This window comes from Lampetra planeri, chromosome 28 (genome assembly GCF_965212315.1).
Source record: "Lampetra planeri chromosome 28, kcLamPlan1.2.h2, whole genome shotgun sequence".
In the NCBI taxonomy this organism is placed as follows: domain Eukaryota; kingdom Metazoa; phylum Chordata; class Hyperoartia; order Petromyzontiformes; family Petromyzontidae; genus Lampetra; species Lampetra planeri.
Genome location: NC_136134.1, coordinates 6,586,645 through 6,658,733, shown reverse-complemented (window position 1 = coordinate 6,658,733; position 72,089 = coordinate 6,586,645).

Sequence of the window (72,089 nt, the reverse complement as noted above, 5' to 3'; positions counted from 1 at the left end):
CCTACCTCCAACCAAGATCTACTGGACCAGCGTCGTGAGGTATGGTCAAACAATTCCCCATGACTGATGAGGCTTGGGGGTGGCCTTCACTCAGCAACATCAGCAGCAGCAGCAGCAGCAGCCAATTGACGAAGGGCTTAGAAACAAACTGATTGTTGGGATCTAGGTGCACATCTCGGGTCAAACAGGACATTAGTCTACGTTGGAGTCTGACATGCCTGAACTCAAGCAAGCCGGGTTTTTGTATGTCCCTGACCACGTGGGCACACACTTCATGCATTTCCCCCAATACAGACTCCGCCAATCGATAACGAAGAAGGATTACAAGCAGTAGCTACCAATTACCAATTGTATCTGGATTTTAACAAGAAGCAATGAGTGCTGCATGCCCATATGGAAACGGGGGTAGAAAACGGGGGGGGGGGGGGAGAATTAAATCAAATGAGATACCACGAGAGCGAGGGCAGAAGATACAAGGCATAACACAACGCGCATCGGATTTATATTCAGGATAGTGCTCTTCTCTTGAAAGTGCCCAGTGAATGTCAGAACGCACACCTTCCTCACTTTATATTGATCAGTCGGCACTATCTCAAATCAGAATCTCAGCAGACACCCGTTATCCTATTACAAAAGGGAGAATGCAGCGTCCAAAAAAATGAAGCCGAGCAGGCTCAACACGTGCCGATGGAAAGCAATGTTGGTCTTGCGGTGGCGGCGGTGCACAAAAAGGTTAAAAGAGAAGGGGGGGGGGAATCATCCTTTTATCTACATGGCAACGGCTCACGGTATTGATTAAGGCATCACCTTAGGTCGACTGGGATGAGTTTTTATCGTGGTGGAACTGTCACGTTACCTCCTGACACTGGTGACATGCTTCTGGCAATAATAATCATGATGGAAATTGCCATCTATATTAATAAATGAGCTTTCAATGGCGCAAGCAGGTGTTTGCTAATGTCATCAAGGCGATTGCTATTAATGTAATTAAAATGCAATTTGCAGGAGCATTGGAGACAATGTCGTATCACAGCTGCAAACTGCTGCTGGATATATACAGCTGATCGCCAAGTTTAAAAAATACAGTCACGGTATAGATATTAAATAGTGTAGTGCGATTAGTTCAGGCTGCCTATTTATGATGGCATTTTAAAATCCAATTGCAATTAATGATTGCAACAGATAGCGAGCATATTATCTGCAAAGCCATTAGTCTTTGCGATGCAATATCTCAAATTAATCCATAGCAGACTTCTTTAGGTCTCACTGTAAATAGGCATATGCATGGGTTTAAATGGGCTTTGACATTGATGAATTGCCTGCTCTTATATGCTGATTAAAGCTTATTTCACCTGATTGAAATCAACAATGAACTCTCGTCAGATTTGCAATGCATCTGGCTTGGGCCGCGCTAAATTTTAAATGCGGCGCGCTTAACGTTACGGGCGTGCAGAATGCAATTTAAGAACTATAGTAAGATTTATTGCATTACCAATTAAATCAGTAATAATTATATGCATCCAATCATAACGTGATATTAATCATTAATAAATTCAAATCTACTGATGAATGGTATATTCAATAGGTGCATAACACTTCTCTTTGTATGCAATTACAATTTCATCACACATATTAAATTGAGAGATTTTAATTGTTACTATGCTAATGTGTATATAACCAATGCGGTTTTTTGGAGGTAGATGTAAATGTACGAGGTGAGATGTGGCGGAGTGGTTCGCGTACTGCGCTGTGAACCTGGAAACTTGCGTACGGCTAACATCAGTGGCTAACGTCATCCGAACCGATCCTGGCTGCTCCGTCCTTCAGCAACCTGCACTAACCAGCAGAGGTGGGACAAAGTCATTGTTATGCAAGTCCAAGTCGAGTCGCAAGTCATCAAATTCATGACTCGAGTCTGACTCGAGTCCAAGTCACATGACTCGAGTCCACACCTCTGCTAACCAGCATGGCGAAGTATAGTTAAACAACATCCGCACCTCCGATATGCAGGATTGTCGACGTACGGTACACGATTGAAGTTCAACATACAACCTCAATGAGTAAGACAGCACGGGAAGGCTTTCATCGAGCAGTGAACTGGTGGAGGGTTTTAAATTCAATGTGGTATTGTTGTTTTCATCGTCATGTGTGAATGTGTGTGTGTGCGTATGTCAGGGTGTGCATAAAGAGAGAGGGAGAGAGAAAACAAATACCCAATACATTTCTCACTGCACTCCAATGCGAGTTAGTAATGTGCCTTGACTCATGAAGATGGATTACCCACAGCTCTCTTATCCAATCCCATCACATTCTATTTGTGATCATTTTGATAAATGATGCAAAAATAGGAAACCTTGCACTGCAGGTTAATGCATCTTGGAAGGCAGTTCGCGAGTCAACAGGACGCCACCTGTCCCAAAAAGCACGATTAACGCGAAGCACATTTGCAAAAAAAGAAACCTTTTTATTCAAAGGAAATAGTGCACATAAATAAACACGTATGGCATATTGGGTGCATTTTGTCATTAAACATTTTGTTCAATAAAAATTATGTACGATGTTGGTAACATAAACAATGTTGTTGATAATAATCAGACAATTAAAAGTCACCTCACGCCAAAATTACAGTAAATAATTTGTCATAAAACAGTGGAATTTTTCAAGGCCCTTTCCACAGTAGACCTGACCAAATTCTTCACCAAACAATGGTTCCTATAAATGACACTGATTGAATGCGTGCTCTATTATACACCTCCCAAACTCTGACATTGCACTCACAAAGAGTCAGCGAAACCTTGGAGGTGTCATTGATTCTGAGCTCTCTGTAGTTGTCCACAAATCCCAACACTGTGGAACCTCATAGCCCCATCGGCACGACATTTTCCACATCGGACATTTCTTTACTCCAGCCGCCGCTGAGACTTTCATGCTGCCTTCATTACCGCACAGCTCAGCAGCTGCCACTCTCTCCTCCACTGCATCCCCAATGCCTAGTCTCCGAACTCCAGATGATCCGAAATGCAACGCTGACACACTTCTCACCGACAGCCATACCCATGAGCACACCACCTCACTGCTAACAATCTCTACATTGCCTCCAGATCTATTGCCAGACAAATGTCAAGAGAGCACAACAGTCTTCTAGAACATCCATGGAGTTTCCCATTGCCTACTTCCACTGCATCGCTATCCTCTCTACTCCCCTCCGCACATGCTCCTCCAGCAACCAAAGGCCTTCTGTCGAAGCCCCCAGTGAACCTTCGATCATCAGGAGGTCACTTCTCTGCTGCCGCAGTAGTTTGGAACCGCCGTACTTGGGCCTCCCGTGCTGTTGGCTCCCTACCCACGAGCTAGTCCAATCCTCTGCCTATGCCCGACCGGTCTCTTTCTGGTGATAAAGAGATGTACGAATAAGCAGACTCATTTACCCTCACGTGCTTATGTGCCGCTGCATCTGCAGAGATGTCAAGAGATGCAGTTGCACTTCGACGCTAAATAGACCCACACTGTATCGTATTGTATGCCAAACTTCTTTCGCACCGTACGTAGACAGCCATGCTAATCGGAGGTGCGGGAAAAAAATATAATCGTGCAAAGAAAGTGTTCGGCAATATCACTGCATGCAATACAGATCTCACGGTAAAATACGGCTGGGTGTGCTGGATGTTACCTGGCAAAAGAAAGGAATAGAACATGTCAACGATGGCCTGAGGGCGGCGGATGTATTTATTTCATACTTTTTTTTATTCCACTGACCTGCCCCCTGGGTGAATTATCTTGCCAAGGTGAACTCCGCATAAACCGATGTGAAGTCCCAGACACTGCATGGGTGAAATGATTAGCACACAGAGAGAGCATTCACGAAGTTTGCATTGGTTACATGGTTGTTGTAATTTGGCAATAAAATGTGGATTCAAAATGTCTAAATTTTTAAGACCTGCTAACATAATAAATGCTGGTTGCATTGGTTTAAATTTGCCAGACATTAAAAAGACACAGAGGGGGGAGAGGGGTGGTAGAGTGGTGAGCGCACTACACGATGCACATGGTGACCCGAGTTCGATAATTTGATTGAAGATTGTTGCAGTCAGTGGTGAGTGATATCTGAATTAGTCTCGGGCATCCCCTTCACCAGCCCACAATGATCAGAATGGTGAAGTATGGTCAAACATGTTTCACGAATGACATCGCATGGAAAGGCCTTCACTTAACAGTAGATTAACAACATTTTGTAAATTATTATTTTAAATTAGAATAATATATATATAAAAATGTAAATACATAATAAGCTAAATTTCGATTTAAAGCTTTCGTGACTGCAGGGATTCATCTTCTTAGTTCTTTCGGTAAAGTCACGTAGAAGGAAAATAATAAAATAAAAATAAAACATAATAAAATACAATTCTCACGACGTTTCGGCCACAACGCAGGACGGCTGCTTGCGTCAAATGGAAAAAGGTGAAAAGCATCAAATGGAAAAAGGTGAAATGTATTGCTTCACGCTACGACCGGTGGAAGGGCCTCCACTAGAAGGAGCTATAGACGGCAACTCTAGAGGGTGTTTAGCCGACTCTACTATGCGGGACAGGCATCTCGGAAGAGGTGGAAATGTCCGCACTTCAGCCCACTGCCAATTGACTAACTTCACGTAATTATATACTTCACGTAAAAAAAACCACCGCACAAATGGTTTGTCAAGGTTCTATTTTAAAAAGTCACTCGCACATGACAAAATGCACGCTCATAAAAGACCACATTTAATTATTTCCTGGATCTTTACTGAGAGATCAAAAGACAAAAAAAGGTGAATATTAATAAATAAAGGGACTGTTTCTAGCCCCCCAAATATGACAGGCGCGTAAAATGGCCTTTAAAAACGATGACACCGAGCATATTAAAGGTAAAACTGATAAACACTCATACCTTTAAGTCAATCTGTTTAATAGGCCCAACATGTTTCGGTCCCATACTTTGTCGACGTGAAAGAGTCAAGAGTGCAATGGCGTGGCATTGTTAAATCTGTCAAAAGCTTACTTCCCCCTCAGACTCAAATGCGGCATTAATCATCCTTAGCCAGAGCGCGTGAGGCATGGTGGGAAGAGATAGGTAATTAGCGTTCACCGCTGGCAGCCTACAATTTGACATGGGCTGGAACATCAAAAGACCATGACAACAAATTTAAACATGAAAGTGACACGCACAACCTTCGGCTCTTTGATTTATTATTGAGCGCAAGTGAATAACGTGTTACAAACGATCAACATGATATGTCATTGGAACCCCCTGTGGAAAAGCCCATACTGTCAGCGATGCAGTTATTTTTTTTTACAACCAGGGCATCTGACGCTCCAGCATGGACATGCTTTAAATCTCAATAGCTTTCCAAATAAACGTATCAATCTGCTATTTGCATTTCTCATGAATGAATGCTAATACATTTTGCTAATGAATAATTATCTGTCCGCCACAACGCTTTGGGCGGTTAGAGGTCATTGCATGCGGTTAAGATGCGGCGATTTATCCGTCTGGGTGTTACGTAAGTTTATAATCAAGGTGAATTGCATTTCATCATCGTTGTCATCAGTCATGGAACTACCCACTACTGGATGAAGTCCTCTGTACAACGTCGCCATGCCTCACAGTCCCACCATATCACAATGTATCTCTCGCTCCTGCGAATGAACCGACCATATCATTTCACCTCCGTGCTGGTCGTCCTCTCATGCGTTTTCCCTGCTTTGGCACTGCTCCATCGTCAGTCGCCAAATTTGGCAATTTTCTCTTCTACCAATGGACACTGTCCAAAGTCCACCATCAGCCATAATGAACTCTCTGATTAACATTACATTTCTGATCCGCGAGTTTATCTTTCCTCCAGTGCAACTTCAAACGTGCATCTCCCAGTACTGCTTTGAGTACTTTACAGCTCTTTGGCATATTCCTTGTCCATGTTACCAATCTTCTTGGTTCTTTCGGTAAAGTCACGTAGAATGGAAATAATAAAATAATAAAAATAAAACATCATAAAATAATTTTATTATGTTTTATTTTTATGGAAATAATAACTTAATAATAATAAAACATTATAAAATATTTTTCTTATGTTTAATTTTTATTATTTTATTATTTCCATTCTACGTGACTTATTATGTTTTATTTTTATTATTTTATTATTTCCATTCTACGTGACTTTACCGAAAGAACCAAGAAGATTCATCCATGCAGTCACGAAAGCTTTAAATCGAAATTCATGTTACCAATCTTAATATCAGCGCAGGTAACATTCACGCATTGAACACCTTTATCTTAAGGAACAATGGTATGCTGAATTTTTTCCCCAAAAGCCCACTCTGAATAGCCCTGGTGACATAATTTTGTTACTTTCGAAATGTATTCTCAGTGTAGCTCTTTCATCTCAACAATTGTTTAAATGTTTTCGATATATTTGCAATCTGGCCTTGGTTAATGAAATCGTGAATGACCACATCCGTTTCTACTGAGTCGATTGCCTCTTCATAGTCCATCAAAGCCAGTCACAAGGGTATTTGATATTATGGAATCTGTTATATGGTTAATGGGACAAACCCTTTTCTAATTGCAAATTCCTCACTTTATTGGTTTTCCTGAAATGTGTCAATTACTATATTTGGTTCTCCGAGATCTTCATGAGCATGTGATGGGTTCGTGGGTCTGTGGATCCTCAAGTAGTTTTGTCCCCCATGTTTGACTAGAACAGGGGTCGGCAACCAAAATAACAAGAAGAGCCATTTCTTTCCAATTCGGTACAAAATTCAGTATTTCAAGAGCCGCAATGCATCTGAGTACATACTGTACATACGTACATATCGTCAAGAAGCAGCCCGTAAAGAGCCGCATGCGGCTCCGGAGCCGTAGGTTGCCGACCCCTGGACTAGAAGAATGAAAGAGGCATTGCAAAACGGTTGAGTTTTTTACATTTCTGTTTAAACAACGTAAATGTCTACTATTATTTGTTACATTCAGCTAATTCCACTGCTTCTTCAATCGAGTCCATTTCATCAAGGTCGGTGTGCGACATCCTCCTTTTTATCTTGATAGTTCTGGGGATAAAATATTACAAAAAGAATAACACTAATAATATAGATCATTGTCAATCCAATGCTGGGTGAAGGCCTCCCCATGGCATGACAGACAAGGAGCGTTAAATACCAGACTTGATTGATCACGCTGGTCAATGGAGGTTGGTGATGAAGGGACCCCAAGACTGGTCTGGATATCACTCACACCTCCAATTAGGATGGTTCGCTACGTACGGTACGAAAGAAATTCAATATACATATTCGCGACTGATGTTCGCTGTGGTTAATAGCACAATGGGCTTACTACTACCTCTCCATGTGTTTAAAATGGGTTTACATATTATTATTGATATCTTTTTTTACCAATTAAATGTATATACAAATTAGACATGCTAAATTAGGCAAAAATACTGACACACTTTCGATTTAAAGCTTTCATGACTGCAGGGATTCATCTTCTTGGTTCTTTCGGTAAAGTCACGTAGAAGGGAAGTAATAAAATAATAAAAATAAAACAATAAAATAATTCTCACGACGTTTCGGCCACAACGCAGGAGAAATACCTGGTCTTCACTTGAGGATGGCTGCCGAAACGTCGTGAGAATTATTTTATTATGTTTTATTTTTATTATTTTATTACTTCCCTTCTACGTGACTTTACTGAAAGAACCAAGAAGATACTGACACACTTTTAAGTTAAATACAAATTCTTTATCTCAATATTTTACTTAAAAAAACACCCTTCCTGAAACAAAATTCAAGTGGATGTCAATGCCAATCACGTGTGCATGTATGCAACTTCATAGTGATATGAAAAAGAACATGGTGGCAAAAATAAATTATAGATATCCTGCAATGCCTCCTTATGTGATGGATAGTATGCAACGTTGGCATAAAGGATCTGACATATCTAGGAAGTTCCACTTTCTAGAGGAAAAGACACACTATGCTATGCAACACGACCAGTTCCCTTCGTGGCAACAATGCAAAGAACAATTTCCAAGAACTTTGCGTACGTTGAGAATTTTATATACATCACAAACTTTTTTTTTGTAGGAAGGTAAATCATTGTTCAAGTGTGTGGGTGTTAATACAAATTCACATGCAAAAAAATCAATAATCTGATCTCAACCGCTCCTCGGCTGTACTCTTGTCATGTTTGCAAGTGTTCTCATTCAACTTTTACGTAATAATTTCCCCTTCCTAACAAAATAAAATAAAATGTCACTGCAATTGTGCTATCAGCATTCTCGGAATGACAAGAAGTGCTCATTTAGAACTGTGTAGAAGTAGATCTTCCTTTGAGGTTTGAGAGGTCCCTTCCAACACTTTCCCACGTGCCCAGCACAGACTGATATTTTTTGAATTCTCAGAGTTGGAATGTATCCATATAAAATTAAAACATGCGAGTGTATGATTGCAGTCAATCCACTACACACCGACGAAACATAGTTTAATCACGTGGGGCTGATACCTGGATTCGAACCCTGGTTTTCAGCATTACCAGCTCAACGTTCTGACCCCAAAAAATCACCTGCACACTTAAACATGTATTCCAGTCACCATTGGAACCTCATTTGCCAGTAAAAAATATGATAATTGGTTTTTTACCCTTCTATCTGGCAACAAAACTGACACTTATTTTACAAGGAGTCATGTTTACATATGAAGTATTGGAAAATGACGGCAGGAAACTCCTTGACGGGAACACACTTCTTTTATTAAATCTTGACTTGTAACAATACAACGCGTGGCCTCTCTTCTTCACAATGCGCTTCTCTTGACTCTGGATTCTGTGCTGCCGGCTCTCTGTGCCTCGTGTAGACTCCGCGCCTCGGCTACACTCCTCTCTCGCCTCGTGTAGACTCTGCGCCTCTGCTACACTCTCCACTCGCCTCGTGTAGACTTTGCATCTCTCTCTCTGGCTACACCGTATGCATACTCGGCTCGTGTAGACCTTTCTCTCTCGCTGGCTACACCGTATGCATACTCGGCTCGTGTAGACCGTTCTCTCTCGCTGGCTACACACTATACATTACTCAGCTCGTGTAGACCGTTCTCTCTCGCTGGCTACACACTATACATTACTCAGCTCGTGTAGACCGTTCTCTCTCGCTGGCTACACACTATACCTTACTCTCCTCTACTCTCCATTACTCTCCTCTCCGGGCTCTATCTCTGCACCTTCGTCTTCATTCTTAGATGGTTCCACCTCCCCCCTGCTCCTCTGTGCATCACCTTATATACCCCTTCTTCCCGGGAGACGGAGCGGATGCGGACCTCAACGTCGGCACCGCTCCTCAGTTACCCAATCCCCACGCGCTATCCCTACGATCCGGTTCCGCTCAGCGCGTGTTTCCACTCCCCGACCAATCACACCGCGCTGCTACCCGATCACTCCCTCTGGGCGCGTCACCGGCACACAGCCAATCAGCAGCACTACCCCCACCCGCGCACTGACGCCTGCTCCTCCCCGTCAGCGCGCGTCACCACACACACACCCGTACATACGCGCTGGCACACGACATATACACCCAGCGCGTATCACCACTACATCACCCCCTCCCACATAGCTCGCAGCCGGCCCGGCTGCTAACAACAACCAACCGCGACGATAAAACGACAACCAACAACAAAAAAAACCCCGTAACCCCCCGAGTGTGCCCCGTAACATAACACAACAACAACAACAACAAGAATAACTATGTACAGATTGACAATGAACCCGAAAAGTCAACAATAACACGATACGAGCAAATTCGAAACGAACGCGCCCCACGTCCCTGCGACTACACGCAGTGACGAGGCGCTCCAACTGCCCCGACTCCTCACGAGGCAGGTCATGCAAAGTAGCACGACCTGGCGCGAGTCCGTCTGGCTGGTCCATCGTATGGGGCGGGACACTGACGACCGTCCGGCGGTTCCGGCTGCTCCAGACGGCGCGGAACGGGCCTGAAAGGGCCGGCCCCGCCGCGGAGATCCGGCCGCCGGTGATCGGCAGCTGTCAGTTCCGAGACACCTGGGAGCAGATCAGGCGAAAATACGTGTGGATCAGGCAGAGACATTTCCCCCTCTGGGTCGCCGGTCACGTCACACGCCCGGCCATCACGACACAAGGGGAGGCCATATGGAGGCGAGAACGGTTTCAGTCGGGAGGGGTGAACGTACCACCGGCGCTTTCCCCACTTTATCTGAACGCACTGGGGCCGTGCAACGCGCACGACCTCCACGGGTCCCCTCCACGGTCTCAACAATTTAGGCGACGTAGCCAAGGGTGCCTGAGGGCAATGCAGCCAGGCCCTGTCACCTGGTTTCCATTCGTGCATGGACACCTTCCGTGCCCGCAACCGTTCATTAGCAATTTGGCGAGCCCGCGAATTAAGCCGCGCGGCCTCCCTCGCCTCTGTCAGCTTGTGAATATTAAACTTAATATGTTCTGCCAAATTAGAATTAGTTCGTGGAGCGGACAGGCCAAGTTGCGTTTCTATTGGCGGGTCAGCTTCCCGACCGTACATCAAATAGAATGGGGAAAACCCCGTAGCTGCATGGGGGGCCATTCTATACGCGGCAAGGACTCCCGGGACCTGCAGGTCCCAATCTACATGTGCCTCGCACACCTGCTGGCACAGCATGGAAGTCAAGGTTTTGTGGAGTCTCTCCACCATCCCGTCAGTCTGCGGGTGGTACGGGGAGGTACGCACCTTCTTGGTACCCAACAGATCGCACACCTCTTGCAACAATTTACTCGAAAAATTTTTACCTTGGTCGGTCAGCAGGCGTTCGGGAGCCCCCTTGTCCAGGACATAGCCCTGGACGAAGGCATCCGTCACAGCCGCTGCCGACTGGTTAGCGAGAGGCCACGCCATAGGCCATCGGGTAAAGTATTCGACCCCCACTAACAAATATTTATTCCCTCTCGGCGTGACTGGGAAGGGCCCCAAAATATCGAGTGCAACGAGCTCGTTGGTACGCGAGACCTGAATAGATTGCAGCGGTGGATTAGCTGCCACGGCCGGTGGTTTACGCCTGGCGCACTCAACGCACCCCTTCAGAATATGCACCACATCACTTCCCATTCCCGGCCAGTAATAGTCACGCTGAAGCAGGGCAAGCGTCTTGTTAACTCCCAAGTGCAAGAGGCGTTCGTGTGCCGCCAAGACAACCCTCCCCCTCACAGCGGAAGGCACCACGAGTGCGTTCCGCCGGGACAAACTGTCCCATTTCAATAACACGCCCCGCTCAAGTACATAGGAGCCGGTACGCTCCTGGTCCCCCTCGGGACCCCCAACCTTGCGGCGCAATGCTAGCAGCGAGCTGTCCGCCATCTGGAGGCGGCCCCATTCGCTGAGCGACAGCGAGAGCAGCGAGTCCCGACCCTGAGAGGCAGTGGAATCATCCCCGATCGGTGCGCCCGCTGTCGCAGCCAGTGCCCCCATCTCCCCCGCAAGCGTCGGTTTACAGCGCGCCGATCCCGACAAACACGCGCATTCATCACAAGGCAACAACCGCGACAAGCAATCGGCATTCGTGTGTCGCAACCCCTTACGGTACGTAGTCGTAAACTGATAGTCCTGGAGGACTTCCAACCAACGCGACAACTGGCCCGAGGGCTGGGCGACCCTCAATGAATACTGTAGCGCCGCGTGGTCCGTTCTGACTGTAAAGTGACGACCATCAAGATATGGCCTAAACTGCTGCACAAAAAAAACAATGGCAAGCAGCTCGCGACGGGTGACACAGTAGCGCTGCTCCGCCGGAGACAACACCCTACTACCGTAGGCGACAACTCTTTCGACACCCCCAACGACTTGGGATAGCACCCCCCCAATGCCCGTGTTGCTAGCATCCGTGTCCAGCAAAAAGGGACTGGCAAAATCGGGATAACACAAGGGTGGGGCACCCACCAAGGCGTCCCGGAGGGAGCGAAACGCGGCCTCCTCCTCCGGTCCCCATTTGAACTTCACTCCCTTCGCCGTTAGAGCGTGCAAGGGTTTTGCAATAGTGGCGAAGTGCTCAACGAACCGCCGATAATAAGAAGCAAACCCGATGAAACTACGCACGTCGGAAACGGACGTAGGTGTCGGCCACGAACCGACACAATCCGTCTTCGCGGGATCGGTGGAGATCCCCGAAGAATCGACAATGTGACCCAAGTATCTAACGGACCTACGAAGGAGGTGACATTTGGCCGGTTTAAATTTCAACTTAGCCGATCGCATTCGCAAGAACACCCCTCTCAATCGCCGGAGGTGTTCCTCAAACGTTTTACTGAAAACAATGACATCGTCCATATAAATCAAGCATGTATCCCACTGCAAGCCCGACAAAACCAGCTCCATAAGTCGCTGAAACGTCGCTGGAGAGGAGTGAAGTCCCATGGGTAACCGGTTAAACTGGAACAGCCCCCCTGGAGTCCGAAATGCTGTCTTAGGTTTCGACTCTTCGTCGAGCGGCAACTGCCAAAACCCCGATAACAAATCAAGAGTCGAAAAATATCGCGCACCAGACAATGCATCGAGGGACTCATCCATCCTGGGGAGCGGATACGCGTCAGCCACAGAGATCTTATTCAGGCGACGGAAATCAACGCAGAATCGCAGGGACCCGTCCTGCTTCTTAACCAGCACAATAGGCGCTCCCCACGGGCTAGAGGAGGGCGAAATAATATCGGCTTCTAGCATATCGTTAACAGCCGACTGAACATGTTCCTTCTCCACGGGACTCAGTCGGAAGGGATTTAGCCTGACCGGCGCCGCATCGCCCGTTTCAATGTGATGGTGCAACAAATCCGTGCACCCAATGTCATACTTATGTTTACTGAATACATCAGAGAATTCAATGAGCAACTCGCGCAGCGCACCCAACTGCGCCGCCGACAAATCGTCCGAGGCGGCACATAACAAATGGACCCACTCAAGGTCTTCCCTTGGCTCAACGTTCCGCGCGGGGCTCGAGCCCACCTGCGCAACCAACCCATCATCCCCAGGGACCTGCGCCGCGTGAGCCAGCACGGTGCCCTGCGGAATGACAGCTGGTCGCGACCCCGCGTTCAAAACCATCACAAACGGATCCCTGTCAGCCCGCACCAAAGTGTGAGCCACCGATAAATCAAGACCCCCGACAGCCTTGTTAGAAGGACCCAAAAGCATACTCTGTCCCGAAGCCTCCCTCACCCATGGTTTCCGCAACCGGAGGGGAATCAACATCTGTGAACCCGGGGGCACTTGCACTGTCTGCGTCGCCACCGCTTGTATCGTAGCGCACGCCGTCCGAATGTCAGTAGGGCCCGTCAAAAATGAAATCCGGCGACCCGATGGCAGTTCAATGCATCGTTGATCGATAAGAATTTTAATGGGCATTTTAGCCAAAAAGTCAGTGCCCAAAAGACACGGAACTGCCAAAGAAGACGAAACGAAAACGGGTCCCGACAATTTGATATCTCCAATGCAAATGGACGCCCTAACCTGACCGATAATGCCCAACGATCCCCCATTAGCGGCGTAAAATGGCACATCCACTGGAAGCAGCGGACGACATTGGACCGGAAGAATATTATAAATGAGGTCCGATATAATAGTTGCCGATGCCCCCGTGTCCACTAACACCCTAATCTCAACCCCATCAATAGATCCCGTAACAACGGACGAACCCGCCGAAGCAGCCACAATTCTATGCCCCAATTCCGCCCATTCAATGTCTCCCTGGTCCCGGCCGAACCCCCCTCGCCGAACCGAATCCCCGAACCTTAACCGGCCCTCCTCCGCCGCAACGCGGCGTCCCATGTGTGCCGAATAAACAGGCCGAGCGTGTGAGGTGCCGCGACTTGCCGGGGATTGTAGAGATGACTTGGGCTCTCGGTCGTCGTCCAGCCGAGCTCCCATGGCACGCTGCCGCGGAGCGCGGCACCCGGACGCCACGTGGCCCCGGAGGCCGCAGTTATAGCACGTGACGAGGGTCGGAGTAGATCTTGGTTGCTCCGACTTTCGGCCCGATCGCAGAGGCGACCGGGCCCCCGGCCTCCAGTCCCCTGGTCGTCCCGTGGCGAACGCCTCCTCTCGTGGGCTGACGACTTGGGGTTCGGCGACCACCAACCCCGGGGCTGCGACGACAGCAGCGTTGCAACCAACGCCTTGCTTCCGTTGCAGGGCCTCGTGCGCTTGAATACTCGTGGCGACTCTCAAAGAAGAAATATCAATCTCGTCAGCTGTGTTGATAGGGACCCCCAGGTCCTGCGCCAACTTGAGCAGCTGCTCCAAAACCATCGCGTCTTGGCCCTCCTCGTCCATCCGAGGGAACGCAGCATCAGCAAGAGCCAGCAACGCCGTGCGATAGGCCAGCGCGGTCTCCGTGGCCGCTTTCCGTCTTGCGTAGAACTGATGGCGGCACGTAGAGGGAGGCCCGTAGACCCTGGCCAACAAACCCAGCGCATCCTTCAGCGTGGAGCGGTCCGACTTCCGTGCAGCCCTGAAGGCCGCGAGCGCATCGTCGTCCAGCATGGCGGGCAATGCCCGCAGCGCCGTAGCATCGGACCACGCTGACATCTCTTGATGCGCCAAAAACCTTCGCTGAAATTGGCCCCAGTCTCCGCCTTCCGCCTTGAAGGCTGACAACGTGGGCAGGCGCTGCTGAAAAATGAAGTCATCCGCCTCGTGGTTCCTCTCCGCCTGTCCGTCGGTGTCTAAGATGGCGGCTCCAGCAGCAGACGTAAGATGGCGGACCCCCTCGCGCGCTGATGACGTCGATGCGCGCGCTTGGGAACCCACCACCACGTGGCGCTCGCCGTTCCCGCCAAAAGTAGGCCCAGGCGCAATGGCGGGAATCCCCCATTCGTTTTGGCGGGAATCTGCGGGGCGACCTTGTAAAATGTCCCCCACCGTCCCCGCTCCTCCCGACGAGCTGATCTCCGCCAAGATGGACGCGGCGGCGAGCAGCAGCTCCGCCAGTCGGGAGTGCGCCTCACGAAACCCGGCGTCTGTTCCCGGTCGCTCGGCCGGCGCCATCGACGGACCCTGCAGCGTGGGCAAGTCCTCTTCCTCACCCCCCGCCACCAGCGGCCCCGAGTCGTCCAGGTCTTCCTCGCGGTCAATCCCGTGGGTCCTACGGGTCTTCCTCGTCTCCATACTTGGAAGCCCGTTTCACTTCTGACGCCAGATGAAGTATTGGAAAATGACGGCAGGAAACTCCTTGACGGGAACACACTTCTTTTATTAAATCTTGACTTGTAACAATACAACGCGTGGCCTCTCTTCTTCACAATGCGCTTCTCTTGACTCTGGATTCTGTGCTGCCGGCTCTCTGTGCCTCGTGTAGACTCCGCGCCTCGGCTACACTCCTCTCTCGCCTCGTGTAGACTCTGCGCCTCTGCTACACTCTCCACTCGCCTCGTGTAGACTTTGCATCTCTCTCTCTGGCTACACCGTATGCATACTCGGCTCGTGTAGACCTTTCTCTCTCGCTGGCTACACCGTATGCATACTCGGCTCGTGTAGACCGTTCTCTCTCGCTGGCTACACACTATACATTACTCAGCTCGTGTAGACCGTTCTCTCTCGCTGGCTACACACTATACATTACTCAGCTCGTGTAGACCGTTCTCTCTCGCTGGCTACACACTATACCTTACTCTCCTCTACTCTCCATTACTCTCCTCTCCGGGCTCTATCTCTGCACCTTCGTCTTCATTCTTAGATGGTTCCACCTCCCCCCTGCTCCTCTGTGCATCACCTTATATACCCCTTCTTCCCGGGAGACGGAGCGGATGCGGACCTCAACGTCGGCACCGCTCCTCAGTTACCCAATCCCCACGCGCTATCCCTACGATCCGGTTCCGCTCAGCGCGTGTTTCCACTCCCCGACCAATCACACCGCGCTGCTACCCGATCACTCCCTCTGGGCGCGTCACCGGCACACAGCCAATCAGCAGCACTACCCCCACCCGCGCACTGACGCCTGCTCCTCCCCGTCAGCGCGCGTCACCACACACACACCCGTACATACGCGCTGGCACACGACATATACACCCAGCGCGTATCACCACTACACATAGACCACAATACCTGCAGTCATAATGCAAACAAAAAACACAACTCTGATAATGTGCACTGTCCTTGAAGTTGATTGGTCCACACCCGAGACAGTTATGTAAACATGACTCCTTGTAAAAAAGGTGTCAGTTTTGTTGCCAGATATAAGGGTAAAAAAACAATTATCATGTATTCCAGTTTTTTTTTCTGTATTCATCAGCTTCATAAAATCATAAATAGACACACACACAATCTTGATTTGAAGCTTTCGTGACTGCAGGAATCCAAACTCTTTGGTTTTTTTCGTCAGCAGTTTTCCTGCTGTGTTTGTCTCACCTGATGATGGTTGCTCGTATTGCAATCGAAACGTCGTGATCTATTAATTTTCTATCTACGTGACTTTACCGAAAGAACCAGAAGAGGTTAGACACACACACACACATCGAATTACAGTAGAGTAGTTTTGTGTTAGCTCAATGTGCTGACAGTGAACACATTATATTACCGCAGAAAAGATATAACATGCATGATCAAACAAAATGAGAATGACTTCGTTGTCATGAATCAAAGTGCCAGTCTAAGCATATGCCAAGCGGCATATAGGCATGTCACGTGTGTGTAAGTGGTGGCTAAATGGAGCCATGTCACAAGAGATTTGTTGAAGATTTTAAGACAAAAGTTTATCTGACAGTGTTTTATAATTTTATAGAAATGTTCGTCTGAATTTATGAAAGCTTCTGGAACATATTTCAGATGGGTGTTTGTCAAATTACTTTTAATTACCTGATAGTCGAACGGCAAATACTAGCTGCAATAAATAGAAAGCATCAATCTGGCAAAAGAAAAATCTTCAATATTTATTAGAAATTCAACGGCAATATTACAGGATGACACTTTTTTCAGGTTATAGCTTAGAAAAAATAACACAAAGGCTCTTTTCCAACATCGTGGGCCATTTGATAATTTGCATATTATGTTGCCACGTTGGATATACATTATTCCACATGGTATGGCATGGGGAAAATCTATCCGACGAGTTTGTATTCGTATGCAGTGTTTAAAATGATGGATGTACCTGTTTGCAAGAACATTACACTCATACGCTGCCAATTCTCAACGTAGTTGTCTTTGGGGATTAAAAAAAACGTTGTGCACAGTTGAGACCATGATAGGAGCACACTTGAAATACATTACCTGTGTCTGCATTGCTTGCTTTAAATTTACCCTATGCTAAAAAAGAAGCACAATTCCATTAGTTTACACAATAGCTATGGAGGATCGTAAATACATATACACAGAGCACCGCCATTAACAGCCTTGGCTATAACCAAGCATATGTATGGGATAAGCTATGCGTGTATGCAGTCTTGACCATAGTCTAGCATATATATGGGAAACGCTTTGGGGTGCATGTAGCCTTGATTATATCCTAACATATACACGGGGCTCCTGTGTGTACATACTGAATAGCCTTGGCTACACACTTAGCCGCTCTCAGCAGCCCACTTTTCCACTGATCCAAACAGAGGCTCCACAAGTCTCCGCGGCCACGATGGGCCCACTATACGGCCCCCTTTGTCTCTCCGGGGGCTGATGTTTACACACCGCACCAGGTACTCATTTAAAGCTGAGTTGACCCAGGAGGCTCAAGGTAGGGTTTCCATCTCTGGGAATACAAAAACCAGGGATATATCGTGCGGAGCAGAACATCTCACAATACCGGAAGAGGGGAGAACCACATGTGACTGATAAAAACTGGGACTTTTTAATATTTGTGTTTTTTCAGGACAGCTACCAAGAAAAGAGATGATCCTGGGAAAAGCACGACAGGCAGGAACACTTGGCCAGGACTGGTTTAGGTTTCACTCGCCAATGACGTTAAGCCCTGGCTGGCAATTGAGCCCAGGTAAATGGGTTACGTACTCAGGCACGCATATGCTTCCTTGCGTACGTATGCGTGCACATGCAGACGCTCACTCATGTGTGCAAGAATATTTTAAGAGGGGCGCGACCCCCACCAGGACAAGCGGATTGAGAAACGAACGAAAATTTTAAGATCGGAATAGAAGAATCGCAATTTCTATAGGATTCATCCAGAGCTAAATTGTCGGGATTGAACACGAATCCAGCAGGAATCCCCGACAGTAATGGTAAATATGAATGAAAAGCGCATGTGTGTTACTATAGCAAACACATGATCCATATGGGACCCTCCCCACACAGCAGCCCAGGGACAGTTTAAAATTACAATGGTGCAAGGCCGCATTGAATCTATTAATAAATGTTGGTATTGCTTTCTAAAATTGCTACCATTCCTAACCACAATTGGTTTGGATTGTGTATGGGTACAGTTGCGTGCATGCATGTATGTTTGCAACGCATTCATGTTGAGCAATTCTGGCGTAATTCCTTACATGGAGAGAATAGGGGAGAATGTGGTGTCTGGATGATGTCTAAGTATAATAAATTGAATAACAAGGCATTGATAATTTCACATGGAAAACCCACGCTTCACAAACCTCGTCGTACAGTATACCATTAATATAGTTGCATTTGTTGTTCCAAAAAACAAGGGTTCTATAAAAAAAAATATCAAAAAAGTTGAAACCTGGAGCGTTGTAGGTGAAGCATTTGTTTTCGTGTAGAAGATTTACTTTGGTCATGTATTACACAAACAGTATGTAAATATCACACTGCTCTTAAAAAAAGCATTTGTAAAAAAAGAAACCAAGACTTTTGCGTAATCATCGTGAAAGGATATAGTATTCTAATTTTTTTCTGCAAAAAAGTTTAGTTAAAATATGCATTTTACTTAATCAAGTATATGATAATAAGAATTTCCTTAAAAAAATAAAAAAATTCCAGTGCAAAAGAATATAATTAGGATTTTTACTATGGCATCAGCATTCTCGTTGTGCTCATATGCAAATTGATGAATTCTAATTTATACTGTATACAACTCTTTGCCAATCCACCACTAGATTAAGGCTTCCTCATTTGCTGATCATTACGGAGGTTGATTGACCAAAACTTCATCATGCTGGACCACAATACCTTGCTGAGTTCGGCAAGGAGCATAAGCCATCACGGACACTCCGGTTATCCTTGCAAGTGGCCTTTGGCTCACCGTCGAAAAAAAGACGGTCACTGCATCACGTGCTTTCAGATGCGCTTCTGCAGCCATTTGGAACGCTCTTCCTTCTAATATTATGAAGCCACTGGAGCGATGCACTTTTAAATATAAGATTTAAAACTCATTTTTTAAAACTGCTTTTTGTGTTTCGTTTGTTGTCCTTCCCCCGCACCTCCGATAAGCACAGTTGGCGAAGTACAGTGTAAAAGAAGTTCAACATACATACATACATGCTGGTCAATTCTGGTTGGTAAAGTGGGGCCCGATACTGTTTCTGATATCACTCACGACTGATGTTAGCTGAGCTGGTAATCAAACCCAGGTTGACAGGTTCATCGTGCGGTACGCTAACCACTGTGCAACTGCTCCCCGTGTGCCCCGTGACCTACAATGCATGCGGAGGGCTTCACTCAGCAGGCAATTTACAAATGGCTGCAAACCATTTATTACGCAAAACCATGTAACATTTTTAAATACACTTTTGTTGCATGCATAATACGTTTATAACAAGTTTAGTTGCATTCAAAATTATGAATCTATTTTTTTTATATTTCGTTATTATTTTATTCCATATTGTCTCATCTCAGCCAAGTGCAAGGCTCCAGATCTAAATAACTTGGTTATGATGTGGCCTGAATGGATAAGATTAATGATGGCTTTGCCACACAGGCAAACACTAACTTCAATGGGTAATTTTAAGTTAAATACATTAACAGCTCCAAATAGAGGCAGTTTCAAGAGGCACTGGTTTGCAAAAATTGCCAGCTTTGAAGGTAATGGCATTTTAGAAGAAGATTCCCATTAATGTTAATTGTTAGTGAGAAAAAACATCATTATCATAATGACAGTAGGGTTAAATCTGCAACCAACACAAAGTAACATTACACATACTTCTTTGCTATTAAAAAAAAAAGGCCTTCAGGCTTTAACTTTTTAACCTAATCTGGTATATTAACCAATTTTATTTTGGTTATAATAATGTTTTGGTTTCATAACTCACTTCATGTTATAAAACCTGCCATTCATCAAGGCTAATGCAACCAAATGTTACACTTTGAAATCTAAGCTCGTTCCTAAAATGCAACTAAATTTGTTTAAGGGACTCTTATAATAAAAATGAAATGTAAACCGATCAATATTGGCAACAAGGGGCATGAAATTCCACACGAGTCAATGGACTTGACAGGCCCGTCTAAACTTCCAAGTGACACGCGTTCCCGTGCAGTCGGACGTTCGATCATTAGGACAATGAAAGTTGGGCTAAAATGTAGCTTGAGCAAGCATTTCTTGTTTGTTGCACACGGAGAAAATTGTGAAATTAAGTTAGAAAAATCCATGAAAAAATTGTCTCCGGTACTTTTCTGAAACGCGCTGCGCTGCCTAGGATGTAAATATAATCAGTGGCAAATCCTGAAATCATGAAACCAAGGCAGTTTCTACTTGACGAGGTCACCCGTGGAACAGCTGGTGTTGTGCCCTCACTAGCCTGAGAGGGGTCAGGGTTACGGTGGCTGCCAGGAATGGATGTCAAATGTGTCGGCTCTCACCTTCGGGGGGGTGTGGGGGGATGTGTCTCTGAGTAACGCGCCTCCTCCTATGAACCTACCGTCCACACAAATGGAGATCAAGCGCGTGGGGTACATCAGACCGCAGTGCACGCCTTGCCCTTGTTTGTGGGATAAGGAGGCGGCAGGAGGGTCTGTAAAACGCCCGTCGCTAATGTGATGCCTTGTTGACGGAAATTAGATATCGGCAGGGCAATTTAATCGGATTGCCACTCCTAAGTGCGGAGTGGGGCCTTGGCTCGAGCGTGCGGATATTGATTGATTTCCGTGCGCTGCATCCACGTGCAGACACTGCAAAGGGTCCTTCTTAATGCAATCTAGTTAATTACGAAAGCCATCTGTCAATTCTGTGAAGCCAACTTCATGCAGAATCACTTTTAAGATGTATAAACTAAGGATGCAGGATTCCAGTTATGAATTGACAACATTACGCACATAATCTCAAGGGGGTAAAAATAAGCGTATGTTGTTTTTTTACTAAGTACACATTGTAACTATGTTTTTCCATCGTTACAACGTTGTGTTGGGCGTCTTCAAAGCTTTTACGTCGCAAAAGTGTATTTCATGGAGATCTTGCCATTGGCATGCTTGCAAAAAGCCAATGACGTTTGAGTGTCTGCTCAATTGGCATCACAAACAAAAATGCGTGGGACAGATTCACGGAAACGTATAAACTGCAAATGAAAATCTGAATGCCGCAAATGGCAAGTCGAGAGGACATTGCATAGAGCCAGCATCTTGCGGCGCCGCACGCTGAAACGTCGCCGTGCGAATTAAATCGGAGTGCGACTTCAAACTCTTCGAACAAATGCTGAATTAGGAGAATCGGTAATTTTCCTTCGAGCCTGCCACCGCTCTCGGGCTCTATAATAATTATTATAGTGCGCATTTAAACGGTGACCGTTTTATTTTATTTTTCATTTAAAATATACATTTTCTTTCCTGGACCTGCTGTTATTACATGAACTCGCCGACGTTGACTGCGTTGACATTAACCGCACACACAAAGTGGCAGCGCGTGCGTGCGTGCCGGTGGTGTGTACGTTGAAAGCGGGCGGGTTGCAGTAATCAACGTGAATTAGCAAAGCGCGCAGGCAAACGCAGCATGGCGCTTGCTTGCTCGCTGCGCCGCCGTCACTTAAGCTCCGGCGATATGCCTCTTAGGTGTCCCCTCTGATAAACAAATCGCGATGCCAGTGCGGGCGGTCGGTGGTGGAGGGGTGGTGGTGGTGGTGGCGCTGCTGTTCAACCGCGACCGCGCCTCCACATGAGTAGCATCGGAGTTGTTTAGTGTGCACCGATTAGGCCTCTTAAGCATCGCAGCCTGCCTGGGGGGGAGGTGAAATCTTCCCCCCCCCCCGTGCCAAAGTGTTGAGGTGGGACATCACTTAGACGGGACCATTAGGAGCAGATTGCATATTTACACAAGCCGCTCCGTGCAGGGTGGCAAACGTCAATACGGAATTCCCATGAGAGCATTGGGGAAACGTGAGACTTTCATTTGTTTATTTATATGTTTGTTATTTATGAATGTACCTGTCACACACACATACTGTCTATACAATTGCGTTTTTAATATTACATCGCCACAACGTGGTAAGGTGCACACAGGCATCCGTTACGTGCCTTGTTTTGACTATCCTTTCTTGGAAATAATTCCATTCAAATTGTAACTTGAGTTCCTTATACCGTGTTCTTGAGTTATACCTTCATGCAGTGGTTGAAATGGACAGGTAAAAGTCTCAGCATTAAAAACTACCGCTGTACTGTACGATGTTGGTGCTCTGAGACGTGCTGGTGTTAAATACCGTTGTTAGATATTATTGTATCGGGGGTCACAGTGGCGAGATGCTAGCTTCCTCGCCAGGTATACAGGAGGTCTTGGGTTCGATCCCGACTCTGACAACGCCTGCATATTTTGAGTGTGCATTTTCTCCCTGTGGTCGCGAGGTCCACATTTAGCAACATGCGTTTCGAGTATTTGGCGCTATACATTAACTTCGTTCAGCTATCATTTGTGGCCATGTTACTTCTGGAAAAGAGCAATACAGTAATCCCTCGCCACTTCGCGGTTCAAGTTTCGCGGCCTCAGTGCATCGCGGATTTTTCGAACTGATTTAAAGGTCTCATTATACCTGTGCAGTAACACCACCATCATCATCATTCATCATCACATTCATCGAACTGCACAGGTCTGTCATCGTCGTCGTCATTACTGGAGTCAAGTCTCAAGATACTACTGTCATTGGTGAGTGTAGAACACCATAATACGTATCGTATGAGAGAGAGAGAGTGAATGTATACTATTAAGGTTTTATAATTAAATAGATTTAAGTAAAATATATATATAAAGTATAAATATACATATTTTAAACATTCTGGTACCCACACACACATATACGGAAGTTCCTAGGGGGCCAATCCTACTTCGTGGATTTTCACCTATCGCGAGGGGCTCCGGTCCCCATTAACCGCGATAAACGAGGGATCACTGTATAGCTCAATTGGCATTATCCGGTATGAAAAAAATGTTTGTTATAGTTTTATATGAACCACTGCCTTCATGTGTTAATTGCAATCACTGGTATGCCGTTTATTTACTCAAAAGAGCCTCAGTGAGATCCTGCACTGGGATAATTGGCAAATTCCACTAATGAATGTTTGGTATGTGGCAGGAGTCTGGAGTACTCATAGAAAACCAACACATATAACGAGGTGTCAAAACACAAATCTTTGCACAGATAGATTCAATCCATTGATACACTCCCATCTCCAGTCCAAATGACATATCTCAATAAGCCATAGCCTGCTTATATATAAAGTCTACGCATGCGAATAATCCTATTGGTAATATTGTACTTCTAATCCATGGCACACATACAGGAGCTCAGGTTTGTAAAACTAAAATATAATTTAGATGCACCTTTTCTCTGAACAACTTTCAAATGTTACCTGCTTTTTACACTGATAATTCAATTAATGTGAACCATTTTTGTTTCACTTATCAGCATCATTATCCATGATCTATCCACTGCTGGATGAAGACCTCCCCAAACTATCGCCATCTCTCCCCGTCTCACAATGCAGCGATTATACTACACCAAGCATCTTTCCTCGCAACATGACCTGCCCATGGGCACTTTTACTAACAGTCAATGCGAGGTCTCTAAATTCGTGTATGTGCTCTCCGATAAGCATGTTCCTCTGTTTGTCTGTCAGTGTAATTCCAAGCATGAAACTCGCCATGCATCATTGAATAAATTTCGGCTTTTGTTCAATTTTTTTTGTCAGTGACTATGTTTGTGATCCATATGTCAAAGGAAGTAATATGCACTGATCAAACACTTTTTATTTCTAGGACACATAGGGTGCACTTTTGCAAAGGATCTCCCTCACATAATTCTAAATGTGCATAAAACACAATATTTGCAATTGTTACGTAAGCAGTATCTGTGCGGTTAGATGGAGACAGTTCCTAAGGTAAGTATTTTTTGTAAGCCGTAACAAAAAAAAATGCCACCTACACCAAAATGCACCAGCTTAATCTCTCACCCCGTAAAAATGTTTTGGAGCTAAACTACCACGAAGTCCACGGTCACCAGGCTGCTCTGTCCCATCCAATTTCTTGCAGATGCGTAAGATAATGCCTCTGCATCAAAACTATATTTTCTCCCAAATTCTCCCCGACAGCCCCTGACAGAGGCTGCTCTTTGCAACGGCGCTAAAGCGACGTCCGGGCTGTCCTTATGCATTTCTGCCACCCACCACCACCAGCAGCAGCAGCAGCACACTATATATTGACAGACGAAATTAAACTCGACGAATTGCTAATCGGTAAATGCGGGGGTCCTCAACAGAGCAAATGCTTCCATCGCTCTGAGATGAAGACGCAACAGCCTTGGGATTGAGCCCATCTGAGATCATATTTAATAACCGTAAAAGCCCTCCCCAGAGACACACAGCCACTATTACCCAGAGTCCCCTGGGTCTCCCAGGCCACCCGGCACAACGCAGAGGGGTCAGGGGTCGCTGGCCCAGCAGGGAAACAGAAGGTCAAACAGCGGAGATCCATTAGTGCCAAATTTGAGCAGGTTTTATTCCCACCGCCAGTGCTCATGGTGTTAAAGCCCCTGTCTATCGATTCCTGTCAAATGAACAGCCAGTGCTTCTGGTGGGAATAAAGGATATACATGGAGAAAAAAAGATTATTTTCACTAAGCTAAAGCAGTTAGTAGATTTGCATTGCAATGATGTCCGTGCATGTGAACCTGGAACCAAGAATAATTCATGATGGCTAATATGATTTGTGGTAAATGAGGCTATGAATGTATTTGTATAATCAATTTCTATTGACTTTAAATGTGCATATAGACTGCACAATGTTGAACAATTTAGTACAGAGAGTCCTGTGTTCACAGATGGGCGAATGAGACAAAAGTGTTTTTTAATACATATATTGGGTAATTGCTGGAAACTCCAGCAGTATAGTAGATAATCGATTATCCGGCGGCTTCGGGGGAGAGGAGGCACCGGATTTTCAAAAACGCCAGATAATTACTAATCATCATTATTTAAAATAGCATATTTTTACACATTCTTGTATAACATTATGTTTTATGTGTTGTGCATATGTCTTTTGTAGTGTTTTAAATGTGTTTATTACACTGTTCTACAGCCAAAATGCTACCGAAATAAATGTAGTCCAACTTTACTAATTCTGCATCACTTAAAATAAAATGATGCTTAAAATTGTTGATTGGCTCTAGTTTTCAAGATATGCTACTGGGTCAGTATATGTGACCCTTCACTGGGGAATGGTGGAGGATAAGCGAGTTATAAAGGGAAGGGATCTCAATTTAAACCAGAAATGATTAAAATACATATTTGACTGGATCTATGAATAAATCTATGACTGGGTTTGGCCTGTACTTGCTTTTTGAGCAAAACAATGAATGATGCAATCTGAACCTGGTATTGCATCATGTATGATATAAATTGCATCATGTTATTCCTAGAAGTCATGGATGATGCAATCATAACTAGGCTTATATCCCTCTGCTGAACAAATTGCCCTATATCAGCTCTAGAAATCAAACAGTATCGTGCCCTCTTATTTGTCAGTGTTTGATTTTACAAAGGGACACATTTGTGTTTAGCCAAAGGGAGCAGAGATGCCTCGTACTTGTGAACAAAGCAGATAACTTCTGCTATGTTTGTGGTGAAGTGACTTTTGCATCACAAAAGCGCAGTAGAACCACTATGGTTAAGAAAACACCTTCATTTTGGCTGCAAAATTGGATATCAGGAAAAGACGTGGGCCCCACACATATGCTGCAAGACTTGTGCAACAAATATTCGACAGTGGTTGAACAGGACAAGGAAATATATGCCTTTTGCAGTGCCACTGATTTGGAGACAGCCAACAGATCATACCAGCAATTGTTACTTCTGAATGGCGTCTGTGCATTATCCAAACATTCCACCAGTACCCCACAGAGAAGGAATGCCGATTCCTGATGCCCCAGAAACATTCTCACTTGAGTCAGATTTGGAAGCGGAAGAGGATTAAAGTTCTGGTCCTGAACCATCGAGGTCACGTGACCCAGATTTTCTCCCATCCTCCTCCTCGGAACCACACCTCATAACACAAGGTGAACTGACAGACCCTGTCAGGGATTTGGAACAACCCAAGAGTAAGGCAGAGCTGTTGGGCTGCAGACTGCAGCAGTGGAATCTCCTGGCAGGTGATGTTAGGGTTTCCATTTTCCGTGACCGTCGAAAGGATCTTGTCCCATTCTTCTTCATGGAAGGTGATCTTGTAGCCTGCAACAACATCGATGGTGTGATGGCAGCCCTCAACACCGTTCATGATCCAGATGAGTGCAGACTGTTCATTAATTCATCGAAGATGAGTCTTAAAGCTGTTTTGCTGCATAATGGCAATGTTTTGCCATCAAATCTAGTTGGTCATGCAGTCCATATGAAGGAAACCTATGAAAACATGAAACAATGAAACAACTTTCGAGGTGCATAAACTATGACCAAAATCAGTGGCACCTTTGTGGCGATTTGAAGGTTGTTGCTCTCTTGCTTGGTCTGCAGACTGAATACACAAAGTACTGCTGTTATATCTGCGAATGGGATAGTCGTGCAAGAGATTCCCACTACATCAAGACAGATTGGCCACTCTGACAGTCATTGGAGCCTGGGAGGAAAAGTGTTTAGCGTCCACCACTTGTTGAATTAAGGAAGATTTTGTTACCACCATTACACAGCAAGCTGGGTCTGATGAAGAACTTTGTCAAAGCTGTGGACAAAACACAAGCAGCTTTCAAGTACCTCCGTGGAAAATGTCCAAGGTTAAGTGAAGCTTAGATGAAGGAAGGTGTCTTTGTTGGTCCTCAGATTCGTGAACTTCTTCGAGATGATGCATTTGACAGCGCACTGCGTGGCAAGGAAAAGACGGCACGGAAAGCCTTCCAATTAGTGGCAACACATTTTCTCGGCAACAACAAGGCAGACAACTACAGGAAGTTTGGTGGAAAACCTCCTCAAGGCATACAAAAGCCTTGGTTGCAATATGTCACTAAAGATAAATGTTTTGTACTCTCATCTAGATGTTTTCCCACCGAACTGCAGAGCAGTGAGCGATGAGCATGGCGAGCGATTTCACCAGGACATTGCATCAATGGAGATACGCTATCAGTTGTAAATGGAGCCCATCAATGCTTGCAGACTATTGCTGGACAGTGACAAGAGATACTCCATTTAATGAATACAAGAGACAAGCCAAGAAGCGCCGAGTAGACACTGAATAAGGACTAAACTATGTACTTATATATACATAATAGTTTTTGCCTTTTGTTTTATAATACATTATATTTATATAAGATTTAACTACACTTATTTGGCCAATCTTATTTGACAGACAACTATTACAGGTTTACCATGTTCAGTTGTTTTCTCCTTTTCACAGGTTGAGTCACAAACCGTACCTCTCCATAACAAAGGCTCACCCTCTTAAGCCTCACCTTACCATATGAATAGAAAGTGTGCTGTACTTGGCCCTTCCCCCCTCTCCAACCATTATATAAACGGAGTGGTAGCTCCTGCAATCTCTCATTTACTTGATACAGCTGTCGTGGCTGTGACGGTTCCACCTGAAGACGGAAGCTTGTGTTGCCTCCGAAACGTCGTGATTTTTATTTTATTTTACTTTTATTAATTTTAATGTTTTACCTACGTAACTTTACCGAAAAAACCTAAGAATATGAATCCTTGCAGTCACGAAAGTTTCAAATCTAGAATTTATTTAACCCTTTTGCTGATTTTTTTAAGTGTTACATGAACAGGACAGGTGACATGTTATCATGTAAAGCAACCATAAACACATGAAGAGACCTAGGTTTACAATTTATGAGTAAAGCTCTACTATCTATCTTCTTGGTTTTTTCGGTAAAGTCACGTAGAAGGGAAGTAATAAAATAATAAAAATAAAACATAATAAAATGAAACAATTCTCACGACGTTTCGGCCACAACGCAAGCAGCCGTCCTCAGGTGAAGAATGAGACACTTCAAGCTAGGAACTTACATATAAGCTGGGTTGGGGGTGGTAGAAGAGCGCCTTAACAAAAAATCGAAATTTAACTCTACTATCTACACAATATACATGGACGTAAAATATAATAACTTCAATATCTTGGGAACCATAGCAATCAGTGTTTTAATTGTCATTTGAATTCAGCACGTCAAAATCCATAATAAAGAGCACATTTAATCTCTGAAGCAGACGACGTCTAAAAAAATCGTAGACCAGTGTGATGTGAAATTGGCCTAAATAAACATATAAATAGACAAAAATGAATATCCTACTTTAAAAAAGTTATTGCATTTACTGTACTGTATTTACCACTCCAATCTCGAAGTCTCTGCATGAGGTGATGTATATAGTGTAGTATTTTATTGGGTTAAGTTGTATGTAGTGTACAATGTACTGTATATAATATTTAACACTGAAATAAAGCATAGATTTTTTTGGGTTAGATTTCAAAAATAGAAATGTCGTTAAACCCACCACCTCCCGACACAGCCAACTAGTGGCCAATTCGTAACTAGTACAACACACCGGTGTGTTGGAGAGCAAAGCCACGACATTTACAATTGGAGTACGACGTTTCGCCAGTAATTACAACCGGCATCATCAGGCGACAGCCAGATCTGTAGAGAAATACTCCTGTTTTGTTCCAGAAATAGAGGCGTAGATGTGATGACGTCATTGGTGAGCCCTTCTTGTGCGAAGTGGGGGGGATATTAAACACATTCCTGCGGAGGGAGCTGGTAGGAACGTTGGGTTGCTCGGTCATTGGCCAGGGTCAACAGCGGCGTGGTGTATTCCGCAAATATGGCCGACCGTGAGGGCGGGCACAAGCCGGCGTGAGTAGGTTAAACATTGAGTTTTATAAGGGCACCACGGGGTGACCAGCCCCTCCCCACCCAGCCCTACCCCTCCCACCCCCCACCCAGCCCCACCCTCCCCACCCAGCCCCTCCCCATCCTCCCCTCCCCACCCAGCCCTTCCCCACCCTCCATACCCAGGCCCTCCCCACCCTCCCCTCCTCATCCAGCCCCACCCTCTCCACCCAGCCCCACCCCTCCCATTTTTGGAAGCACGACGGACGGACAGACACAATAATCCCCTGTGGGCTGGTGGAACCAGGTGGTTCCTACCAGTAAAAATTCATATCAATTACAATGGGTATCCATTGTAATTTACATGCATTCATTATATATATGCATTGTGGTTATACTCCAAATGTAAATGTTGTGGATTTTCTCTCCAACACACCAGTGTGCTGTACTATAAACGAACTGGAATATTCTGTTCACGTGACAAACCTTACTAATTGGCTGTGTCGGGTGGTGGCGGGTTTAACGACACATTTACATTTATTCTAACCCAAAAGACCTGTATTATGGATGATATTGGTCGCAAAAGCCTTCGTGAAAAAATGAGATGAGATGTTTAATGAAACACGTTCGTGTGTTTGATTATTTTCCCCCCAACTGAATTGCAACGGTGAATTATTAGTGGTGCAAAATAACATTTTAAAATTCACATGATACAATATTAGTAATACAACATCAATATGTCTATGTGTTATGCATGTGCACATATCTGTTCACCAGATAGAGCTTTATAAATGCGGTACTTATGTGATACAGCAATAGCAGTACAGTTTTGGACAAATAATATGTCACCAAATGTAAGTGATATTCTTTGGGTCTTTCGGTAAAGTCACGTAGATAAGTTTAAAGAAAATAACAATTTTTTTTTCATAAAAAAACTACTTTTCTTTGAACCTATCTACGTGACTTTACCGAAAGACCCAAAAATATGAATTCCTGCAGTCACGAAAACTTTAAGTCAAAATTTAAGTGAGATATATTTCCAATAGTGTTTAATGAATGTGCAGTGTTCACTTTTATTAACTATATTTTATCTTAAAATTTATCCCACAAATATGCGCATGGCTGCATAATATTTAAACACATCTTGAAAAATGTAAATGTAATATATATCTGAGGTTTAAATTAAAAATTCCAAGCTGTTCCACGTTTTTGTAAGTCATCATCATAATGTGTCATGCATATTCAGTCCTTCCAATCATTAAGCGCGATTAAACACTTAATTGAAGCGGAGCATTGCTAATTAGGTTATTATGTTGTGCTGGATCATGAATCCAACATGCTATGGCCATTACCGCTGCTCTGACATGATGTACAAAAAAAGAAAGGAAAGAAAAAAATTCAACAGAGCAGTCACGTTCAACTTCATCACCATAACTGCAGCATGGAAACCCTTATTATTCTATGTCTAACACCCCCCCCCCCCCCTTATAATCCTATTGAATTATTAGAGATTAACTAATCTTCCAATTTTTCTATACGCTTCCACCTATTTGCACTGTGCAATACAGGCAATGCTCATCTCAAATGACGATACGTATTACAAGAGCAATGATGTTCTTCCCATCTGTGTCATAGTTATCGCTCTGATACCGTGTGTCACGAGATTAAAAAAGTAATTGCTTTTTTATTCTTTCGGTAAAGTCAAGTAAAAAGAAAATAAATTAAATAATAGAATACGACGTTTCGATTGCAACACAAGCGATCGTCATCAGGTACGAATGAATGAAAAAACAAACCCAGTAAACTTAGAACTATAATGCAATACAACACAGAGAGTCGGCTAACATATATAAGTCAACACCTGAATCGCTGTGTTGTATTGCCGACTCTCTGTGTTGTATTGCATTATATTTCTAAGTTTACTGGGTTTGTTTTCTCATTCATTCGTACCTGATGACGATTGCTTGTGTTGCAATAGAAACGTCGTATGCTATTATTTAATTTATTTTCTCTTTACGTGACTTTTCCGAAAGAACCAAAAAGTAATTCCTGCAGTCACGAAAGCTCCAAATCAAGATAAAAAAGTAAGTTATTTAGTGATAATGCTGCATCACGTGTTTAAATTAATAGCTCAGTCGTATATAAATGAGTACTGCTGTAAATATCGCTCGTCCCTGATATTAGCCATGGTCAGGAATAAAACTCAAGTTATCGGGTTCAAAGCACACTGCACAAACTTCTGCGCCAGAAAACCGCGACCCCGTACAATCACAGTAATTAGTTCATCTAGCCCCCAGCTGCCAGTTAAGTCCACATACTTGCCCTTAAAGTTCCCATGAGTGGTGTAGGAGTACACGTTACATCCAAGTGTACACGCTCTCACATTCCCTTTAAAGACGAACCTGTTTGAGCAGACTTGAAAGGGCCCTCCTCTGCAGGGGATGTTACTCTGTGTGGTGCAGGAAGGAGGCGCTTGTGGAGGCAAGAAACGGACCCCCACGTCACTTGCCAATCATGGGCTCATTCCAAAATCTTCGCGGAAGGCTCTGAAGTTGGAATACATTTTTGAATGAACTTTAACGCAGATACATTTCACCGGTCGGATGCAAGACTTGTAAATATCCGTCAAATTCGTTAATTAAAATTAATCCTTAAGTTCGTGTTTTACAAGAATCGACCATGTACACGCATTATATTGCCCTTTTATATGTAGGGCATCAAAGCAAACGAACACCCCTCAAATGAGCAAAGTAGTTATAGACGATGCAATTTGGATGGTACAAATGATACAACAAACATCTATTCAATCGCATAATACAGGTAGGAACAATGTTCCACACTGCCCACCAGGGATTATGTGTCTGTCTGACTGTCTGTCGGGCATAAATAAATATATAATACAAACAGCTCTTTGATTGGTGGAGACATACTCCCGTGTTCGGAGAGGGGAGGGGCCTAAGGGAAGGGGAGTCAGGGGAGGGGCCTATGGATATGGGGGGGGGGGTGGTCAGGGGAGGGGCCTAAGGGAGGGGGGGGTCAGCGGAGGGTCCTGAGGGAGGGGGGTAAGGGGAGGTGCCTAAGCAAGGGGGAGGGGCCGATAGTTAAGGGGGTTGATGATGTCGGGGAGGGTGGGGGGAAGGTAAACACGCCCACTCATCCAACTGCCCCCCCCCCCTGAACGCCGCGCTGAGTGTGTGTGTGAGTCTGACAGTGTGAGAGTGTGTGTGTGAGTCTGAGTGTGTGTGTGTGAGTCTGAAAGTGTGAGAGTGAGTGTGTGAGAGTGAGTGTATGTGTGTGTGAGTCTTAGTTACCTAGAGTGTTATACAGGTAGGAACAACAGGTTCGACACTGCCCACCAGGGATTATGTGTCTGTCTGTCTGTCGTGCATATCCGGAATTCCGCCCACCCATGCACCTCCCCACCGAACACCGAACTACGCCGCGATTGGTTGACGATATCGGGGAGGGTGGGGGGGAAGGGTCAACATGCCCACTCATCCAACTGCCTCCCCCCCCCTAACGCCGCGCTGTCCAACCAAGTTCCTACCTGCCCACTCCGAAGGAACGTGTTAACCCCATCCCTTGACGATTATTTTCATCACTGTGTGGGGGTGGGGAATTGAGGGGGGGAGGGTGGGGTGGAAGGGGGGAGGGGATTTATTCTTTAAAAGGCTTCCGGATTGGTTCTCATTGGGTGGTGATGTATTGGGTGTAGGTGGCTGAGTACAACATGACATTTACCTCTGAAACGGCTTACATAGTAGTAGAGACTCATGCGTGTATGTAGAACTTCTTTCGCGCCGTACATCGCCAACCGTGCTAATCAGAGGTGCGGGGGAAGGACAACAAACTTAATCACAAAAAGCAGCTCTAAAAAAAATTGTTTTCGATCGAGATTTTAAAGGGCATAGCTCCAGTGGCTTCCTAATACTGGAAGGAAGAGCATTCCAGACGGCCGCAGAAGCGCATCTGAAAGCGTGCGGTGCAGCAATGGCTAGCCGAAAAAATTGAGTGAAACCTGGGGAGACATGCAGTCTTGTCTGCCGTGCATCATATTTACTCATACCTACATCCAAGTGTCATCATCATCATAGCGCTCTCAAACTTACGATGTAATAACAGCAAAGTGTAGCTTAAGGTAACTGCTATTTACTCTTTGGAGACACTTGGAGCAACATGTGCAACGAAGCAAAGAATCAGTCAACACCTTCTTCCCATTACCTCTGCGGGAATGCTCCTTCCACATATTCCATTGGTTTGATGTTCACAGTCACCCACGACATCATGGGGGCAATTACCAAAGTGTTCCCATGTGCTGTAAATTGCATTTTACGGACCCGAGACAGCGTTCGCGTTATCGCTCACATGATGGCATGGCTCAATTACTAAATTACGTGAACATTGCCTCGAACTAAATTGGTATCACGGACTCAACACAACGATAAGATCCAGGTATATGATTATCGCGGCCAATTTAAAGCGGTCATTTTGGCCAATGTTATCATCTCACGATTCCCCCCTTGACACTCACATTGATTCGATGAATCGTCAATAATTCCGGGGTCCAAATTTGTAATCATTTCACAGTCCCGTGTGTGTTGTTTCCATCTCCTCCATTCGTGGGTTTTAAAGACCCCCCTGACGTCATTCGAAAATGAGCAGGCCATCGTGTGGTGGCCTCATGGTCTACATTTCCCTGAACCTATGCCTTTTCCACTATTACGATGACGCATGTGCTTCATCCCGTTGGACTTTGGAGAAATGAAGTCATCTCGAACATCTCAGGTTAAATAATAGAGCTTATTGTTCATGTATGTATGGTTATAACGTATGTTGATCTTCTTTCGCGCTGTATGTAAGCCAACCGTGCTAAATCGGAGATGAGGGGTAAGGACAACAAACGAAATGCAAAAAGCAGTTTTAAAGAAGTGCGTTTATAATTCAGCAGGTCACCCACGTCCTTCTGGCAAAAAATAGACTCGCAGTCTTATTGGGTTTCCTACGTTGTCAAAATGAGGGTTCTAACTCAGCGATGTCATACATTTTCTCGGAAGCCCCGGGGCAAAATGCAAGATTACCCACCCCAACCCCCCCTCTGTGACGATCCCTCAGAGGCACCCTCGGCCCTTTCTGAGGCCCCTTTTTATCTAAAGCCCTGGGGGAAAATGACTTACCTGCCACCCCCCCTATGGCCATAATACATTGACTTATTGGCTGAGGAGTTCAAAGCCAACTTTGTTCTTTTTTTAATGTCCACCCAGTTTTTGTGAAAAATATAATTTAGAGATGCCGTTGCATTCATGATCCCGATTTACTACAGTAGAGGTATCATCAGCGGGAGACTGCACAGGTTGCGATGCCTTCTGCATGTTGTAATCACACCACATCAAGTTGTAATGCTCCTGTCAATTGTCACATTGCACATTGCAATCAAGAAGTGTGATGGAAATGAGACAGAATGCTGCTGAATCATGTTTCTGATTTCATTGCAAGCAACACAAATGCATATACGGTGATAAAATTCTGGCGAACCCGAGCCAATATGCAATCGTGCAGTTATCATCAGGGAATTTCATCATTAATCAGTCGGCCCTTCGTGTACAATAGTATGTGAACCAATGTGAGTTCCACTGGAGCTTTAGTGTCGGATGCCTAATAGGAAAGTTTTAAACATTTAATAAGTGCACTCATGGGATTACCCACAAGGATGGTCAATCAGTAACCATCACATCCCCGAGTCTCTTATATGTCGCCAATGGGCACTACTTGCACGTAGATTTCAGATTTTCTGCTGCGCAAGGCTCCCCGGAGGCCCAAAATTGTATAGAAATGTATTGGTGAATCCATCAATTGTGAAAGACCTTACATCAGCCTGAAAAACCCTTGCAAGTTTTTTTTGGACCACACCAAAATATGGCAGCAGGCTATTTACAGTGTAGTGTCTCCACTGTTGCCCTCAGGATTGTGAAAAGTGGCACTTTTGATTATTTTTTTCCTGTTCCAAATGCCTCCACTATTAACATCCCCAGTAGCACACATTTGACACTGCTCTCTCTCGCTGAGCCATACTATCCTGGACCTGGCTAAAATCCACCTAATTAAACGCTGGACTTCCCTCCATTGCATGTGACAGTAAGTGTGCTATCCACAGGGCATTTGGCAGGAACAGCAAATCCAATTGAATCTCTCCCAAACCCCAGACATTTAATTTCTTAAGCATTTACCGGCTTGATGTATCATTTCTACTGTTGCTTTAAATTATTGCACTGGTATTAACATGCGGGGTGGAGCAGTGGAGCAGTTGTTCGCACGCGGTGCTATGATCCAAACAATCTGAGTACGACTCCCGACCACGATGAGCATTCGTGGCGAGTGATATCCGAACCGATCCTAGGCCTCCCCCCTTTCACGAACCTGCACTGACCAGTGTGGTGGAGCACAGTCAAAACAAATCCCACGAATTAAATTGGAGAGGCCTTTGTCAGAAAAATTGACAAATTCAATTTTTATCGTTAAAACGTTCACTGTTATAGTTAACGTATTCTTTTGTGTCTCTGTCCTGATAGTATCTTCGCTGGTGTGAAAGTGCTACCTATTAAAACAACGTTGTGGTTCTAGAGATGTGACATGTATTGAGTCGGCCTCAGAGCATGTCGACTGAATGCAAATCAAATGGACACAGCCGGGGATTTTTTTTTGCACACGTTAAATATTCATACAGGCCTGTGCACAGGTGGCGTATACATGGATGTGAACGTATGGCGGGTTTCAAATAACATGTTGGTTAAGTATTATAGCTTAGACATTGGGGTTTGTCAAGCCAAATAGCATCTCACTTTTTTGGAACATTCACAAACTGTGAAATATTAGTCGTTGGGCTCTCTATCCAAGCAACATTTTGAGAATAGGCATGTGTGTTCATAGCCACAATGAACACCCCTAAGGCTATAGATGTGTGATGATACGTTGATTTATCGATTAAAAATTATGCTTACGTCAAATAATGCAGGCGAGAATTAATAATTTACAATTCACGTAAATAATGGAATATGTGAATGGAATGCTGTACTATTATTACAAATAGGCCAATATAGAGAACACAATTGGAGACAAAACGTCCGAATATAATTGACAATAACAATTAGTACACTGGGTATTCGTGCCATTCTTACAACGCAAGCCTGTCAGACATAGTCTGCATTGGTAGCCACAGTAGGGGGCATTGATTTCTACGTATAATCGCAATTGAGTAATTTGCAGGCAATTAAAAACGATTCCCTGCAATTGCGCCAATGGCTGGCAGACGGGCCTCCGCTCGAGGGAGCGCATGAGGGTATTTGGTCTACTCTTCCACATTGACTGGACGTGTTGGAAGAGGTGAGCGTACCCACACTTTATCCCATCACATGCAACCTGCCGATCGTTTTAACTGTGGTGGACAGGGGGGGCGGGGGGGCGGGGGGCTGTGGGACATGCGAAACGTTTCATATTCTTTCCACAGGCGCCTTCTGAACTGCAAGGTCAGTGCGCTGATCATGACACCGTGGCAGCTTCCTTCAGCCTCATTTTGCTGGCATAAAATATCCCCATTCCATGCAGCAGTCGAACATTTGTGTTCTTCCTTCTTCTTATACCTCAGGGGCGCCACGGTGGTGAGATGTTAACTACCTCGCATGGTATAAAGGAGGTCGTGGGTGCGGTCCTGCCCCTGACGCCTGCTGTATATTTGGAGTTTGCGTGTTCTTCCCGTGGTCGAGTGGATTTTTCTCCGAGTCCTCCAGTTTTTGGCTCCGAATTTATAAACAGTCTTTTAGAGTATTTGGCTGCTGTACATTTCCACGTGACAGGTCACTTCGTTGAGCTATCATTTGTGGCCAGGTTCGTACTGGAAAAGAGCTACATAGCTCAGTGGGCCTTACCTGGTAAAATCAAAATAGGTGGTTTCTCCCCTTCTCAGAGAAATGCAGAGAAATCCAACTCCATTTGCAGCCTTGACATGCAAGTGGAAAAGCCACATTGACGCATTTTACAATCACTGGTAACCCTGATTAATGTTGAATGCCGGTGAGTTAGCCTCGTGACTCAGGGGGTCTAATGCATCACGTGAAGGAGTACTGAGCCAGCACCGCTGCGATCTCGGGTTTTTAGCCATTGGGCGAATGAGTAAAACATTTATTTTGGTTCTGTGGAACTGATGTGTTTTGGCACGCAGCACATTTCATGGTCTCAGTGAGGGCACTTGTGATTACACACGCACACAGAATGCAATTCAACAATGTCGGGTGACGTACTTTTTGCTTTGCTGTTATCCAACGTTGTAAAATTAGTTTTTAATAGTAAAAGGCTGAATCAGAAACGATGCCTGCTGCAGGTTTGTACCGCTGATCTCGTTGAGGAGCGTAAACCATCGCGCAAACTCCGGTCATTCTCGCAGCGGATTTTGACTCGCCATCGAACAAAGACGGTCACCGCATCGTGGCGCTTTCAGGTGCGCTTCTGTGGCCGTCTGGAACGCTCTTCCCTTCCGATATTAGGGAGCCACTGGAGCTATGCACTTTAAAATCATCTAGATTGAAACCTACATTTTTTTGAATAGATTTTGTGTTTAGTTTGTTGTCCTACCCCCGCACCTCCGGTTAGCGTGGTTGGCTACGTACGGTGCGAAAGAAGTTCAACACACGTACAATACACCTGTGTTTCGAAGGCATGTCGGGTAGATAAGGGTTATCAGATAACACCGCCAGCAAATCACCCCAATTGTGCTTGATCTGACCATTGTATTGAGTTAGCTTGGACACGTGACTGCTAGTGTACACCGGATGTTGTAGACACGGTGCTGGAATGTGGCTAGGAGATAACAGGAAAGCACACACCCAATGAAGTTGGTCTATTAACCGACCTGTGAGCCATCTTGCTGATGGATTCAACCTGTGCAGAGCGATGAGCATCATTCCATGTCCATGCATGGAGTTTCTCCAAGTACTCAGTTTCCTACCAGGCGATAAAACACTGAATTATTAGAATCAACCGAATATCTTGATGCAAAACCCTCCTCAAAATAATATTTGAAACTCAGTGAAGCCTACCTGGGTCAATATGGGACATTATTTGATTATTAATGATCATATAAGTAATGTCAGTGAATTGCATATATGGGCACTGCGGTGGTGAAATGTTAAGTACCTCACCTGGTACACAAGAGGTTTGATTCCGACCCTGACGCCTGTATATTTGGTCGTGTGGATTTATCTCCGGGTCCAACAGTTTTTCCCCTCCACATTTACAGTAGAAACGTGCGTTTAAAGTATTTGGCTGCTATAAATTCCCACGTGATGAGCCTGCTTCGTTGAGCTATCGTTTGCGGCCAGATCGCTTCTGAAAAATAGCTACACAGCTCAGTGGGCCTTACCTCGTAACATAACAACAAGTTTAGTTTCATATCATGGGACCTCCTTTGCCAGTACCAAAATATACTAATAGGGGTTTTCCCCTTTTTTCTGGCAACAAAACTGACACCTTTTGCAAGAAATCATGTTTACGTTAACCACAATACTTGCAGTCAAATGCAAACAAAAAACAATACTCTGATAATTTATGCATTGTCCTTGAAACTGATTGGTCCACACCAGAGACAGCTTTCTTTAGAGCCTAGTCTCATATGGTGTTCGACCAGATGACGCCTAAAGGCGCACAGTTCAAAGAGAACGCACTGCCAGAGTAATGAGAGCTCGGGGTGAGCAGCTACATCTGCAAGTATTGTGGTTAATGTAGACATGATTCCTTGCAAAAGGTGTCAGTTTTGTTGCCATAAAAAAGGGGAAAAACCCTATTAGTATAAGTTTAGTTTTAGTTTGATTAAGGTGGCCGAGTATTAATATTTCGTACACTTCTCCTTGGCGATACCTCAGCTGACGAGCTTGTACGGTAATACACAATTTGTGTTCACGTGGTGTTGGAGAGGAATATGTGAATTAAGGATCTTTAAAACGCATCAGGGTAACTTCATTCTTCGTACAAATATACAAGAATTTAATCAGTATAGGAGTTTGACTGCTATATTTGGGGGGAGGGGGGGGTTTGCATTGTCCTTCACATTAGGATCCGCGGGTGTATATAAATAATGGATTTTTTATCTTAATTTTGAACTACTGAAACTAAATTAATAAAGGCGTCCAGTTTGCCCTCCCCCCGTGCCCCCCTGCAAACTCCACCCATGGTAATCAGTTAGCTCACACTGATAACCAGCTTTTAAAGAAATAAAATAAACGAAGGCAAAAAAGCTTTTAAAGAAGTTTAATGAACAGTGCACCTCAAAACAAAAAGACTCAGTGAATGGTAACTTAAACAAATATTCCTCCAATATAAGAACATTTACAGACCATTTCACTTGTTTTGAAACCACATTTTTTTCAAAATTATAGGACTTGGGATATCTTATTGCACTAAGATTACAGCTGTTAATGCTTATATGTTATTCACTGTCAATATAAGACGAAGTTAGTGGCTTGCTTCTAAAGGAAATTGGTTAGGGATATATGGTGCTGTATATATTATAGTATTCCATGGGCTAATCCGTGAAGTGTACATGTCTTCATTAAATGTTTCCAGTCCAAAGCAGACAAATGCATCCTATAATCCTGGAATCCAACCAGACCACGGGACACACTGCCAAGTCTGTGGCGTGGAACAGAAAATATGAACCCAATATAGGATTCTGTTTGATGTGCTACAGTGCTTTATTAGTTAAAACCACCTGAGCTGCATACATTTTACTTTTAAAGTTTTTTTTCATATTCATATGCATGCAGCGTCGAGTTTGGGACTTTTATTCCATTACGTGTGTACTACATATTTTAAAAGGATGATAGAGACGCTTTATTGAATTGTAATGTATTGCTCACATTCATCTTACTGGATACACACTAAGCAGTATATATGTCACAGCCTCATGCCAAGTCAACTTTCTGATTATTATACGAGGTGATTAAAATCACGTCCTGATTGAATGCACAGCAGGGAGCTTACAGATACAAATTGCCAAACTGTGCAGATGGCAGACTTGAATGTGCAATCTCGCCAGAGTTAAACGTGTGGCCAAAGATGCTTTAACAAATGGGACTTTTGTGACATCTCTATTTTTTAAAGGGGTAATGTCAGAGAAGAGATGGACGGAGGAATGGAAGTAAAAATGAACAAAAGCAGATTAAAAAAATATATATATAATGAATAATCGCACATACAATAATGAGTAACACATTGTCCATCGTAATTTCTGAAATCATTTCTGTAATTATGATGAATTTTGTATTGACCCATAAACTATTGTCGTCAACATTTTCTTCGCAAAACGTTAATGCTGAAAAACATCAATAATTATATAAACGACCATTCACTGATGAATGGTCTCTTCAACGCTGGACGAGATAATCTAAAATAATGGCACAATGCGATGAGAAATCAGCGTTTCAACATATTTCCACTTGCACTTCCTTTCATAACCTGAGCATTAAAACCATTTCCAATTTCTAGGTCAGTAGATTTCACGCCATCCGACGGCAATAATATCCCGTGGTAGGCATTTAGGTCAGTCTGGCATAACAAGGGCAGTGATTGACTGCAGGAGACAAGGAGGCCAGAAAGCAGGGCGCAGGACAAAACATGACAATGGGTGTGAGATCAAAATTGAGCCACTGCATGAAGCTGGGGTCAGACGCGATGCTGCCCCATTAAAGATGAATGGCCATTGTTGAAATATACTCAACTCTCAAGATGGTTACAGTATACACGCGCCCCTCCAGTCGACAAATGAATGACTAAGTCCGGCACAAGAGTAGAAACCTATAGCTTCACGTTTCAGGATTCCAGGCATAACCCTACACATCAACGATGACCCAGACACGAATTGGTGTGCACACGACGACTGAGACACACCGAACATTTTTGCCCGCTATTTCGGACACAGAGCTCGGAGTAGTTGCTGACTCACATTTAGTTTGGGCGTTTTTTGCCTTTTTTCAAGAAGTGTAAAAAAAAATTCCATCTCATTCCATTTATATCTATAACTATAACATTCATAGCTATAACGTGCAAGCGGACGGGAGGGTTTCCCTCGCCACCACCATTATTTTTGGGCTTAGAAACATGAAACAAAACTGTAGTGTGGGGTTCAGCACCGCTTTGAATTTGTATACTTGAGATATGTCATAGTGAGATTAGATGGGGGTGATGAAGGTCCCCACTGTTTTATGTATGTCTTGGCATCTTGGCAGTGGCTCGAACTAGAAATATTGCCATAAAAGTACGTGATGTTTGAAGAGGGAAAAAAAGGTTCCATAGAGAATTATAATAAATCCCTGCAAGGGATGATGGTTGTCATGGATCTACGTATGGTATAGTGTGCTGGGTCACGCAACAGCAAGAAGATGTATGTATCCTTGCAGACTAAGCCCCTTTAAACGGCATCTCTAAGGGTTCTGCAAGTGAGGTTGGCAAAGATTGAAAAACGAAGAGGAGATAAACAGATGGACACGGTGAGGAACAGCAGGACATAGCGCCGCAAGCGATAGACATCACGCACGGCAAGCAGAGCAGTCAATGCACTGCATGTCAAGCGACCAAGTAACCTCATCTGCCACTTGTGCCCTTTCATAATGCACGAGTGGTTTGTGAAAACGCATACACATATACACTGCGCAGCGAGAGAAATAAAATAAATTAATCGCATTACGGCTCACATTTGTTGGTCATTGCTACTTCTAATGTACTACCCGCGAGATGTTTTATGCAAGCGACTAAAATGATTTCTCGAGCTTTGCGAGCAGAACAATAGGAATTGAAAACAATGAACGAAAAAAACCGCGAGGTTTCATAATTAATCAACCTCTTATGCGCTGGCTCTGCAAGGCTGTGCGCGGAGTGGGTTCAGGATGGTAATCCACGTTAAATGTGCACACTTGCTTATTATAATGAGGGTCAAATGATTGAATAAAGAATAACCCACTGCACTTTGAAGTTATTCTCAAAAATAATATTAATAAAAAAAGTATGCCATCGTGCGTTCAGCATCGATATAACTGAAAGGGAAAGGCCAATTAAAGGAGAATCAGAGTGCACAGAGGTTACAATAACACAATCAGCAAGCATATGAATAAAGATAGAGGAGGAGGGGGGGAAATAGCCAATGGAAAGAGCTGTCAAATCATAAATGGCAGCAGAGCGCCAGAGGCACTGCGCTAAATAGGCATTTCATGTCGGCAGGGGTTAGAGTATCTGAGAGACGCTTTTATCAATATGACAAACAAGGCTACCCAGCGTTGCGCGATTTGCATTTTTTTTGCACGGTAATGACCAGATCGGTTACCAAAACGGCATCCGAAACTGAAATAAAGAAAAGGGAAAGGCAAACGGAATGCGCAAATGAATACGATAATGGAGGGAGACGGGGATAAATGAATAAACGCGTTGGAGAGAGAACAGCTGTGAAAGGCACAAACTTGCACACTATGCACGTGTAGACCGTTAACTTCAGCTGACAAAAGTTTGGGTTCTAACGTTTTCGCAAGTGTGCTACATTATTTACCAACAATTTTTTTTCTTTCTGCAGAAACCTTGGAACGTGTTCAGGACATCGCGCGCTCACCACAGAGGACCTGCCCTATTTTTCAAAGCAATCTACTGGAGGGCATTTTGATTAAACTTGTATGAGAAAAGGTTGCCAGATACAAGCGAATCGTACCAAAGACATGATTAAGATCTGCTTCGTCATGGCACGTTCGATTGCTCGGAAGAGTGGAAGTTTCCTTCCCGTTCGAGCATGCAATTGTGCGCAAGTGGTTATCCAACAACTGCCTGTGGATAATGAGTCCAAGAGGCTCTCGAAAGTGACTCCGCCACTCCAAGCGTGCAATCCCTTTGTGACCACGCCAAATCGGCAAGATAACGAAGTCACCCAGTGTGCAACGCTCGCTTCTATAATCATAACAAAATCCCATTTTAGCAGGACAACGACACATTCCCATGGCTGTCACTAAAATGGCAAAGGCGCAGCCCTGCAATTGCTTGCCATTGCCACCGCTGGCGGAAGGGCCTCCACAAGAAGGAGCTCTGAACATTACCTCTTGAAAGTGTTTGACCGACTCCTCGACGCTGGTCAGACGTCTTGAAAGTGGTGCAGGGTTTAGGAATAAGTTAGGTAAGCTACAGCGTATGCGGTCTCACATTATGCGGGTCCAACTAAATACGAAAACAAATCATGCAAAGCTTCACGTTTTTTTTTTACATAATCGGTTGAAAAATTAAAGAGAAAGGTAGAAAATAAATCCTCTTTACAACGGTTATTTTCATTCCGATATTTTAAAAAAACGTTTGAACCCTAAAGGGTTCAAAAAAAGTTTGAACCCTAAAGCTTGCCATCACTTAAAGCCCCAGCATGTCAATATCTGGCCTTTCATGGAAGAGGTGGGACTACCCACACTTTACCCCACCGTGCGTGGCCAACCACCTCTGGGCGTTCTCAAGTGAGGAAAAACAATGGTTAAAACATGCAAAGACAATGACATTTTCAAGATAAAAAAATTAACCCGTAAAAATAAAGTTTTTCACTATAAATCATTTATATGCGTGGCATCGGTTTTATTTTATTATTCATTTCTGTTTTTCTTGAGTAAGAGTTTCATTTTTATCACATTGGAATTTTAAATTAAATATAAAAAAATCCTAAAAAGTGGAAAATTTAAGGAATTTTTTTTCACGAAAATAAATTGTCATGCACAACGAGTCTGTGTGAAAAATGTCAGCTCGATTGGATCACGGGAAGTGGGTTAAAAAACGACCGAAAGATTTGCACGGTCGTAAGCGCACAAGCAAGCAAGCAAGTGAACTTAATATAAAGTATTTAAAAATAACAACAACGTTGGGCAATCCTGCTCGTCAACGGTAGCCTCGGATTGGCCCGTGTTGTTGCCGCAGTATCTTGATTTGTGTAATACTTATGGGAGTGTAATATGTGGAAGTCATCAACTCTTCTTTAACGAAAGACATTTTTTTTATGTGGCTGCGCGATTGCGACTCTAAAGACTAAGGCTCGTGTAGTGGAGAGATAAATCTGTCCAGGGCATATTGTGATCTTGACAGCAATGGAGTGGGTGAGTGGACAACGATGGTCATGCCCAGGAATCAAACTGGGGTTGACGACGGTTCACAGCGCGGCGCACTAACAGTTGCTGTCTGACTAGAATGCCACCGAACTTTCTTCCACTCTATAGTTTCGTATTAAAAAATATGAACAATTTATTTTTTAAACACGCTGTAATGAAATGTACTGTCCGAGCTGCCCCTCCCCCTGCCCCCTTCCCCCATCGCCCCTCCCCTCCTTCCACATCCTCCGCCCCTCGGCATGGCTCCCCGAGGCTTGCCGTGACGTCAGGGACCACGTGGTGATTTACAGGCAACGTGAGTTGAGCGTCGACGATTAGAGCCGTAAAAAATATTTTTAAAAATATATTTTAAATTTTTATGATAGAATATAGTATTGTCATCAATATGACATACCTACGACATTGGGAAGATGGTTGAAATTGAGTTACAAGATTTGAGGATACAACAGAGTGAGTTAAATAAAAGCGTGCAAAATGTTTAATACAATATTTTTTTTACATTTTAAGGATAGAATATAGTCTTGTCATCAGTATTACATACCTATACCATGTTTGCAGTCGATAGCGCATTGGGAAGTTGGTAAAAATTGTGTTACAATTTTTTTTTTAGGATACAACAGACGGAGTGAGTTAAATAAAAGCGTGTAAAAAGTTGCATATTTTGTGACCAAATTATGGAAACGGGCACTTTATCAAATCTACTGCTGGATGAAGAAGACCTATCCACATCGTGTCGGTCACGGGAGATGTTTGGCCATACTTCACCATGCTGGTCAGTGCAGGCTTGTGGAAGGGCGAGCCCAGGATGGAATATAATCGGAATGTCAGCGGTACCAACAATGCATTGCGGCAATGATGCATCACAGTGGATGTTAAAGAGCTCCTCGCCACATTCGAAGCAATTAGGCCATTGTATGTTGGCAGCATGGTTCAAATTGATAAAATTAGAACAAAAAATACCCTCAAATTACCTGATTTCGATAACACAGGGCACATAACCCCCCCCCCTCCACTGGCAGTCAACTTGTGCTACATCGGTACAGCTTCCACTGGGGGTTCCCTGCGAATGAGTAAAATGAGATGAGATGTACATTGCTAATCGCGTACATGTCGCTCTGAAATTCCCCGGTGTTAAGGGCACTCAATAAAAAAAACTAATTATTATAATTGTTATCAGCCGCTAGTGTCTGTTTAAGTACCAGTAGGCGAGAGATGGCCCTACCTTGCTGACCAGAGGTCTGAATGGAAGGCTGCAAAAAGGCATAGGCAGGGGGGTTGGGGGGGTGGGTGAGTACATCTTTAAACAAAAGCATTTAGAAGCATTAATGATGGGGAAGGCAAGCACACATTTGGCACAAAAAAAGGTCAGAGCAGCTGCACGAGAATTAATGCGCTCCAAAGAAATGTCATGCATTTGTGGTGAATGGGAACGGGTTAATAATTCTGTTAGCATTCATGGAAGGCGTGTACCAGTAGGCCCAAAACAATATGTAATTATGCAGTGTATAAAGCGGGCACCGCATCCAAGGGATGGCCTTGTATAGCAGAAATTAATTTGCCGCAATCCTGAGCATGAAATCGGAAAGGCCCGTCTGTCCATTAGCCTGTGGTGCGTTAATCTGTAAATAATTATTCCAAGGGGGGACTCCTAACAAGGTGTACAATTCACGCTGTGGCCCGACCAGTAACAACAACAGAGAGGCAGCTGCCTTTCATAGCTTTCCTCAATTCAAAGGCAAATGCTTTAAATTTACATAAAGGCACATACACTGAATTAATTCTTCATCAGGTTTTTTTGTTGCTGTCTAATTACAATGCTTTCCTTCCATTCAATTCATTATAAAGGAGTGGCTGCCAAGGAATGGGAAAACGTCGGAGAGGGGTCATCCACGGTGGAGATGGAGCGAAACAAGAATTGTGGGAGGTGGTGGGGGGTTTAGGAACGCCTTCATCCAGCAGTGGATTTATCATGGCTGATGATGACTATTCATTGGCCCAAGTGTTTCTTTTTTTCCTTTTGGAAAGAGATGGGTACAACAATATTATTGCAGCTGTTTGTATCTCGGTCGAGTTAGTGAACGCTGCATTTGTTCTACACAATTTCAAAATATATATGCTTTATTAGGTATCTAGTTAGTCAAACTTCCATTTGAGACTGACGTTTTTTGTACATATGTAAATGTTCTGATAACAAGATGCCAATATTCAATCTTTCTGATTAAAGAATGCTCACACAAATTGCCAATGTAACATTTGTATTCCAAGTCAAGAACTACATTCACAGTACGCACAAAATAACTACATGTAGAAGGGCAAACGTAAACATTTTATTGAATGTGGCTAAGTCGCATCCTGACACCTTGTTTGCATATCTGGCAGGTGTTGAATTCCTGGACAAAAACAACGTGAAGATTATTATTAAAACCATTCCTGCTGTGGTAATCTTTAAGCACAAAACAACAGAACAGCAAAGAATCGAGCAGACTTGCATTTTTCTGGAGAGTTAGCTTAGACATAAACCCCCTGTGTATCTACGTGACTTTACCGAAAGACCCAAAGAATATGAATTCCTGCAGTCACGAAAGCTTTAAGTCAAGATTCTCCCTGTGTTTTTCACTAAAGTATAAATACAAATTTGGTTACCAGACCGCAACCTACAACCTGTACCCAAGGATGTTGCCGTGGTGTTAATGGTCAGCACACTGAACTTGTAAACCGGAGGTTGCTGGTTCAATCTCTAGGCCCGAAAGTTGAAAGATTGTGCACTATTTTTAAATCCTCCATCTATCGAGCAGTGCAAACACTGGTACACCATCGCGGCTGTGCTGGTCGACAGGCAGGTGACGTGTAGTGCGGTCAAGTGTGGGTAACTCCAGCCTCTTCCTAGATGTCTGGCCAGCGTGAAAGAGTAGGCCAAATACCCTCCAGAGGGGCTCCAGAGGGTACTCGAGTGGACTTTCTTCCACCAACATTGGTGTGAGCACGCAATTGCAGGGCTGCACATTTACATTTTATTTACTCTATCCCATTGTCTTCATCTTAAACTGTATATATACTTTTTTAAGTCACCAACAAAAAATGCATAAGTGCAATTGCATCCGTGCAGAATTAATGGAAGACAAATGTGCAGTGTGTTTGCTTTCAGCATCCTTTGAAAATGTATTTCATATTCGTGCATTGTTCTTATTTTTCTGCAGCGCCTACAACTTAGCATCAGTCATGCATTGTAATTACCGAGAGTGTAGCGCAGTATAAACAAACAATAAAGACAATAAATAAAACCAAATGAAAGAAGTAATGTTGGGTTTATTGTCTAGCTCTATAAATCTCCCATACGCATAGAATTTTTTTCATCATTATGTTACCTTGAAGGGAAAATAATGCAAAATATAAAAATTAGGCCTCAGTCCATGAATGGTTTGAACACATATGAAGCCAAAAATATAAATTTGCAGCCAACGTGCATGTATATACAGCGTTAATTCATACGAAGAAACAAAATATAAAATACAAATCATTACCAATTTGGCAATACAATCATTGCCGCATGCCAAAGCAACAGAGCAAAGTTTGGGAAATAAAGAGCTGTGAAGTACACAACACATGCAGCACGGAAAACACGCCCCCTGCATTGCAAAGAAAGAGAAAAAAATAACCCCCCCCCTGCACCAACGTGGCGAAAATGAGAAAGTCAAACTGTATGTATGGACTGTGGCACAGCTAGAAATCAGGCGAATTGAAGCAATCGCCGCTCATCCATGTGTAAAGCTTGGCCTGTGACCTCCGTAAGATGTAAAAATGTCTTGGAAGTAAATTGACAAAGAAGTGTGAGGTTTTCGGAGCTGAAATTCTAAAGGGGGGTAGTGGGGGTGGTGGGGCTGGGGGTGGCGGAGCCATCCTGGGGGGAAGGAGGCTCTGACGAATCTCCGCATGCGTGTGTGGAGGATACAACATTTGAGAAATGGACCTCGACTCAACTGCGTCTCCTAGCAACAGACCGGAACAATCACTTCTCGGCCGGCAGCGGTGGAAGGGCCTTTAGTCACGTGACGTTCTGCGGGCAAGAAGCTGGCCCGACTATACCCCACACCCCCACAATGGACGGTGGGGCAAAGGGGCATTGACTAGAATTCGTGCACGGCTATGGGGAAAATAGCTGGGTGCTAATATGCAGAGGTGGGACAAAGTCATTGTTATGCAAGTCCAAGTCGAGTCGCAAGTCATCAAATTCATGACTCGAGTCTGACTCGAGTCCAAGTCACATGACTCGAGTCCACATCTCATAGGTGGGACAAAGTCATTGTTATGCAAGTCCAAGTCGAGTCGCAAGTCATCAAATTCATGACTCGAGTCCAAGTCACATGACTCGAGTCCACACCTCTGCTAATATGGAACTAAGACTGGGACCTGGGTCCAAAATGATACCGATACGAGTGAAGTCAAATGTTCGAGCAAGATGCACGGCAAGAGTGTTAGATAGTTCAAACTTGATGTGAAGCTTTCGTGGCTGCAGGAATTACTCTTTGGTTCTTTCGGTAAAGTCACGCAGGAAAAAAAAGGGAAATTTATTTAATTAACACTGTGGTTCTACTTATTTTAGCTTCTCTCCCCATCTGCCCCCTCTTCCCACCCCCGAAAATTAACTTCCAATTGTGCTTTGGTTGCAGGGATCGGCAAACAAAATAACAAGAACGGCCATTTTGTTTTAGTCGGTAAGAAACTCGATATTTCAAGAGCCGCCATGCATATGCATACGAGAAGGTGGTTCCTCAATAAATTACGCCACGAAGCAGTCTTTAAGGAGCTGCATGCGGGGCCGGAGACGCAGTTTGCTGACCCCTGTGCTGTGGCGCTTGTGTCATGTCATGAGGCTGTCAATTCGAGACTTGCAGCGAGCAGTGCATCCCCTCGCTCAGAGGTCTCAAACGGGTTTTGATTCCTTACCCGTACCCGGCCGTACCCATAATAGAGGGTTTTTTTGGGTAAGGTACGGGTATCGGGTACTTGATTGCGACCTCTGGGATGAAGCCATGTTGCAGGTACGGGTGGGTTGATTCTATGAACTTGAATTGTGGGAAGAGACAAGACGTTGGGAAATGAGTTACAAATAGTTACTCACCAGTGACTCACGGTCTACCCGTACCCGGCCGCACCAGGGTCACAAACGGGTACCCGTACCCGTACCCGGCTGGGTACGGGTAGTCGGGTATTTGGTAGGGTACGGGTATCGGGTACCCGGTTGCGACCTCTGCCCTCGCTTCAGAGAACGGCCCCCGGAAGATGACATCACAGAACTACTTCTGAAGTGCCGTTGGGCAGACTCTTTAAGATTCACCGTCAGGGCCTACATTTAAATAGTTGTAAATATTTATTGTGGCATTCCAATCAAATCAATGTTTTTTTTTTAATTTTCAGATCTGTCATAAGGAAAACAAAGTGAAAACTGCAATTTAATGTGATGGGATTTGCGGCTGTGGTTGGTTTAATAGTTATACATATTTATTGTGGCATCCCAATCAAAACAATGCTTTTGTTTTTTTTACATTTTCAGATCTGGAATAAGGAAAACAGTGAAAACAGAAAATCAAGATTGAAAACTGAAATTAAATGTGATGGATTCTTGGGCCGTGCTTGGTGACCGAACTGAGACCAATTCACAACGCTTCAGACCCCAGTTTAAAATCATCGGTGTCTGAAACTCAGATTGACACCCAGGTCTCTGCAGTGCCAGCTTTTTGTTTTGAGTGCCAAGCCACCCGAATATGGATGACTTCAGGATAGTGGTTGTGTATAAGCACTTGTACATTTAATATCCGAGCACGGACGTTTAAATAATGAGTAAGGTTTTTAAATCCCTTCGCCTCTGTCCACCCAGCAGTATAAACGGGTTCACTACAGTTTATTCCTCTGGAGGTATGGGTAAGTGCTCAACTTGTAAAGTTGTGGATTTACTCTCCAACACACTAGCGTGCTGAACTTGTAACCAATTGGCATATTTTGTTTAAGTGACAAGCCTTACTAACTGTCTGTGTCGGGTGTTGGTGGGTTTAACTACGCATTTATATTCCTGTAAACTCACCCAAAAAAAACCTCTATTATGGATAAAATATGGGTTTTCCCACCTCTTCCAAAACGTCTTGCAAGCATGGATAATTGAATCCAAACACCTTCAAGAGGGAGCTCTCTTAATATCCCTCGTGGAGGTCCTTCCGCTGTGGAATGATATCTAGTCGTGTGAGAAAGCTATTGCAGTGTTGCGCCTTTACCTTTGGTGAAAATTGCCATTTTCTCTTTTGTTGGGGTTTTTTTTTGGTCACTGTGTGGATTTGGATCAGTGCTCTGACCATGTGTGACGATACTTTCCTTCTCCTTCATACCTGCACGCCCACAATCTGGCACTTAAACAAATAAGCTTCGTGTTTTTGTTCGTGGGATGGCAGCCAAGAAAGGGAATACACTTGAGGGGATGACCGAAGGAGGTGCAGAGGAGTTTAGTTGAAACGTAAGAGTACCGTGATTCGAAGCCGCACAGATAAACAACATCCATTGGAACTATCTTATCAAGACCGTGAAAAAGCAGTCGATAGAGAATGGTACATAATGCTGATGACACATTGTCAAAATACACCCCGTTTTGATTTGATGCAAACTATCACCAGCACTCAACAGTAAAATAAAAAGGCAGCGTTTCTGAATATGTTTATTTTAATCACGTGACAAGCACACCGATTTAGCTTAGCGCCATGCTAATGCTATGCTTGACAAACTTATTAGTATAATTGGTAAATTAGTAATACTCCTTAAGAGAAACACTATGAGTGCATGACGTCATTGACAGAGTCATACGAGTACTGCAATTGTCACTTACAAGTCTTCTTAGAAATATCAGCAAATTGGTCAATAACAGTGGCCTTAATTGTGGAAAAAAGAATATATAATAGGCAACGTTTCAGGCAATGGCTGTTCGTCGTAGCACTTGATTCATTCATAGCACACGAATCATGTGCTATGAAGGACCATTGTCCAACACACCACCTATTATACATCCGTCAGACCCAAAACATTTGAGACAAAGCGTATACAGTATTTAAATGCCGAATGCGGTAATTAAGATAGGCAACTGTACGACAGTAATGTGTATGTACGCATACATGAATTATTTTATTATGTTTTATTTTTATTATTTTATTATTTCCATTCTACGTGACTTTGCCGAAAGAACCAAGAAGATGGAAGTATGTATGTTGAACTTATTTTGCACCGTGCGTAGCCAAACGTGTATGTAAGTATAAGGAGACATAATTCCAGTGAACCAGGTTATATTGCTGGGCATAGTCCACAATGCCAGTGGAAAAATGGAATAAGAACTTGGCCTGGATGTTATCTAGGTAAACTCAACTTTGATTTCCGAAAGCAGAATGGAATATTTGGGAGACAAAAGTGGCCAGGAATTGTACTCATCAGAGTACTACTAACTTGCATGCGATGTTGGCTGTGATAAAAGCTCCGTATGAGTACTTGCTACAACAATCATCTGCAGGGCCAGTTCTGTGCCATATATTTGCAATATAATGAATCACATATCCGACAGTCACATATCTTACCAAATAACCACCCACGATTTCAACTACGGATGTTCATAACATCCATTTACTTCTGAAGACAGTAAATTATTTTACATCATTTAAAAAATCTCGCGTTTATTTCTGGACCGCTTTATGCTTACATCATTAGGTTCTTTGCCTCTGCAATTCATAAACCATCGAGGCCAGTGTCAAATCCCAAATCCGATTTCACTTCATAATTCATGGTCCATCTTAGTCCGCAAGTCCACCTTGACTAACACTTGCCATGCGCATTGCAGTTTGTATTCTGTTCACTAGCCTCACTGGTCTGCTGAGGTGGGACAAAGAGGCATTCGATTATTTCAATGTAATTATCTAAGACCAATAGTTATTTATTTCTAACTATTGGTGTTAGATAATTATTAGATAATTATCAGCTGAAACTGATGGGACTACCGGCCCGATTTATAAATCATTCGGTTTCACGTTTTAGCAGAATTCTGAAACTGTAAATTCCACTAAAGCAATTGCATGTATGAATGTTGAACATCTTTCACACCGTACGTAGCCAACCGCGCTAATCGCAGGTGCCGGATTGTACCAAATGAACGAGAGAGGGGTTTTTTTTTTTGGCAAAATTACAAATTATGTGCGTCGCTATCGAGCCACGCTTGAAATGGCCTGAAGCCCCATGCAGCTTTGCAAGCCGTGGTTTGGCCATCCCTGGTACAGTACAGGGATTCTCAGCGTTAGCTTTTATTACGTCTTCTTAGCTTCTCCTCCCCCTGGGCCTATATATTTTTTTCTGATGTAGATTGCCTTGTTTACCGAGTAGAAAGGTGATTTATAAATGTTATTTATAATCATTATGGCAATACAGCAGAGAGTAAAACAAATTCACGTCACTATGCTTTATAGTTTGTGAGAACCATGAAAAATTGCAAATTAGATGATGCAATCATTAGCATATTATTAGCCGGGCATCAGGTATAATTAGTGCTTGTTTAGCTGTGCGTAACATTTAAACATGTTAACAATGTTTGCGCTACCTCTTATTAAATCCGCTTTTGACACGCCTAAATGACAATCATCATTATCTCGCGTAAATTATTAGCAGTGGTGACGTTATAAAGGTCACAGGCATAGACAATTGCTGTGTGCCGATGCCATTCGAATAGGCTACATAACGCGGCTACAAAAGACAGCTGGGTAAATTGTTGTTAGTACCGGGGTATAAAACAGAGCACTCGTTTGCTTTGCGAGGATGGACCGGCGCTGCATGCAAATATCCTCCACTGCATCGCGGTTACCGTAACGCATTGGCCTAACATTGAAGACCAACAAGGGCCCCATGTGCAGGTATATTATTTGGTATGTTAGAGCGACGCATTAAGCAGAGCGCAACCATTTCACGGGGGATTTTACACTTCAATTCATAATGAGGAATGGCACAGCAGGAGCATTTGGTTGAAAACCAAAGACGTTACTCTTCTTGGAGAGATAATTCAGTCATGGAGTAATCATTCATCTGCATGGAAATTTCCTAGCCATGCGAAACCCTAATAAAACCGTATCTTGCCTAACCTTCAAAGTTACGCGTTCTGCGAAACCGTAAAGTTACACGAGAAACATAATTTAGCAGCGTGAAATATTACCCACTAAAAAGACGAAAAAATGCCTACATTTTACCGGTGCTAAATGTTTGTAAAGCCTGCATTAAAATATTAAAACTATCCACGCACTTATACTGTACTGTGTCTGTTATAAAGGCAATACATAACATATTGTGTGCAATATCGTGATACTGTAATATCCATCGTGCTGTAAAGAGTTCATTCAAATGTGTTGGGAATAGTATAATGAATGTGTACAATCCAATGACTGTTTAATTTTAATCGGATGAACACTAACACTGAATTCTAGATTTGAAGCTTTCGTGACTGCAAGGATTCATACTCTTAGTTATATCGGTAAAGTCACGTAGGTAAAAAAATGAAATTAAAATTAATAAAAAATAAAACAATAAGATCACGACGTTTCGGAGGCAACACAAGTCTCCGTCATCAGGTGGGACCGTCACAGCCAGATGTTCAATGCAGCAAATCTGGATGTGACGGTCCCACCTGATGACGGAGACTTGTGTTGCCTCCGAAACGTCGTGATCTTATTTTTAATTTTAATTTCATTTTTTTTACCTACGTGACTTTACCGAAAGAACTAAGAGTACTAACACTGAAACCAATGAGTCCCTTTAAATGTATGACGAGTACAAACAAAAACTACGGATGTCGTGGTGACAGAGTAACCCACACATTCTGCTATAAAACAGGCAACCTAAGTTCAATTCCCGGCCATGGCCAACAGTGGCACCGGGGGGTATTCGAGTGATTCCTGTCCCCCCCCCCCCCCGTTCATCAGCCTGCACTATCGTGGCGAAGTATGGTCAAACAGACCCTCATGACTGGCACAGTGTGGAGTTCATGTGACCGCTGCAGCCACTACAGCTGCGCCATACTATTAGGAAGAGTTCGTGTTTGAATTGAATCACAATCCCAACGTGTGACAATTACTGTGATCGCAAGGGGGATGAATCAAGGGTGCCTACTGGAATCAATAAATGACAATGGCGGTCAGTATCGTGCAATCCTAGCTGAATGAAGAACATAGAACACTAAATTAAAACAACAGGAAGGATGGTGTTTACACAGCAATCAAAGTCAAACTTAAAATCGAAACAAACTCGCAGAGCTTTGAGCAGACGATAAAATATTAACGCAGATACGAATTTTACACGAAAGTGAACCAATCCCCAACTCTAGCCAGTAGACGAGGTACAACTTAACTACTGGGCGTGGTGGTACACACTCGCATCCTGTAGGAGGCTTAACGCAGGGATGAAGCCGTTGTGTGCGAGACCCCCCCCCCCTGTCGCACTCCCACCACGCGGAGCGAAACGTCGAACATCATAAGAGGCTTTTGGCATCATCTGGTCCAACCCATGTGAGACTAGGCTCTAAGGAAAGCTGTCTCGGGTGTGGACCAATCAACTTCAAGACAGTGCATACAGAGTTATGTTTTTTGTTTGCATTATGACTGCAGGTATTGTGGTCTATGCAAACATGACTCCTTGTAAAAAAGGTGTCAGTTTTGTTGCCAGATAGAAGGGTAAAAAAACAATTATCATCATAAGAGGGCATAAACGTGCGGCACTCGCCTTGTGGAATTGTTCAGTTTTGATAAAACACAAAAAAATCCCGCAGAGCCGGAGCCTCCAATCCAATCCCCGTTCTGACTTGCATGCACCTTTGCCCGCTACGTCGGATCACTGTGCCAGTAATACACCCCGTGGCCCCCCAAAAAACAACAATGCCCACCAGATACGATCTATACACTGTGGCTGTGAGTGGATTAAATAAAATAGTCCACACGTGAGCATTTTAATAAGCGGCCGAGGATGTGATCTTAACTCGTCTCAGGACTAATGATCTGCCTTGCAATAACACTGCGTTTTTGCTTCACTCAGCAGTGTTTCATTGGCACGGAATACAAAAGGGGTGTTTGATCTGCAAAAAGGTTATTCACTTGCCAGTAGTGTTCCTTCTCCACAGTTTCCTAAACTTGAGATGTATTATCACAGCTGCAAGACGATTTTTGAACGCAGCAGACACTGGGCATTCATAGTAATTTCATGTGATTCCACAAGAGCGTGTGTTTGACAATGTGTGATTTTTGAAACTAGTTTCTATTGTTTGTAATATTTTTTTCTCTTTGTTTACACGGACACATCTTTAATCGCACTACAGCGCATAACAAAATGAGTTGAAAAAGTAAAAAACTAAAATTTGTCAACGTTTTAGCAAATTGTCCCTATTATATGCAGCATTATTCAACCCAATTGACACATCCATGGACTGATGTGCTTTATTTAATCCGGTGAAACTCTGTTGAGAGTTATTACATCATTTTGGAAGGTAGATTTAGGAATATTCGGATACCTAGAAACGGTTGTTAATTTTCCAATTTGGTTACCAGCAAAAGTTTAAGCTTCAACTTTTGGGGTATGTCACTCACACAAAGACCCACCGTATAGCCTTAACAAACTGTAGGGGCAAGTGCTGTTAGTTAGCACCTATAAAGGCCAACACGGCACACGAGGGGGTGGGTGGCCAACACCACGTCTGGCTGCATTTTTGTCTCCCTAGTGGTGATGTTTACACATCGCACCAAGTACTCATTTGAGGCTAAGTCAACCTAGGGGAGGCCCAGGACCAGTTCAGATAATCGTCACTGGTGTTGCCGTGAGCAGCGTGCTAACCGCTACACTACCGCTTCCCGCGACACTCACACACATGTCGTGAGCGACTTCCGACACGTCTAGTAGAGGGCTTCTTATTTATTAAGAGCACACAGGGCGATACACTTCATAACGCGGCGACACTCAGGCTGTCCAAACACGCAGCCCATCACCGTCCTGCGCCACGCTGGCTGGTTGACGAGCGTAGCGGCGGCGATGGAGCTGGTCCTGCAGAAGTACAGCCACGTGGTCGAAGACGAAGAGATGACGACGGCAGCGATGCAACCAGGACTCAGACCCCACACTAACAGTCCTGAAGCTCGGGTTCGGTGCTCCTTATATCTGCCTGGCGTGGCCAAGCGCCACCTCTGGCCACGCCCCCTTTCTAGAACCTACGAGACCCTTCGGGATGGTTCCCGGAGCTTCTCGACTGACTCCGCCCTTAACCTTTACTCCAGATACGCCCCTTCACAATAAGGCATTATGTAATGCAGCTATAACCGTAATTACCATTACAGGCCGGCAGGTGTCACCCTGTCATTACACACACATGCACAGACTGGATTAGTTTTGTCACCTGTCCCAATTTTCCCAGGACGTCCTCTTTTTTTTTCAGGAGTCATCCTGGGAATTCTCGAACTCTGCCCAGGATATTAGTACGTAGTCCCGGTTTTTTGTAAAATTTGCTCAATAAGACACAAGTGGAAACATCACATTGACATTCGATTCTCTTCTCTCTTTCCGATCGTGTGAGATATTCTTCTTTCGAGGATACGTCAAAGATGATAACGGGCTGCTAATGTCCACTTAAAGCAGAGGGTTTTGCATTTACTTGAATATTAAATTACAGGACGATTCAGCAGCGATGCGATAGGGCCACGCCATTCAAACGGGCTCCACGCAAAAGCAAACTGACAACTCGGATGCTCAAAGGATCCCCCCCCCCCCGTGTAGTTTTGGTGCTCACACAAACTGCGTGCGAAAAATGGACAACTTCCAACGCATCATTCGCATTCCAAATGTGTTCTTCCGACGAAACACCGACTTTTCTAAGGAAACTTGTTGTTTGCTCCCAGAACGATGAATATTGCAGCGTTCCTTCAAGCCCGCTCCTCTTGTCCCACCGACGATTCGCGAGTGAATTAGACACTCTGGTTTTTATTTGCCTGCAGGCAACAAACATGCAAATGTCCACCAGGTGTTGTGAATTTGACTAGAGCTCCCTGGCAAATGTTTTTGTTTGCGAATCTCCGATTGTGAAAGCAAGTAATCTTTTGTAATGAGTTTGTGAGTCATTTCCTCTCCGCAACACAATTTCCCCGGTTATAATTCACACGTACTATTTGCAAACACACATTCATTAAGCCGCGCGCCTTGCAATGAATTGTAAAGCACGTCTTGAAAAACATCTGGCTGAATGTTAATGGGATGCAATAAGTTATCTCGTGCATAAGTGGTGAGCGGTCGGGCTTAAAAAGTGGAAAAAAAATAAAGCGAAATGCTTCACGAGCCACATCCAATCTCCCAATTTTCTGGCTCTTCCCGGGCCGACAATTCACAATTTCAGGAGCGTGTTAAGAGGAAATGAGTTGGAAAAACCCCCAGCTGTAGTTCTTACCCCTCACCCCTAACACCTGCTGCCGCATGCCGAGAAAAACGTTTGCAATCAAAATATAGTTCAAAGGATGGGGGGGGGGGGGTGGAACTCATGGTCAGAAACTTTTGCACTCGCCATGCATTCAATGAGCTATGATGCAGGTACATTAAGCACTCCATTTCATGAAATGGTTGGCTTAATAAACGTCTATTCTGCACTACGTCTTGTCGCTTATATAATGCGATATAATGCAAGACTGGTGATGGAAAGGCAGCCGAAAGAGAAAATGTGCCCGAGAGGATGACCACTGTGCAGAGATGGAGCAACGAGGATTGCGTGCTGAAGTAGGATGGATTGTGGGCATCATCACATGACCAAGAGGGATGGTCTCTGTATGGGAAGGTCTTCATCCAGCGGTAAATAGCCAATGGCCGCTGCTGCTGCTGCTGATGATGATCATGATGATTATTGAGATTTTGAATTGGAAAGCGTAAATATATTTGTGTTATTACACGTTTCGTGTTTTGTTCACTAATAAACATGGAATCATTACAGATTGTGGCAAATGCATTTAATTCTGAATTGTGTGTTTTACTTTGACGTAAAAAAAGTGTTTCGGGATTGCGTGCACCTGCTTTGAAAATACATACTAGGTAGAACTATATTTAAAAACAAAATAAAAAAGAGCCTAATAAACAGATGCGTCACGACGGCCTCATCTATACGGCAGTCACTTTGACAGACATGAGCATTAAAATTCCAATTTAATGCTGCACCTCTGCTTCAATCTGCATATTCATTGCATTATTCACAAGATGGAGAGGAGAGATCAAAACTGGCACAAACATACAAAAGGCTGACATCAATGCACTCATATTGAAAGGGGGGAAATGGGAGAAAGTTATATATATATATAAATATATTGAACGAAAAAGAGATAACGCATTGTCAGCGAAATAAATTCGTTCTGTACAAATACTGCAGGGTGTCCATAGAGGTATAATCGATTATTGTAGAATCAAAATTAGACATTGTTCCTGAGATAGGTCGATAATACTATACACACAACCAAAAACACACAAAGATCCCCACGTTGCCTTCACAGACTGCTGTTAGCGAGCACCTGTGAAGGCTGGCATGGTGCACGAGGAGATGGGTGGCGAACACAACGCCCATCCGCCTTTGTCTCCCCAGTGCTGACGTGTACACACCGCACCAAGTACTCATTTGAGGCCGAATCAAAATGTGAGTGTATCAGCACAAATTAGATTAAACTTCTCACATTATTGGATGTGTATATTCTATAAGGGTGCGGTCACATGGCTTTAGATATCAGATAAACACTGAATTTGCATTCCTTGGATATGCAAGTTTCCACACCAAGTCAATAAATGCGTATTCATAAAACACTCAAGGACATAAACACTCAGAAAGGCCATAATCAAACACATCAAATACGTTAATCAAACCTGACATCCCGCTATTAGCCTGCCATTCAGTGATATAACTTAGGCTCATCTGAGTGCATGTGAAAGATTGACATATTTGACAGCTGCAAAATATAACAAAAAAAGAAGAAGAAAATACACTCGAAAAAAAAATAACTCACTTCCATCTTGGGATGCCATGACAAAAGCGATACATTGAAGTTTCGCCACTGTCACAACACTGACCACTCATCTCCCGACGACTTTCTCTTCTCTGCAATATCGGACGTGACACGTTCATACCAACCACTGGAACAAACAACAACTGCATTCACGCCGATTTGACGTAGAGGTCAAAGAGGATGAATTTAAAGAATTTTAAATGTATGACATAATGCTGGCAGTGGTGTGGTTTTTCAAGCATGGGAATAGGTGGTACAATTGTACTTTGTTGGGGAATAAAGAAATGGTTAGCTTTCCATTACCTCTCATCTGGTCTGCCACTTAAGATTTAACTTCTATGTTGGCTGCTCTAGAGAGGGGGATTGTATCTCACTCACATTAAACATGCCACTGTGCCTAACCCTTCAATGGAATTCTCCAGACACAAGACTGATATTGCCTAATGTCGCACTTATATGTTTGTCTTGTCCCCCCCCCGCCCGCCTCAGATGGATTACAATTGTGCCATCGGTGTCACGCGACGAAACAAAGGATGCATTTGGAAATCTCACACAGCAACGTGACTGTACATCAGAAATTAATCACTGGACTTGTTTCCAAGAAAAAAAATATATACTATCAGTGGTTGGTGTATCCTTAACACGGTAGGGGTTGCATTTCCCACACACTATGGCTACAGGGTTTAGGTGGTACGTGTTGTTTAAGTCGTTTATTGTGAAATTTCGGTCACAGTTCCTAAGATCACTGTTACATTGCTTTTATGGCTTTATTGGTGATTTCGAAAAGTTTTTTGGTTTGGCCATGTTTGTTTGTTGTAGTACGGAGTTAGAATGATGGCTTTAATCTAAGTTGTCTTGTGGTTGTTTGTTGTTTGACTTGCATCCCACTGGTATTTTTGCACAGAGCGTTGGTGTCTGGTGCTTTTTTCTGGAAGATTTTTGCAGTTTTTTCCTGGATTTTCCTGTTTGCGCATAGTCACTTTAAGATGTTTTCTTGTTCTTGTTATTTGTTTGTAGCGGTTGCACCCGATTCAAGAGCCGAATGGCACACAGGGCTATACCAAATAAATGAAACTGAAAAAACTGAAACTGTTATTTAAAAAAATCACGGTGGATTTTGTGTGTGTGTGCAGTCAATTGTAATCAGGTTGAAACAATCTACTCACGACGAATGAGAACCTAGTTTAATCACAGGTGGCTTCCCATATTCAAACTCAGCACTGACGGAAAAGTGATCTGAAATATGAGCTACCCGGCCACCACAATGTCAAACATACTATGAATTCTAACTGTCTCAAAAAACACGAGCTGGCAATTATCATTACACAGAACCGATTTTTTTTATGTTGAACACAACAAAAAAATATAACCAGGATTATTTTCACGTTCAAAATAGCTCAGACAGATATATCATTGAATGCTGAACGGATCTATGTTACAAAAGAAATGAGAAATGAATTTACTCTTAGTGTGCGTGGCACAAATATGTTTGTAGAAATGCTTTGAAAAACCCCATTGACTCGAAGAGGAAATGCTGGAAGGCACTTGAATTATTATAGTTGTTCTTTGTTATTCAAAAAAGATTAATACTTCAGAACGGGAACTACTTTTCAAGGACAAAAACAATAACGGGTTGAACATAATGTTTGACCAACATGTAATGTAAATGTTTTTGTCAATTGCCATAATTACAGAAATTATTTCCTTAAGTGACTATCTATTTATAGAAATAATGGGCACTGCTAAGTCCATTATAGATGTGGGTAAATGTTGTGACAATTTCCCAGATTGCAAAAATAAATAATTATTCATAACATCCACACACGCAGAGCCACGCGCACACACTGCGGCCTGCCAACGGCCGGCGCAACCTCATTTAACTCTTCTCTAATTTTTTTTTTCGCCCAGCAGTATCCTGACCCGCGGTGCCGCATTAGCATTTCAAAAAAGCGAGCGATTTGTAGGATTGCATGGGAAAAAAAGGTGAAATGAGTCAGAATAAATGCAGTGCTAACTCCCGCATGTGCTCCTGGCGGTTATCGCGCTCCGCACAAAGGCACATCTGTCTGGGCGCAGAGGGCCGCGTCTCGACAAGCAAATTTGCACGTGGCGTTTGGGTGCCGTGTGGGTGCCCTCGTTCCAGAGGCGGCGGCTGCTGCTGTTGCTGAATTGCATAACTTTATTTTTACGCAACATAAAACACCGCTTTGATTTGATGCCAATCGGCTACAAAAGTGAAGCCCACGAATAAATATGAGCGCGATGTTAAATGCTATTGTTCGTTTTACATTTTTGGGTTGAGGCTGCACGAGTATCTGGCCATATTTAGGTTTTAGGTTTTACTTTGGCACAGGTTAAGCCCATTGGGCTATAGATGCTCATTTTTATACCTGGTTACAGCAGAAAAAATAAGAACAAAACAATCCAAAAACCACTGTGTACATGGTCAAGTTGTGTAAGGCAAGGTCATGCATTTAGCAATACAAAAAAAATTCACCACATTCATCAATAACGCTGCCTAAAAAAATATATATAATATATAAAACATTTTTCAGTTACGTTTTTGGAAATTACCCTTCATCATAGCATAATTTCTTTGGGCTATGGAGAAGGGTCATTGCCCAAAACGTCACCTATTAAATGTTTTATTTTTTAAAGGCCACAGTGGCATTGATGGAGGTATCCAGCTACTCGTTAATTGTGGTTGCGCACCACTGCCATCGCAGCGTCGGCAAATAATCTGTTCGTGTTCATGTCCTTTCGACCATTCAACATAGCCGATCAAATGAAGTTGTCAAATGTGGAAGCGTTTAGCGCGCCAATCCCTTTTTGTTTCAGCTCACCAGCCAAATGTAGCAAATCGATGACGTTTTGTTGGAAACTGCATCAAACTTCTTCAGGCAAGGAAGTCGGAATGCAATTCAGGATATCAGAATGGCTGTAAAAAGCTTACGTGTTAAAGTGAATGTGCATTGTGTTGATGGGGCCCAAAACAATGACACCCATCCCCGTCTAGCAACTCAATAAGCAAGCTGCAAAACAATTCATTTTTGCCAATGCATTAGCATCCGCGACGGTTTAACACTATCCACAATGGTCGAACATCTAGATTTTGTTAATGTATTAAATTTACTTTAAATTTGAGACGTTTCCTTTTTTTATAAACCTAACTCTTGATGTGAAATGTCCGCGTCCGAACTTTGAACTGTGCAGAAATGTAACAAGCACACGAAGACTACACAGCACATGCAATCGTTAACGTTCCCTGTAATGCCGACTAACCTCGTGCCCTAGGTTCAATTCCTTTCTATGACTGACAATCAGTGGCAAGGGTTATCATCTTAAGCTGTTCCGAGGATACCACCTGGGCAATTCAGCCTTGAATAAGTACCTCGGACGGTGTCTGAATATTAGCACAGGGGAGACCATGGCGGCTGAGTCTGGTTCTGACCACTCCACCACCTCGTGTACCACTGTCAGCTATCATTGGTACACGCTGGCAGCACGCGTCTCAACAGTCTACGTAGGTTAAGCGGGGAGGCCTTTGTCTTTCTTCTTGGTTCTTTCGGTAAAGTCACGTAGAAGGGAAGTAATAAAATAATAAAAAAAATAAAACATAATAAAATACAATTCTCACGACGTTTCGGCCACAACGCAAGTAGCCGTCCTCAGGTGAAGAACAGGTCTGTCGGAAAGACAGCGTCCGCAGGTGTTTTATTTTTATTATTGTATTATTTCCCTTTTACGTGACTTTACCGATGAATCCCTGCAGTCATGAAAGCTTTAAATCGCCTTTGTCTTTGTTGTGTATGTGTGTGCGTGTGCATCCGTGTGAGAGTGCCTGTAGTGGGGAGCGGTGGTGTAGCGGTTAGCGCTACGTTGCGCTACGAACCTAGCAACCCATGTTCGATTGCCGCTCACGGCCAACACCAGTGAAGATTATATGAACCGGTCCTGGGCTTCCCCTAGGTCGACTCAGCCTCAAATGAGTACCTGGTGCGATGTGTAAACATCGCCACTAGGGAGACAAAGGCGGCCGGGTGTGGTGTTGGCCACCCACCCCTTCGTGTACCGTGCCGGCCTTTATAGGTGCTCGCTAACAGCACTTGCCCCTACAGCCTATTAAGGCTATACAGGGGAGCTTTGTCTTTGAGAGTGCCTGTTTGTGCGATATGGGGGGGAGGAGGAAAACAATTTCGCTGTGCTTACACTCCAGTGACCCGAGTTGGATTCCAGCCTGTCTACCCAAGTGAGGGCCTCTCCAGGTCAACTCAGCCTGAAATGAGTGTAGCTCTGGGGAATGAATGAGGTCAGCCAAGCGCACTGCTGGCCACCGACCCCCACCCCCCTCCCTCTCTCTCTCTCGCCACACTTTTGTGCCGCACCAAGAAGTCGGCAGCTGCTACCCCCTGCGGGTCTCAAGGGCCTTTCTGTATGGAGGCCCGTTATGAACAACAACAACAAAAACACCACATAGATACCTGCACACGTGTTGGATGCTGCCGTGGTGTGAGAGTGAGTGCATTGGGTTTGCGACACGGCGGTCGCCGGTTCGATCCCCGCTCCCGGTGTGGCAGCTGTAAAACCGTGGGTCACGTGTGGTGGGGATAAAGTGTGGGCATTCCCATCTCCTCCAAGACATCTGACCTCTGTGGAAGAGTAGGCCGAACTCCCTCTCCAGTGTCTCCTGCTTCTGCGGCCGTCTGGGAGGCTCTTCTCTCTGATATTGGGAAGCCACTGAAGCGATGCAATTTAAATTCCAGATTGAAAAGGCATTTCTTTATAAGAGCTTTTTTGTGTTCAGTTTGTTGTCCTTCCCCCGCGCCTCTGATTCGCGCGGTTGGCAACGTACGGTGCGAAAGACGACAACATACACACATACTCTTACCTCATTGCAGATGTCTGTCCAGGTTAGAAGAGTAGGCCAAATACTCTCAAAGAGGGGCTCTGTAGAGCTCCCCAGCAGTGGCGTTAGCAAGAAATTTCAGGGCCGCACCCTTTACTTTATATGCATGTACACTGTATGTACTTTACAAGATGTGTGTGTATGGTATACAGGGTATTATGTAGAGAGCATATCCATAACGCGGGTTCTCGCATTGCCGATTCAACCCATTGCCCAACAAGACATTTCTCTATTGTGCAGCATCTTGCGATACAATAATATGTTGTAGTAGTAGGTTTTTACCCTTTAAACTGGTACAAAAACTGACACCTTTATACAAGGCATCATGTTTGATATGCATATCATTATCATCATCAGAGTTGTTTATTTTTGTTTGCACTTTGACTGCTTGTGTTGTGGTTATTGCAAACATGATGCCTTGTATAAAGGTGTCAGTTTTTGTACCAGTTTAAAGGGTAAAAACCTACTACTATATGTTGCCACTGGTAAAGGAGATGTCTCATAGTAGAATAATATGTTGGTTCTGTTACATGACCAAATCGTATACTATTGTAAGTTCATCAATCGTGCATGTTGAATAATGAGACAAATATTTGGCATTAACCTGTGCGTATGCAATGTGACATTCTCTTTCCCACTTGCTGTATGTAGCGGTCTTTGTTTTGTTCATATTAGGAAGAAGAAAAAAAACGAACGCTAGGTGCTGTCATGAACAAAGAAAGTCATTATTTGGAAATGTGCTCTGTGTAGTATATGAAAAGGTTATACACACAGACACACATAATCTTTAGCCAAACATTACCTTTCTGGCACCATGGCAATAACTGCAAACAGATCTTTACAACTCCTCCTCGACCACTGAAATGTCTTTGAAAAGTACCACTGCCACAAGTGTCTGGCTCTCAAAGCGGAATGTCATCAAAGCTGATTCCCACATTCTCCAGGTCATTGCAGACGGAAGCCAAACACACCTGGGTCTGGCCTTCGACGTATTTTTAACGCCACTCTTGTCTTACGACGAGTCTGCTTTCCATCCTGTTTTTTATCCATTGTGTGTAGGTGTCTGACACTATGCCCGCCATAAGCCTCATTTGACAAGCGATGATAGGTGTGTTACAAATATATAATACGCCTAAAGGTATTATTGTTATTATTATTATTATTATCAGAAAATGCAATAAGAGTTTGATGTGTTTTTTTTACCGTGTAAACGTGACTGCTTCTCAGGACATTTAATATCGAGATGCAGTCACATTCAAATGCGATCACATTCACTACAAATAATTCAACTCGTTCAGACCTCACTGCCAATCAGAAAAAATGCAATATTTCCTTTTCATTTTTACTGTTAATACAAGATATTATTAACGCTTTCACTTTTGATATAGTGTCCTATACACCAGGGGGTCCTGACAAACCATCTCCAACATTTTAAAGGGCACCGCAAGTGTCAGCTGTCCCTGTTAGGCATAAGATGACTTGAGACGTGGCCGGCAAGTTGGCATCAGCAAGGGGCGACGATTGTTACGAATAATCCCAATGTGGACGCTGAAGCAAACATAAAATCGCCTACCTACTCTTGCGAATGACATCAGTGGATTTTCAAGGTTCACTGCGAAGTTGACGGCGCGTAAATTAGTCCGGTTATTGCACTCGAAGTAATAATTAATCAGGCCGGCTGCTGGAATTGAACCCTAAATCTCTACAACGGGAGGCAAACGCGCTACCGCTAGGCCACGTCACCATCCCAACTGTTGAGGAACTATTAAGAACACTTAGTGTCATCATAGTAACAACTTTTAACCTTGTGCTTGCATACTTTTAGTTTCAATAGGAGATGGTGAGAATTGAAGACTGCAATAACCTGCTGTGAGAATGTTGTTTTCTCTGCAAGGAATTACTTTTTCGCAGTGTGGGCCAGCTATTTACAGTACTGCACCGACTCTTTCAAACAAATATTCAGCTCGACTCACTCATTGTGAAATGTGCTCCACACAGGGTGTTCATGTGACTGCATTCTTGCGCATGTGCATTTGTGTGCGTGGGTTCATAATCACACGTATCGGTACATTTCTACGAAACAAAGCAACGAAGATCCCCGTAGCTTTCTGACTGTTGGGACAAGTGCTATTCGTGAGCACCTGCTGTGGCCGTCACGCCACACGAGGGAGTGCTTTGACCAACTCCATTCTCGGCTACATTTGTCTTTAGTCTGTTGTCCTTCCCCCCGCACCCCTGATTAGCACAGTTGGCTACGTACGGTGCGGAAGAAGTTCAACACACATACATACGTACAACACAAACTGCACCAGCTATTCATTTAAGGCCGAGTACACTCAGGGGATAGTAGGTCCAGGACAGATTCTGATACCACTTGCCAATTACGTTCACCTTGGCAGGGAATCAAATTCAAGTCGCCAGGTTCACATTACGATTAGCTCGTCATTGCGCTGCCACTCCCGGTTTCCAAAACACACTTTGGTTTATTAATGTATTTGCTTGTTTACACTGCTGGATGAAAACCTCCCAACGTCACGTTGGGTCATGGAAGTTGTTTGACCGTACATAACCACACTGGCCATTGCAGGATCATAAAGTTGGTACGGGGTAAGGATTGCTTCACATATTGCTATTAAACTAAACAATTTTATTTTTTGTATTTTGCCAGTTAACGCCCACTGACCAATGTAGCTCTTTTTCACAAGCAATCTTGCCGCAAATAATAGCTAAACGAAGTGGTTCATCACGTGGAAATGTAGAGCAACCAAATAACTCTAAAGGCATGTTTCTGAATGTGGAGGGAAAAACCGGAGAACCCGGAGCAAATCCACACAACCACGGGGAGAACATGCAAACTCACATTTTATAGTCGTCAGGGTCGGGATCGAACCCTCAACCTCCTCCATACCAGGCGAGGTAGTAAACATATCGCCACCTCGGTGCCCCATTAGCCATGGACGGGATGCAAACCCAGGTTTCCAGGTTCAAAGGGCATTATGAAAACCACTGTGCCACCACTCCACCACCACAACAACAACAAAAGCCTCCATTAGCCACTAAGTGGCGGTGACGTCGCCGCAGCGCTTGCGCCAGGCTAGATGCACTTTGAGGCCACGTGAAATGTCAAAGGCTCGCTCCTACGAGGTCACGGGACAGACCCAGGTGTTATGGGTCAACTGCCTGAAATGGCCGACAAACAAACACATGTAAACATGCACATCTGTGCCTTGTAATAATGACGTGCAGCAAAGCGTCACACTGGCCGATCGACAACAGGAATTGACCATTTCAATAATTTATCATTGAAATTAACTGAGAAAAATATCTAACAAAAAAATCTTACTTTAAACATCCATTTTGTAATGTAATGCTATACAATGAATTCAATAATAACAGCAATAACAACTTCAATTACCATTTGGAAATGGGTGGGAAAATACTGAGATATATAAACTATCTTACCTATGAAATGAGAAGATGGGCAAGCCAGTCACTTACATATATTGTTCAACCGAATTAGTTATTTGACCAATCAGTATGGATGTTTGAATGTCTGCTATTCGTAGCTTTTATCTCTCTGTAGCCCCTAGACTGGGATCATCAATTTTGCTAAGCCCTGTACTGCGCTGTGCACTGTTGAATAAATATGTGGAAGCCAAGAGGTGTTTCATTTTTTTCTGGCGTCTGCAAAAAACCGTCCATATCTGGAACACATGCATTCATTTCCATTTGTTTTGTGTGTACAGCGAAAATCGAATGGTGTAGGCTATACATTCTATCGTACGTTCTTCGGAGGAGCTTGTAGTCGAAACTATATTTCTAAGTCAACAAAAAAAAAGCGATTCTCACCTACATATATAGGATTAAACAAGAGGGGAAAGGTGCAGCCGTGTAATAGTTTGCTCATTCGTCTGGTGGCAGAAGGGTGTTCCCACACTGGGAGCTCAATGGAGACCCTTTGGAGCAGGGGTCGACAACCGAAATAACAGGAACAGCATTTTTTCGAACAATATTTCAAGAGCCGCAATGCATGTAACCACAAGACGGTGGTTCCTTAATACATTACGCCACGAAGCAGCCCTTCAAGAGGCACATGTGGCTCTGGAGCTCCAGGTTGCAGACCCCTACCCATGATAAACTGGACTTCCACGGTGAACTAGACCTAGACTTCCACGGTAATCTGGACTTCCATAGTAAACTGGACTCCCATGGTAAACTGGACTCCGATAACAAACTGGACTTTGGCAACCCAAAATAATTTCACACTTAACTTCTAACTTACCAATCTTTGAAAAACGTAATCAACCAGTCTATGCGTTAATTGTGTGTTGACCGACTCTCTGTGTTGCATTACATTACATTTCGAAATTTTGCGATGTTATTTAATTCAGTGTGTCTCTCTCTCTGTCCCCTCATTTTTCCAAGCTTTCTGCAGCGTGCCACTCATTGACATGCTAATTTCTCTACCCCCTCTTTCTCTCTCCGCCCCCGCCCCCTCTCTCTATTCAAGGCCTCGATACAGAGGCGTGGTTTCTCTGTGTGCCTATGCACGTCTCTCTCTCTCTATGTATCTCTGTGATATCTGCCTCTACTTATATGTCTGTCTATATGTCTCTGGTTCTGTGCTTTATCTCTCTCTCAAATTTAGCATCCTCAGGAAGAACGTAATCAACCAGGTAGGGTGTTGACTGTTATGTTATCCGACTCTCTGTTGTATTACATTACATTTCTAAGTATACTAGATTTGTGTTTCTATTTCATTTATACACGATGATGATTGCTTGTGTTGCAATCGAAACGTCGTATGCTAGTATTTAATTTATTATTATCTCTTGATACGAAAGAATAACAAGAAGAGCCATTTTTTCGAATTCAGTAAAACAAAAAAACCTCAATATTTTAAGCGCTGCAATGCAGCCCTTAAAAAGCCACATGCTGCTCCAGAGCCGCAGGTAGCCGACCCCTGCTTTAGAGTTTCGAGGGAATATGGCAGAGGTGGGACAAAGTCATTGTTATGCAAGTCCAAGTCGAGTCGCAAGTCATCAAATTCATGACTCGAGTCTGACTCGAGTCCAAGTCACATGACTCGAGTCCACATCTCATAGGTGAGACAAAGTCATTGTTATGCAAGTCCAAGTCGAGTCGCAAGTCATCAAATTCATGACTCGAGTCTGACTCGAGTCCAAGTCACATGACTCGAGTCCACATCTCATAGGTGGGACAAAGTCATTGTTATGCAAGTCCAAGTCGAGTCGCAAGTCATCAAATTCATGACTCGAGTCTGACTCGAGTCCAAGTCACATGACTCGAGTCCACACCTCTGGAATATGGCCTACTCCTCCACGCCGGGCCAGATATCTTGTAAGAGGTTGGAGTACCCACACTTCACCCCACCCCACGCAACCTGCCTATTGATGAACTGTGGGTAACACGTGTATACTGGATTCTAAATCCAGTGTGCTAACCATTGCACCATGGCAGCCATCCCTCACATATATGTATACGGATAAATAAATCAGAAGACCCTCCCCATCCTAATTTTTGTGCTATTTTAAGTAAACAAAATAGGGACTTGGCATTTTTAAAATCTGGATTTTAAGAAAGATAAAAGTGTCAAAATCTGCTAAACTTCGTGGAGGTTGTCCCGTAACAAATTATTTGTGCCACTGTCATTCACTCAGTAGCATCATTCACTAGATGATTATAACACTGGTCAACACACTTTTTCTGGCATAAGGTATTCCAACGCGTTTAAGGTAATGTTGGGGTGCTGATTCCAAATCTGGCATCAGTTTTTGTCTATCACATCAGGTTTTTGAGATATCAAATATTGCATTTTCAACAAAAACTGCAGAAGAAAACGATTAAATAAATGTGGATATCTACATAAAATTATATTATAAACACACTATCCTAAAAATACAGCACCATATTTTAACACTAAAGCAGTCACTGACTCGCAACAACTTGCAATCATAAGTGATGGAGTTTATTTCGGGTAAAATCAATGAAAATGGGGTATGCCGATAGCATAAAAATGATGCGATAGAGCAAATCTGAGATCAGATTTGGAATCAGCATCCTGAAATTAGTCTAAAACAGCTGCAAAAGTCCAGGCCATATTTAGATTTTTTTTTTTACCAGTGTTATAGAGAGGCTAGTCCTGTTAACTGCTGGTAACGGCCAGCAGCGAGTCCACACACACCTGTCCACACACACCTGTGTACATGTTACATAAGTGCAACGGCCACTTTCAGCCCCACCAGTAGAAGATCTTCCCATTGAACAATATATTGGTCCTGTGCAGCTACATTCCACAATTAAACCTGATGTCATCACCTGCACATCATTGAGACCTGGACATTAATTGAAATCTGTCCCCTCTGGCTTTCTGGAGAAACCACCACAGGGCTGTCTTCATCTTAAAGGTCATCTTTAACAATTCCGCCAATTACCTAAAGTACCACTTATTTACTCTAACTGCCTCCTGTAGCCTCACAAGTGCCTCCTTATTCCTATAAAAACAATCTATTTGCTGTAAAAAAAGTATTTACGCTTATCCTACAGCTTGGTTCCCTCCCTTCACTTCCACTCTTTACTTCTCTATTAAACAGAATACAAAATATACTTTCGCCTGTACCTAACCATTCCTGGTGTCTCTTGCTTCCACAAGTTTGCATTGTCTCGTTTTTTCATTTGCGTGTGTTTCCTTGAAAAACAACTACATTCTCATTTGTTAGTTGTGCTATATTCTTTAAGGGCACCTACATGTGTATTCTGCAATATTGATTTTTTTTTATGTCTTAGTTTTGTTTTTTTGCTGCTGTGCTCACGCACTGTGGGCTCTCCCCGTGTAAAACAGCCGGACGAGTCTCTAAACAGCATCATCCATGCTACAAAGGACATAAACTGAAACATCAAGACATTTTTAAATCCTTCATATTAAGTTCACTTGCTTGCTTGCTTGCAGCGCTTACGACCGTGCAAATCTTTCGGTAGTTTTTTTAACCCACTTCCCGTGATCCAATCGAGCTGACATTTTGCACACAGACTCGTTGTGCGTGACAATTTATTTTCGTGAAAATTTTTTTCCAAAATTTTCAACATTTTAGGAACATTTTTTTTATATTTAATTACCAATTGCTTAATGGTGGCAGGCAATCATCTGACCCATAAGTGGCAGCCATCTCAAGCGAGAGGACGAGAGGACTCTAGCCGCCACGCATATAAAGGATTTATAGTGAAAAACTTTGTTTTTACGGGTTAATTTTTTTGGGCCGAAATGTATACCTACTCTTTGCTGCCATTGCCACTTATTTATTCCATGGCCCGAGATAATTCACGAAGAACGACAATACAAACATTTTGTCATTGAAAAAGGCAAACCTTTTCTAGTGGCAACTTCAAAAATAGTAAAATTCGTCAAGAAACAAAGTTGCTACGTTATTAATTAAATGGTTTTCCTCCAATTGGTACAACGCAGAGGTGATGCCACATGCCGTGAACGATAAATATTGTTTAAAAATTAACAGCTAAAGCAAATTGGTGTAGCTTCATGCATGGGGAGCATACACAAATGCAAGAACCCCCCGCTAGAAGTGCTGTTGACAGCAATTTGTAGGAGAAAATAGGCCACGGAATCAAAGCACGAATATTTGCCAAGTCATGCAAAACTCTGTTTGATAATATGTTGATGTGTCTAGCTGTCAAGGTTTCAGACAGTGTATATATATATATTAAACCCATTCTTTAGCAGTACGCTAATTTTATGGA